This window comes from Aquarana catesbeiana, linkage group LG02, assembly GCF_042186555.1.
Source record: "Aquarana catesbeiana isolate 2022-GZ linkage group LG02, ASM4218655v1, whole genome shotgun sequence".
NCBI classification, from domain to species: domain Eukaryota; kingdom Metazoa; phylum Chordata; class Amphibia; order Anura; family Ranidae; genus Aquarana; species Aquarana catesbeiana.
The window spans coordinates 443,326,715-443,387,662 of record NC_133325.1 but is presented as its reverse complement, the minus strand read 5'-3'; the positions used below and the strand labels follow the sequence as shown (position 1 = coordinate 443,387,662).

The following is a 60,948-nucleotide window of genomic DNA, read 5'->3' as shown; positions in this document are numbered from 1 at the left end:
CCACACTCCGCTTGAGTGCTTCCGTCATATACCGCTTCCTAAGTTCTGGAACACAAGTCCAATGGATCTGGTTATAGGAACCCCCCAAGAACTAGACAACACCAGTCTTGGAGTACATCAGGACTCTCTTTATTTGAGATCTCCCACACATTTATACACCAGGATGACTCAAAGCTAACCTAATTAACATGAGCTCCAATAGGAGTCGTCCCGTCTCCTACATTGTATAGAGGACAATGTGATCAGCTCATTCAATTTACACACATTACCATAAACATCAACACAGGGTTAATTAGAACAAACAACAATGAGTTGAATACCCTTAGAACCTAGACTAAACTTATTTACATTAAACACATTATAGCTGACATCAGACAGGTGAGTGGAGTTGATGACATTAGCATTTTCTTACAGGATGTGTCCCAACAGTATAATTCAGTCTTATCATTCTAATATGGCATATAAAGGGTTACCAGAGTCTGTGTGTTTTGGGGGGACATGGAGCTGAATCCAAAGTAACACCAACCCCAGGGTCCCCAGGCATACAGCTCACAGAGAGCACCATTCCCCCAAATGCTAGGGCCCATAATCGGTGGGCAAGAGGCTTGCGTTCAGTCCCCTCCAATAGCCTCTGTCCCGGGTGAGTTTGTCACAAAACCCACAAGTGTTTTTTTTTTTTTACCATTACTATTCCTTTATATTGGCTTTTGAAATTCATAAATGCAGCAATTTAGAAATTGGGTGAAAGGTTTTGCACTGGGAAACACTATTTGAAAAATAAAAAGTGCATTTTATATACAACTATATAGATCAGACCAAAATGAGGGATAAATGAGGAGGAAAGAGGGATAGAGGGACATTGCTCCAAATCAGGGACAGTCCCTCAAAATCAGCGACAGTTGGGAGTAGGGTTGCCACCTGTCCGGAATCCTACATCTGGGTTTCAGTCTTAAACCAGCACACATTATTCAGACCGGACTATGGTTTCCCAGCAGCGTTGCTGGCTGCAGTTGTCTAAGCTGAAAGTGTCTGTTAATGCTCATACACATGATTGGACTTTTTGACAACAAACATGCAAATTAGCTGTTTTGGAGCAACATCCAACCGTGTGTACGCTCCATCGGACAAACTTTTTCTGTTTCCATCAGACTTTTGTTGGCTGTGCGAACGCACAAACTTTCCGGCAACAAAAGTCCAATGGAGCAAAGTCCGATCGTGTGTACACAAAGTCATTGGACTTTTGTACAAACTAAAGTACGCGGCTGCGATAATGTTTCCAGCGCGAACCCATCGCACTGGTTCTCGGCGACAGGGTACTGTACATCTCGCTCTGGCCGCAATAGGAAAAACACATTTTCCTACTGCGGCGAGAGGGACTTCCCCTCTGGGGGCATGTCATCCTATGACCACGCCCCCTTATGACCTCACAGTCCCAGCATGCCCCGGGACTGTGATGTCTTAGGGGGGCGGAGGCTCTGTCCTATCGAAATCATAGCAGAGCGCACAGACAGCATTACAGCCGGAGAGAGCGTCGTGTCAACATCTCTGGAAGAGAAGAGGGAAGGGGACGATCTAGATGGCCGGGCTCCTCTGCTAGCAAAAGAGCGGCAAAAGAGCAGAAGATAACAGAGGAGCCCGGCAGAAAGAAGGCATCGGAGAAGAACCAGAGAGCGTGGAGACGACACCGGAGAGAGGGAGAAGACGCCGGAGAGGCCCCCGAAGTCGGAAGAAGACCCCCGAAGACGGGAGAAGACCCCGGAGCTACCTAATAAATTAATTTTAAAACCTGTGTAGTGTGTTTTTCTTAATTGACACTTTTTTCCTGGGTGAATGGGTAGGGGTACGCTGTACCCCATACTCATTCACATAGGGTGGGGGGGCTGGGATCTGGGGGCTCCCGGATTCCAATAAGCCCCCCGCCCGCAGACCCCGACAACCAACGGCCAGGGTTGTCGGCAAGAGGCCCTTGTCCTCATCAACATGGGGACAAGGTGCTTTGGGGGAGGGGGGGCCCCAGGCCCCCCCCCTCCCCCAAAGCACTCACCCCCCATGTTGAGGGCATGCGGCCTGGTACGGCTCGGGGGGGGCGCTCGCTTATCCCCAGCCCCTTTCCTGACCGCCTGGGCTGCGTGCTCGGATAGGGGTCTGGTATGGATTTGGGGGGGACCCCCACGCCATTTTTTTCGGCGTAGGGGGTTCCCCTTAAAATCCATACCAGACCTAAGGGCCTGGTATGCCTCTGGAGGGGAACCCATGCCGGTTTTTTATTTAAAATTTGACGTGGAGTTCCCCCTCAAGATTCATACCAAACACAGTGCCTGGCATTGGCGGGGATCCAAGTCGGATCCCCGCACCAGTGTGAACCCAGCTCGCAAGGTGTCAATCTCGCCGATAAAAGTGGCGAGATTGACACAATATCAGATGACAATACAGAAGTTGACCAAAGGGTGGTGGTAAAGAGCTGAAAAACCACGTGATTTGGTGAAAGTTGGCTGTAAAAGTTCTGCCGTGTGTATGCAATACAAACTTATGGCCAACGCCCTTTGTACAAAAATCCAAGGGAAAGTTTGTACAAAGTTCTATCATTTGTATGGGGCTTTACACTCTTTCACACTGCCCAAAGCCAGCACTAACAATTATCCCTCCCCCCACACACAGATGGGAGAGAGGGCTCAATCTACCCCTCTTCCTCCAGCCCCTATCCCTATGTGTCTGCCCACACTCCAATCCCCAGGGTTGTGCCTCAGAAAAGGAATGTGGGGGCCAGAAATTTGAAGTCCAGCAGCCTCAGATACATCTGGATGAGAGGTGCTGACTGCCAAGGGGTGAGTGAGCTCACCATCCATCCCTGCCTGTGACTGAAGTCTCTCTCCTGCCTCTGAGTGAGTACACTAAGGTAAATCGGGGTTCTCAGAGCACCCCTTACAACTCAGTTTCCCTTTACAACAGAAGCCACAGTGTTCCCCCTTACATCAGAGTCCTCTCCGTACATCAGAGTTCTCAGTGTCCCCCCTTAAATCAGGGTTTCCTGAGCATCCGTTATGTTAGAGTCCCCAGAGTTCTCCCTTACAGTGTAAGGGAACTCTGCGAGTTCAGATGTAAAAGGGGAACTGTGTGGATTCTGATGTAAAAGGGGAACTGTGTGGATTCTGATGTAAAAGGGGAACTCTGTGGACTCTGATGTAAAAGGGGAACTCTGCGGACTCTGATGTAAAAGGGGGAACTCTGTGGACTCTGATGTAAAAGGGGAACTCTGCGGACTCTGATGTAAAAGGGGGAACTCTGTGGATTCAGATGTAAAAGGGGAACTCTGCGGAATCTGAAGTGAAAGAGGGACTTTGTGGAGTCTGATGTAAAAGGGGAACTCTGCGGAGTCTGATGTAAAAGGGGAACTCTGCGGATTCACATGCAAAAGGGGGACTCTGATGTAAAAGGGGAACTCTGCGGAATCTGATGTAAAAGTGGGACTCTGTGGAGTCTGATGTAAAAGAGGGACTCTGCGGATTCAGATGTAAAAGGAGGGCTCTGTGGAGTCAGATGTAAAAGGGGGACTCTGTGGAGTCTGATGTAAAAGGGGGACTCTGTGGAGTCTGATGTAAAAGGGGGACTCTGTGGATTCAGATGTAAAAGGAGGGCTCTGTGGAGTCTGATGTAAAAGGGGGACTCTGAGGAGTCTGATGTAAAAGGGAACTCTACGGATTCGGATGTGGAAGGGAAACTCTGTGGATTCAAATGTAAAAGGGTAACTCTGTGGATTCAGATGTAAAAGGGTAACTCTGCGGATTCAGATGTAAAAGGGGGACTCTGTGGATTCAGATGTAAAAGGGGGACTCTGTGGAGTCTGATGTAAAAGGGGGACTCTGTGGATTCAGATAAAAAAGGGTAACTCTGCGGACTCTGATGAAAAATCGGACTCTGCTGGCTCTGATGAAAAAGGGGAACTCTGCGGAGTCTGATGTAAAAGGGGGACTCTGCGGAGTCTGATGTAAAAGGGGAACTCTGCGGACTCTGATGTAAAAGGGGGACTCTGCGGAGTCTGATGTAAAAGGGGAACTCTGCGGATTCACATGGAAAGGGGGGCTCTGTGGACTCTGATGTAAAAGGGGGACTCTGCAGAGTCTGATGTAAAAGGGGGACTATGCGGAGTCTGATGTAAAAGGGGAACTCTGCAGATTCACATGTAAAAGGGGGACTCAGCGGACTCTGATGTAAAAGGGGAACTCTGCGGAATCTGATGTAAAAGGGGGACTTTGCGTTTTCAGATATAAAAGGGGAACTCTGCGGATTCACATGTAAAAGGGGAACTCTGCGGAATCTGATGTAAAAGGGGAACTCTGCGGATTCAGATGTAAAAGGGGAACTCTGCGGAATCTGATGTAAAAGGGGGACTTTGCGGGTTCAGATATAAAAGGGGAACTGTGCGGATTCACATGTAAAAAGGGGGACTCTGTAGACTCTGATGTAAAAGGGGGACTCTGTGGAGTCTGATGTAAAAGGGGGACTCTGTGGAGTCTGATGTAAAAGGGGGACTCTGTGGATTCAGATGTAAAAGGGGGGCTCTGTGGACTCTGATGTAAAAGGGGATCTCTGTGGATTCAGATAAAAAAGGGGAACTCTGCGGACTCTGATGAAAAATCGGACTCTGCTGAGTCTGATGTAAAAGGGGAACTCTGCAGATTCACATGTAAAAGGGGGGCTCTGTGGACTCTGATGTAAAAGGGGGACCCTGCGGATTTAGATGTAAAAGGGGAACTCTGTGGAATCTGATGTAAAAGGGGGACTTTGCAGATTTAGATGTAAAAGTGAACTTGGCGGACTCTGATTAAAAGGGGGACTCTGTGGAGTCTGATGTAAAAGGCGAACTCTGCGGATTCACATGTAAAAGGGGGGCTCTGTGGACTCTGATGTAAAAGGGGAACTCTGCGGAGTCTGATGTAAAAGGGGGACTCTGCGGAGTCTGATGTAAAAGGGGGACTCTGCGGAGTCTGATGTAAAAGGGGAACTCTGCGGAGTCTGATGTAAAAGGGGAGCTCTGCGGACTCTGATGTAAAAGGGGAACTCTGCAGATTCACATGTAAAAGGGGGGCTCTGTGGACTCTGATGTAAAAGGGGGACTCTGCGGATTTAGATGTAAAAGGGGAACTCTGTGGAATCTGATGTAAAAGGCGAACTCTGCGGATTCAGATGTAAAAGAGGGACTCTGCGGATTCACATGTAAAAGGGGGACTCTGCGGATTCACATGTAAAAGGGGGACTCTGCGGATTCAGATGTAAAAGGGGGACTCTGCGGATTCAGATGTAAAAGGGGGACTCTGCGGAGTCTGATGTAAAAGGGGAACTCTGCGGACTCTGATGTAAAAGGGGGACTCTGCGGATTCAGATGTGAAAGGGGAACTCTGCGGAATCTAATATAAAAGGGAGACTCTGCGGAGTCTGATGTAAAAGGGGAACTCTGCAGACTCTGATGTAAAAGGGGGACTCTGCGGAGTCTGATGTAAAAGGGGGACTATGCGGAGTCTGATGTAAAAGGGGAACTCTGCAGATTCACATGTAAAAGGGGGACTCTGCAGACTCTGATGTAAAAGGGGAACTCTGCGGAATCTGATGTAAAAGGGGGACTTTGCGGGTTCAGATATAAAAGGGGAACTCTGCGGATTCACATGTAAAAGGGGGACTCTGTAGACTCTGATGTAAAAGGGGGACTCTGTGGAGTCTGATGTAAAATGGGGACTCTGTGGATTCAGATGTAAAAGGGGGGCTCTGTGGACTCTGATGTAAAAGGGGATCTCTGTGGATTCAGATAAAAAAGGGGAACTCTGCAGACTCTGATGAAAAATCGGACTCTGCTGGCTCTGATGAAAAAGGGGAACTCTGTGGAGTCTGATGTAAAAGGGGAACTCTGCGGACTCTGATGTAAAAGGGGGACTCTGCGGAGTCTGATGTAAAAGGGGAGCTCTGCGGACTCTGATGTAAAAGGGGAACTCTGCAGATTCACATGTAAAAGGGGGGCTCTGTGGACTCTGATGTAAAAGGGGGACTCTGCGGATTTAGATGTAAAAGGGGAACTCTGTGGAATCTGATGTAAAAGGGGGACTTTGCAGATTTAGATGTAAAAGTGAACTTGGCAGACTCTGATTAAAAGGGGGACTCTGTGAAGTCTGATGTAAAAGGCGAACTCTGCGGATTCAGATGTAAAAGAGGGACTCTGCGGATTCACATGTAAAAGGGGGACTCTGCGGATTCACATGTAAAAGGGGGACTCTGCGGATTCAGATGTAAAAGGGGGACTCTGCGGATTCAGATGTAAAAGGGGAACTCTGCGGAGTCTGATGTAAAAGGGGAGCTCTGCGGACTCTGATGTAAAAGGGGAACTCTGCAGATTCACATGTAAAAGGGGGGCTCTGTGGACTCTGATGTAAAAGGGGGACTCTGTGGATTTAGATGTAAAAGGGGAACTCTGTGGAATCTGATGTAAAAGGGGGACTTTGCAGATTTAGATGTAAAAGTGAACTTGGCAGACTCTGATTAAAAGGGGGACTCTGTGAAGTCTGATGTAAAAGGCGAACTCTGCGGATTCAGATGTAAAAGAGGGACTCTGCGGATTCACATGTAAAAGGGGGACTCTGCGGATTTACATGTAAAAGGGGGACTCTGCGGATTCAGATGTAAAAGGGGGACTCTGCGGATTCAGATGTAAAAGGGGGACTCTGCGGAGTCTGATGTAAAAGGGGAACTCTGCGGACTCTGATGTAAAAGGGGGACTCTGCGGATTCAGATGTGAAAGGGGAACTCTGCGGAATCTGATATAAAAGGGAGACTCTGCGGAGTCTGATGTAAAAGGGGAACTCTGCAGACTCTGATGTAAAAGGGGGACTCTGCGGAGTCTGATGTAAAAGGGGGACTCTGCGGAGTCTGATGTAAAAGGGGGACTATGCGGAGTCTGATGTAAAAGGGGAACTCTGCAGATTCACATGTAAAAGGGGGACTCTGCGGACTCTGATGTAAAAGGGGAACTCTGCGGAATCTGATGTAAAAGGGGGACTTTGCGGGTTCAGATATAAAAGGGGAACTCTGCGGATTCACATGTAAAAGGGGGACTCTGTAGACTCTGATGTAAAAGGGGGACTCTGTGGAGTCTGATGTAAAATGGGGACTCTGTGGATTCAGATGTAAAAGGGGGGCTCTGTGGACTCTGATGTAAAAGGGGATCTCTGTGGATTCAGATAAAAAAGGGGAACTCTGCAGACTCTGATGAAAAATCGGACTCTGCTGGCTCTGATGAAAAAGGGGAACTCTGTGGAGTCTGATGTAAAAGGGGAACTCTGCTGACTCTGATGTAAAAGGGGGACTCTGCGGAGTCTGATGTAAAAGGGGAACTCTGCGGATTCACATGTAAAAGGGGGGCTCTGTGGACTCTGATGTAAAAGGGGGACTCTGCGGATTTAGATGTAAAAGGGGAACTCTGTGGAATCTGATGTAAAAGGGGGACTTTGCAGATTTAGATGTAAAAGTGAACTTGGCGGACTCTGATTAAAAGGGGGACTCTGTGGAGTCTGATGTAAAAGGCAAACTCTGCGGATTCAGATGTAAAAGGGGGACTCTGCGGATTCACATGTAAAAGGGGAACTCTGCGGACTCTGATGTAAAAGGGGGACTCTGCGGATTCAGATGTGAAAGGGGAACTCTGCGGAATCTGATGTAAAAGGGAGACTCTACGGAGTCTGATGTAAAAGGGGGACTATGCGGAGTCTGATGTAAAAGGGGAACTCTGCAGATTCACATGTAAAAGGGGGACTCTGCGGACTCTGATGTAAAAGGGGAACCCTGCGGAATCTGATGTAAAAGGGGGACTTTGCAGGTTCAGATATAAAAGGGGAACTCTGCGGATTCACATGTAAAAGGGGGACTCTGTGGACTCTGATGTAAAAGGGGAACTCTGCGGAATCTGATGTAAAAGGGGAACTCTGCAGATTCAGATGTAAAAGGGGAACTCTGCGGAATCTGATGTAAAAGGGGGACTTTGCGGATTCAGATGTAAAAGGGGAACTCTGCAGATTCACATGTAAAAGGGGGACTCTGTGGACTCTGATGTAAAAGGGGGACTTTGCGGATTCAGATGTAAAAGGGGAACTCTGCTGACTCTGAAGTAAAAGGGAGACTCTGTGGATTCAGATGTAAAAGGGGAACTCTGTGGACTCTGAAGTCAAAGGGTGACTCTGTGGAGTCTGATGTAAAAGGGGAACTCTGCGGATTCATATGTAAAAGGGGAACTCTGCGGATTCATATGTAAAAGGGGGACTCTGTGGACTCTGATGTAAAAAGGGGACTCTGCGGATTCAGATGTAAAAGGGGGACTATGTGGATTCACATGTAAAAGGGGAACTCTGCGGACTCTGATGTAAAAGGGGGACACTGCGGATTCAGATGTAAAAGGGGGACTCTGCAGATTCACATGTAAAAGGGGGACTCTGTGGATTCAGATGTAAAAGGGGGACTCTGTGGATTCAGATGTAAAAGGGGGACTCTGTGGATTCAGATGTAAAAGGGGGACTCTGTGGATTCACATGTAAAAGGGGAACCCTGCGGACTCTGATGTAAAAAGGGGACACTGTGGATTCAGATGTAAAAGGGGGACTCTGCAGATTCACATGTAAAAGGGGGACTCTGCAGATTCACATGTAAAAGGGGAACTCTGCGGACTCTGAAGTAAAAGGGGAACTCTGCGGACTCTGAAGTAAGGGGGGGGAACTCTTGTGATTAACTTCATATGATTAGGAATGTTATTTCATTGCATATTATATGTATAGTTTATACTATAAAATAATTTCTGTGTGCTGCTAAAGTGTTTGGGTTTGACTTGAAGAAAAGGTGGTAATCCTAGGTGGGCGCTATGGGTTAGCAATGTCAGCCTCCATTTTTTCCCACAGGATTAGCCAGAAACGATTTACTAACATTTACTTCTATTAGAAAAGCCTATGGGAGGCAGCATTTGTTGTAGTTATAAAATCACTGGCTCTCGGCGCTTTCCCTACAATGGTACACGTCCCTGATCCTCATTTGCAACACAATCTCCCAACAGCCATGGATTCTAATAGCTTGTGACAAAAGCGGAAGTCTCCGAACGTCGCCTAGCAATGGGGAACTCAGCCTTCAACGCTGGGATACGTAGTGCGCTTGCGCAGAACGGGCGCCGGAAGTGGGCAGCTGGTTTCCCAGAATGCTTTAGGAGGAGGAGTGAGAGCAAAGATGGCGGCGAATCCGAACTCTAGCAAACCTCTGTTTGAATGTCCGAGCTGGTGAGTGGAGGGGGTGTATGGAGGAGATGCACAGAGCTGTGGGCCTGCTGACGTGCGGGGAGAGACTAGGGGGTGAATGGAGCGGAAACAGTAATGGATAAGGAGCGGTAAATCGGTAATGAAGGGGAGGTGTGGCAGAGTGTTTGGGGACTGTTGTCCATCTGGGGAGATGTGCAGAGAATTCGTGTCTCCATCTGTGTATATGAGGACACACCTAGGAGCCATGAGGTAGCATGCAGCTCCAGGTGCTCTGCAAGCAAGCGCTGTGTTCAGTCAGAGCCATTGAAATATTTCTTATTTGCACATTACATCGCTCTAGATCAGTGCTGTGTGTCTGCATGTAGTAATCACACAGAAACAGACATCTGGCAACCAGGCAGAGATCATACAAGCTTTAAAGTGTAACCCACAACAGTAAAATAGTCTGTATATGCAGCAAAGCATGCTTGTTATCCTCACAGTGGAACATAAGGGGTTACTTGCTTTGTATAAAAAGACTGTTTGATCCTGTCTTCTCTGATCCTCCCCTTCCACTGTGCCCAATCCATCTCCTGATAGTACAGAGCCTTGGAGGCACTCTGCACATACTCAGTTTGGTGTATTGCTAGAGTTTTTCATTTTTTCCCCCCTTTGGAGGGTGCATGTGATCAACACAGGGCCAATCAGCACTGTCCAGAGGGTCAGGGGTCATGCAGCTTCATAGGACAGTCAAAGTATAATGAAAACTCCTTCTACAAGCTTTAACCAGACACTGATCGAAGTCACAAGACTGAACTGCTGAAGAGAAGGTATTTAGCAGTTTATATTTAATGAAATAATTGCATTTCTGTGTACTGTGGGATACCAGATATAGTGAATGCAGGGTCCTGGGTTTAGTAACACTTTAATGCATACCTAGTGACCTGGTCACAGCTAAATCCTAATGGCTTGTGTCAGCGGGATTTTCTTTGCACACACTCTTGGATAAAAATGACTCCCCATCCATCCCTTCCAGCCTCGACTAACTCATTGCTGTGGTCACATGACATGCCAGCCCAAGTCTTCTCTTCTGTTCACCTAGTCCTAGGGGAACTAATAAAAGTAAGGGTCCTCTTTTGAGTGTCCACTATTTGAACTGTGGACACATTCAATTGGATGGCTGCCAGTTAAGTCCTCTCAGGAGAGAGAAGACAGCGTCATCAGTCAGTCTGGGGCAGGTGGGACATGGCAGCACAGAATCAACATTCCCTTGCACAGGAACCAGTGGCATTGAGGGACTAGGCTCCCAATTGGGGACTTTAAAGCTGCACTCCAGCTTTTGTTGCACTTTTTATATAGTTTGGGCAAAGCTGTCTCTCCCTAACATCCTGAGGCCGCTGGATGTGTTGTCTAAACTGTATTTAGCTGAGGCTACATACTGCACTGGCTTTCGTATTCAAGGCGGTACTTCCTGTCTTATACACGGATCACAATAGTCTGAGTGTTGCTCGACCATTCATAGTAAGCGATGTATTCTAGCAAGGAATACAAAGCTTCCTCTTATTCCTTCCTCCTCAGAGGTTGTAACATCATCTGCCTGCCTCTCTGACTCAGCCAGTCAGAGGAAGCTTTGTAGTAGTTGCTAGAGTACATCGCTTTCTGTGAATGGCTGACAATCTGGCACTAGATGATGTTGGGGGGATCTGACTAACTGCCAGTGACGTTAATACAGTAATAATATATACTATCACTGTACTAATGACACTGGCTAGGAAGGGGTTAACATCTAGGGTGATCAAGGGGTTAAAAGAGAAATATGGGGTTATGTTTTTTTCCAGGATCATACTTGCCTTGCTGTGGGCAGCATCGGTCCCCTGGTGCCTGTAAGACTGAGAACCGATTGATCTAACATCGCGGATCGCTCGATTCTTACAGCTTCTTGAGCAGAGAGCTGCTGCGCCCCCCCCCCCCCACTCACTGGAGCGCTGGGCTGTGGAGGGAGCAGGAGGGGCTAGCTCAGGCTCTCAGCGGCTCGCTGAGAGCCTGAACTGGGTGCCAGTCCTGGCATATGGGCGGATCCCGGTTCCATTGTCTCCATCTTGCCCGAGCCTGGACCGGCTCTGTGACATCAGCAAATAGCGGACTTCAGCCCGTTGTCTACTGAAAACGTGTCATAGGAGTGCAAAACAAACTGCACTCCTGCGAGCCACAGGAGAAGTACAGCCAAATGAGCTTTGGCTTTACTTCTCCTTTAAATATGTGCTTGAGTACGTCTAATGTGTGCTGCTTTTTTTAAGAGATCTCTGTTTCAGAGAAGAGTTTTGCAAAGCATTTTAAATTTTCTGTAAATGAAAAACTGATCACTCCATCTATACAGAGCTCTGTGTTGTTTACCAACACAGAGCTCTGGGCTGTGATGGCACACAGCCAATCGTCATGAATCATTGGCCAGGACTTGCTGACAGGCTCCCGCTGTGTGCCATCACAGCGGTTGCTGGCCAGGGGGTGTGCATGCATGCACCCTAAACTGGGAAGTAGGCAGAGATGTATGGCTACTTTGCTTTGCCTACAGCGGCTGTCCATGCGCAGTACATTGCAGGCGGTCGCTAACTGGTTAAAAGAGATTTCACAATGCCTGGCTATGTATAGACAAAGCTTGTGTGTGTGTTTTTATATATGTTAGAGGCACCCAGGAAGCCACTTGGATAAGCAGAGCTAAAGCTGCAATGTGGACTAACACTCTTGTCCACTGTTGTCCTGCTTCCTTGAGCATTATTTTGCCGCTAGCCCTCAAAGCAATGATACCCAAACTGTGACCATTTGCTTGTCTTTATGGGGCTCTTGGGTCACTGTTCCACCCTATGACACAATGGGATGCTATACCCCCTCCCACTGGCCCCAACGATTGGGATGATGCTTTACCTTCGCCCACCAACTACAGTGTCCCCCCCCCCTCCCCCCCCCCTCCCCCTACTGACCATCAACCCTGGGGCATTCCCTCACTGATTTCTGAGCCTGAGACATTTACTGACAACTAATGGCAGGGCATTTTTTACTTTAACTGGCCTCCGTGTAGCTCACCTAAAGTCTGGAAAATAGTGAACTGGAATTATTTCGAGTTTGGGAACTCCTGCCCTTCAAGCATTTTCTTCAAGCAAACAAACCTGGTATTGGTCATGACTGATTAACCTGTGGTTTTACTAGACTTGCAGAAATGTTCTGTTGTAAATGTATGACAAAATAATACAGAAGTTTAGGGGCCATTTGATGCTTAGTGAGTCTATTGAGCTACAACTCAATTCCTAGGGTTGATGCTGTTTGGAATTTGTTAGTAATTAAGTGAGCTGTCTCAATTTGTTTAGCTAATCAACCCCTGTTCCTTTATTTTTTTTTCTGAAAATGGGTTATATGCTAGCACTATTTTTTTTTTTTTCACATTTCTTGGTGACATCATTATTTCTCCTTCTCCCACTTTATAGGGCAGGGAAACCCCCTCCTGGCTTGCATCTCGATGTTGTGAAAGGAGATAAACTTATAGAGGTAAGGAAATCTTGTATAAGCCCCTGCTAAGGCTAGCCATGCATGCCAAGCTTTCTCTCATTAGTACACACGCTAATGGAGGGAAATTTAATGGATTCCTCTACCTATGCTAAACAGCATGGATGAAGGAATCTCCACTGACAGCTATTGTATTCAGACAGCCAGCACCTGCAACAGTCTGAATATCTGAACAGTGACTGCATCTGATTGGATGCGGTCATTATTCAGCTGACTATTTTCCACCTGGCTCCTTCAGTTTTTAAATGATGCTAGGTGGTACATAGCAGAAATTCAAGTCATGTATGGCAGGCTTACGACTGATTGAAGCATGCAGATTGCCGCTGATCTACTGTAGTGTAGATACAATTCAAATTAATTTAAAGGAGGCCTGTACAAATACTGTAAAATCTGGTAAATCTTACTAGGCTGCTGTTTGCTGTGTTTTGCTTTTTTTTTCTCTTTGCTGCAAGTTTGTTTAAACAAGGTTCATTTTGAAAAAGTTCTGTATGTGGATTGGATTATTGTTTCCAAAGCTTAGCTATAGTAGTATCACAGCAACCTGAGCGATTGCTACCTTTGCTGCTCTACATTCAGGGGTTGGACAAAAATATGGAAACGCTACATGATTTGCAGGTGTGAAAGTGATGACATGTTTGGTGTTGAAAGCAGAAGTGATGTAACACTCTTTTGCTTCTGCTGTGTGATGAGACACCCAGCTAACAGGTGGGAAGCCTCACTTTGGTCATTCACTGCATGAGCTGCTAGTAATAGAGTCTTGAGTTTACAGAGTTCCAAAGATGGCAAATTGTTGGCGCCCTTTTAGCTGGTGCCTCTGTGACTGAAGTTGCCAATTTATTTGTGGTGTTGCGAGGTACAGGATCGAAGCTTATGGCTGCCTATGCAGTTTCTGGGAAAATGTCGTCTGATAAGCGTGGTTAACTGACTGAAAGAGACAAGAAGACATTGCACAGGATTGTGACCCGGAATATGAAAACTGCTGCAAAAGTGACTGCAGAGCTCAAACTCAGTCTTCCAAAGCCCGTGTTTACAAAAACTGTGCAGAGGGAACTCCATAAGCAAAACATTCACGTGCGAGCTGCAATTGCCAAACCACTAGTGACCAATATTAATGCTCAGAAGAGGAGAGAGTTGTGCAACACTCATAAATCGTGGACTATCGATCAATGGAAGACTGTAATCTGGTCCGATGAACCATGCTTCACACCGTTCCAAACCCCTGGATGTGTTTACGTTTAGCGAACACCGTCCCAAGCTTATGACCAGGAATGTCTTGTTCCAAAGGTAAAGCATGGTGGAGGCTCCATCATGGTTTGGGCAGCCATATCTTGGTGTTCTGCTGGTCCCATTGCCACCTTGAAATGTGTAGTAACTGCAAGCGACTATGTACAAATTGCGGCCGAACATGTGCACGCCATGGTGCAGACATTGTTTCCCGAAGACAGTGCCATTGACCATAATGTTTCGAATCACACAACTGATGTCAATTTGTGGTTTGAAGAGCATGCAGACGAAGTCTCACACCTTCCCTGGGCGCCGCAGTTGGCGGACCTCAATATCTTAAAGCCACTATTGTCAAATTTGGAGTACAAGGTTTGGGCCCGTTTTCCGCATCCGGCATCTCTGCGAGAACTGGAACGATTTTTGCATGAAGAGTCGTATCGGATTTCATTAGCCACCATCCAAGAATTCAGGCCGTCTTGGATGCCAAAGGTGATTCAACACCATATTGGGTAACAATTTCATTCTTTTACCTGGTGTTTCTGTAATTTTGTCCAACCCCTATATATTTCAACCAATTTAGGTAATGTAAAGAAGCTGTAGAAGCTGAAGTAGGATGTGGAATTGCATTGGTATGTATCTGGTTTAGAAATGCAGAGTAAAATGTTCCGCACTCGATACTAACCAAGATATCTATGCTCTAGTTCTTTTCTAGTGTGTAACTCATGATATCTGGGTCCAAAGAGTGCTAAATTAATGTCCATAAGAATTTAAGCTCAGTGTGTGTAGTGACGCTCTGGGTTATAACTTATTGTACATTATTTTATAACATGCAAAATAAAACTGCTTCTGGGCTGTATTATGAACCCTTTATTGAGAACAAGTATTTCTGTTTCAGTTTTGTACTATAATTGTGCTTCTAATACAGCATTTCCTTCAAAAGTGGTAGCATGCTCCTTTGATGTACATGTTCTCTTTTGCTGGGTGTAAGTTAAGAATTTATGTATTGCGGAATGAGAATCTATGTTTTAGAAAATTGTTTTTATTTTGTCTTTAAGTGCGTCTGTATGTCTTTTTGTCTTGTCCTGCTGTATACAGTCTTCTTACAGCTGATCTACTCCACCTTTTTACTGTCACTCTAACTAGCTTGTTTGGGCCAAGCTGAAGAGCCTCAAGGGATTTTTAAAATGCCTATAAATTCCAAATTTTGGAGTAGAGGACACAGCAATTGATTCTTAGACCATGACTTATATGCTGCTGCCTTCAGTTAATTGGATGCTGGCAATAGCTTTGCTGGGACTGTCCCCAGTGTATCCATGTAACCTGCCCACTGTAACCTGAAGCTTCAGGTTTTTAGCAAGCAGGAGGTGAGGGGAAAGTGGGGAGGGATGTGTTTCATGTACTGTACAGATAGCTCATGACAGAAACACCTTGCAGTCAAAGCACATGTCTGCAGAGGCCCAGACAGCTATCTAGCATAAGCAGTTTTAAAAATGTGAGCAGTGGATCACAAACAGATGCTTCAGGCTAAAAAAAAAAAAGCCCAAAAACCCTGATGCATCAGAGAGAATAGAGTCGGGTAGATAAGGAGGCACTCGTTCCCCGAGAACAGAAGCACTTGGAAAAAAAAGGCGAAATAACCATCAACAGATGGAGGAGGTAGGAAGCCCATAGAGGAACCACCCTGTGGGGAAAACAAGAGGGATCAATACTCAAGGGAAGAATTTGCAGGTAGCCATAGATGACAGTCCTGACCCTACCCATAAGGCAAAATGCAGGACAAAAAAGAGTGAAAATAAAATTCCCGCAAAAGACAATAGGTGGAGCCTCAAGAAAGCAAGGACCAACTTCCAGGATGCTTTGTCGCTATTTAGCAGAAAAGAAATAGGGGGCTGCCATTAAGGTAATGGGGGAGCCAAGGAAGGACTAAGGCTGCCAGGGACAGTGGAGAGAAGACCGCTTCATTTGTATAATGGCCCTTTTTAGGAGAGTAACCCCAAGAAGCAAGCACCGGGGGACACATGTCACAGCAGGTGAGAGAAGAACAACTTCATGCAAAGAGTGCGAGAGCCAAGGTTTTAGAAAGAGGACCTACAAGGCCAAAACAATACCTACAGAGTACTAAGGGCTAGGTTTGGCAACTCCAAACAGAAGTTACAGTATAGGAATGAGGAATATATTATAGATTAAGTTCCCCACCATCACCCTAGGTGAGAATTGCCTCACGTGATAGATTGCAGAGTATGCGGGGAGCGATCAGCATACAACAAGGAAAAAGGGTCACCAAACCTAGAGGAATGTGCATAACTAGTAAAGATCAGTGAGTTTGAGATGCAGGGATATCTCTGGGCAAAATCCTGTAGAGCAGTCATAGACTTGAAGATTTCTGGGAAAAGAGGCAGGCAATTGACGGGGCACCTACAGGCCACATGTGGACAGGGGAAAAAAATGCAGAAGGGAGACACTGAGAATAGGGACAATGTAACCTTTTCCATTACTAAGCCAGCGAATGAAAATCAACCAGTCCAAAAGGTCAGGTTTTTTTCAATGGCAAGAGCAGAGTGGCTGCATAGCCCATATAATGGGCAACTTGGTAATCTGCAACCCTGATATATGGAGGGAAGGATATATCCATGCTCTGAGTAAAAATTTGAGGGTTGTAAGCTAAGGGGATATGTGTTATGGCCGTAAGGAGTGGCTCAAGGTAGTGGAGCTAGCCTCCCCTGTAGTGAGGAGGAGAGCCCTATAGCGACCCAGAGTGGGGAAAAAACTGGGCACGGGCTACCTTGAAGGAGTCTGTCAGCAGAAGCTGAGAGAAAATCCCATAGAGGGGCAAACGAGTAATGCTATTAAGAGAGTACCTAACCCTGGGACTAGGCGCAGACAAAAATGGTAGAATGAAGGGAGAACATGCATAAAATTTACAGTATGTCTAGATTAGACCCAGGTACCCAAGATGCTACAAGGTTAGGGGAGGAGCCCAAGTAGTATGCAGGAGAGGTATGTACTTCAAAGAATTAGGCTCAGAAGCCTTGTAGTAAAAAGTTTCCCGAGAAACCCTAGGATATAAATGTTTAGGGTGTAATAAAAGGGCACCACTGAGTGTTTGTTTGATTTTTTTTTCAGCAATGCAAGGACTATATTGATGTTTTAATAGGGAGTATAACCCATCATGCTGCGTTTTGATATTAAAGCTAGAAAAAAACTAATTTGAGAGAGATAGCGGCAGGTCTACAGAACACCAGACAGAAGCCTAGCTACTGCAGTAATTGGGACAGATGTTTTAATGCCATGATGGGACATATCCTAAACAGACAAGGGGACATGATTTGGAAAGTCCTTGTCATTCTTCCTAAAGGGGAAAGATGATCGCCCCCTGTGACTTTAAAGCTGCAAGGTATAAGACCGTAAAATGAAGGGCTTCCAGGGGATGGGGATGAACCTTTATTGTGAAGAAAGCTTCTGAGCAGGTCCAGTAGGCTTATGCCACGAAAGGATAAGTCTGCAGTAGAGAAGGATGCCTGGAGAGGACAAACAGATTATACACATTATGTAGGAGGAGGAGCAATCAATAGGTGTTATTCTAAACAGTGGGGTAGGAGCCCCCTTCCCTCCATAACTACCTCAATTCCTCAAAGGATTTTCCAAAGAGGAGCTCGCCTTCAAAGGGCATGCACAAAAGGCACTTTTCCTGAAGGAACAAGAGAACAGCTATCAACCTATGAGGAACTTGGTTTCCTCAGGACCTGCAGTAGAATCCTCACTATTTGTCACATTTATTTCAGCTCCCATCTGCCTTTGCTAAGTGAGGATCTTTCTAGTGGGGTACTCACAGAATGGATGCAGACTGAAGGGGTTCAGCATACCCAGGATGAAAGAATAGCAATAATCCTAGGTGATATCTGAATTCCCTGAACGAGGCTGTACTGCTGAGGTATTAGGCAACAGGTGAGATGGAAACCAATCAGCAGAAAATTGCACCCAGAAGTACCCAGTTGGGAGTCTTATCACTGTGTCTCTAGGGAAGTGTGAAAAAAATGCCATATTTAATGAGGAAAATCTAATCAATAATGTTACCTACAAGGCCAAATTATGCGAGACAGTAATTGGGGTGGGGGGAAGTGTAGATTACCCCACCCTGTGCCTTCAAAACTGCGTCCTTATCACTACAGCGTGTCTTGTAGGATAAAAGGATGTTACGTTGTATGTGCTACAGTTCCAAGTGTATGATCCTACAAGACATGCATGGCCAGGAACCAGCATGTAAAGATACAAGTAAACCCTGTCTTGCCCACATTGCTGGTCATGTCCAAGGATCAGCCTTGAACCGGACCCCCCCCCCCCCAAGGGGGTCTAAAGGGTCTTGGTGCCATAGAAATAGACTGCACTCTGCTGCTTACTATTCTCATTGCACCACGTCCAGGTGAGCACCTAAAGCAGAATTCAGTGCCCATTGCAAATATAGGCCAGGCTGGAACCACTTCTGTGGGGTCCTTTGTACGGTTTCCAAGGTATACACTGGGGGTAAGCGATCCAGAAACATCTCGTGTACGATAAGTCAATAAGCAGTTACTGAGAGAAGTTGTCTGTCGACGGAGTAATAGAAATCTAGTGAAAAATAGAAGAAATGTTCTTCAACAGGAGAAGAGGTTCATCACCTAAGGACACTAGCAAAAAAAAAAACAAACCTCATGGAGTTGGTGGGGTTATATGGTTAGAGCTTTTACCAGTGTCCAATCACCTGAAGGTAGTGGCGTATAACCTGGCCTATAACCTGGCCTAACAATCAATTCCTGTGTCTTGTACTATACGGTTAAGATATAAAGTTTATACAAAGATCTGAATGTTTAATATTAAATCAAAATGTGCAGTGTTTGACTCATCAGCCTCAATGTTAGATCAATTACCATGCCTGAAAAACTGTCTGAGCTTCTGGGTGTGCATAACGTCAAGTAAGAGCCCTGTTTATGTTTCTCAAGAATACTGCTATATACTAATTCTCAGTTAAGTCTTTTAATCTGCTGAACAATAGTATATTAAATGGAATATCTGTGAGCATAATTTCTAGCATCTTACCTCTGCCCAGGTGCTCAGCTACTCATGTGCAATATCCCTACATGCATAGTGAAGAGCTCTGGACAAATCTACATCTTCTGTCATGCAACCTATTTGGAGCTTATGTCAAAGCTTTTGCTTTTGTTGTATGATAGAAAATTCTGTTTTAAATCTTCTGTTTTGCAGAAGCTGATCATCGATGAAAAGAAATACTACTTGTTTGGGAGAAATCCTGATATGTGCGACTTCACAATCGATCATCAATCTTGCTCCAGAGTTCATGCAGCCCTAGTCTACCACAAGCATTTGAAGAGGGTCTTTCTTATGGATCTCAACAGCAGTAAGTCTAGTTGTTACCGATTTGTAATTGTGACCCATACCCCTAACACCAGTCATGCACACAAGTGTACTTTTTGTCCATTTATTCTCTTGTGCAACCCACTTTTATTAATGTAACGTGATAAATGAATTCTGATCTTTCTTTTGTGTTGAATCGTTTCTGCAAGGGTGGATGGGAGAATGATGATTATAAGTAAACCTGTACTAAATGAAGAATTTTTCTTGCAGGGATGACAGGTTTCCAATCTGTGTTTTGAGTGTAGAACAGATTATAATTTGCTGCAGTTTATCATCTATATTTACCAAGAAATTCACATTTGATGCCAATTTTGTTTACTAGTGATAACTAACTTTAAAAAGTTGGGAAGGATCGACAGTCACGTGAACACTGTGATTGGTTGTTGTAGTGGTCATATGATTGGGAGCCATTGCTGCTGAGTACTGGTTGGTAGTACAGACCAAAAGCTGTCTAGCAGCTCGGTCCCTGTGCTGGGCACATGCAGTGAGTGTTCTTGGCACAGAAACATGAGCCTCCCAGGGAGACGCATATGGCATGTGAGCATTAAAAACCACCCATTTGCTTCAGCGCATATTTGTCACACAGGCTGCAACAGGCTAACTTTCAATTCTTGTCAACAGTTTCAATTTTGTAAATGAGTATGTTGAAATATACACAGCCCCGTGTTCAAAGTCGCTGTTTCTATCCCTGTCCTAAATTGCAGACTCTCCCTCTGCTTGTTGACAGATGTTGCTAAGTTGCAGTGGAAAATGATAAATAACGTAATAATGGTAAAAGTATGTGGCGCTAATCTAAGTGTACCACTCACAATGATGGACAAAGATTCAAAGTAGCAAAAAGCTCAGTACTACCTTTACTATACAATGCACGTGTTGCCTATGAACGATAAAGCAACCAATAAACACTTGCAAAGGGTCAATATGAACCAGTGTGCATGTTGTATTCACATGAGCACTGTACTACAGTAAATACTCCTATCTTCACTCGTGGAGGAGCAGAAAAACTATACTAGAGTGTTGGATGCTAGTGGTCATTCATGATTAAATTATAGATAAATTATTCAATGTGCATATTGTTCCTAAAACTCACTATGTGAAAATCTTAACACTTGTGTGTCGCATCATTTTTGAAGTGAATGAATTCAGCACAAAGTCACCTTATTGGCACGTTTCTATTGACTATTTGTATGGATATCAAGAGTCGCACTGCATGAAGCAACTTATTTGGACTTGATCACAATATATGTCAGTCTTTTTTTAATGTATATTATTTTTTACAATTTTTCAATTTTATAATTCATTTTTTTTAGGTGGGAGGAGTGTTGAATTTTGGAACCATTTTTTTAGAATCGCATTTCTATATGCATGTATTTTTCACGAGTGTCACTTTGTTTTGCACTTGATAACTTATTGTTGTGGATTATTATGCACATTGGATTATTTATTTTATGAATTGCTATTTATTTAACGTAACATTTTTTCACCATCAATACTCATTTTAAATTTGTGATCACATTTTCACATAGTGAGTTTTAGGAACAATATGCACATTGGATAATTTATCTATAATTTTATCATGAATGACCACTAGCATCCAACACTCTAGTATAGTTTTTCTGCTCCTCCACGAGTGAAGATAGGAGTATTTACTGTAGTACAGTGCTCATGTGAATACAACATGCACACTGGTTCATATTGACCCTTTGCAAGTGTTTATTGGTTGCTTTATCGTTCATAGGCAACACGTGCATTGTATAGTAAAGGTAGTACTGAGCTTTTTGCTACTTTGAATCTTTGTTCATCATTGTGAGTGGTACACTTAGATTAGCGCCACATACTTTTACCATTATTACGTTGTTCATCAGGGTGGGTGAGGACACCTCTTATGTTGGCAGCTGCTCTAATTTTGGTACCATTGTCCATGATCTCTGTGAGTGTGGTTTTGCGCACTAGTTCTTTACTATTTTAGTTTAGGAAAATGATAAATACTGCGTGCCAAGCTACCAAAAAAAAAAACTTTTTAGATCCATCAATTATGCTGTCCTGCTAATGTGCTTCACTTGACTTTCAGCTTAATTGTAGAGTTTGAGGTAAGGATAGGGATTTTATACAAATACGCCTTGCTCATGTCTTGTTAGTTGATGCAAACAACTTGTCTGTTTTAAAATCTACCTACAAACCACTTGCTTGTATCCCCACCCCCCAAAGTCTCTCTGATATCTCCATTTAGTCTCCTTCTCCCTTGTACAATTAAGTTCATAGTCAGAGAGGAACCCAGGTGGGTAGAGAAAATTACGTTTGCTGCAGTTAAAAGTAATATCTGCGCTAAATTTACTGTGTATTAAGCATTTCTAATTCAGCAGTGAATATGTGACTTTAAATTCTGTGATAAAAAATTTGCGAATATGCGACTTTAAATTATGTGATACCAAAATTGCATCAAAGTACTTCCCATAAACCTGTTCAGTGGTACAATGCCAAGCAAATCATACGTCCCAAAAATCAACCACCCAAGCAAATCAAAAACGAATAAATGGAAAAGATACAAAAATAGATTTAAAGTATTAAAGGCCCAGTGAACATCTTCAGTATTGCTCAACTGTTTGCTGTGACATCAAACCCTCATTCGTGACTCAACACATCTATGTTCCACCAATTTGTGACGGCACCACCACCTTTTAAATTGGCCACTCACCATAAGTAAGCTATATGTACGCCTTTGGTTCATCTACGGGATAACCACTCCACTCATAAGGATCAGCCTGAAGCCTCCCCCAAGTGGCATATTTGCACATTTTTTATCACAGCATTTAAAGTCGCATATTCACTGCTGAATTAGAAATGCTTAATACACAGTAAGGGTAGAGCATAATCACTGTATCAAAACAATTTTTATCATGGGAGTATGGCACGTGGCCTCCAGTCTTTTCTACTGCAACTTGAAATGCTGGAAAAAAGTAAATTGGCACCCACAACTTGTTTTCAGTAGCTTGGACAACTGCTACGCTTACATTGTGAAAAATGGTGAAGCAGTTTTATCAAACTGTACATATGAGTGCAAGCAAGGTTTTTCAAAATGTTAACACATTATTTGTATTGGACCAATCTTTTTTAATTTGTGTATTTTGGCAATACATTCCATTTAAATTGGGAAAACATTTTTTATTTTGTCTACAGCCCATGGCACTTTTCTTGGACATATCCGGTTGGAGCCTCACAAACCACAACAGATCCCCATCGACTCCACCGTTTCTTTTGGAGCCTCAACGAGAATGTACACCCTTCGAGAGAAACCTCAGACCCTTCCATCTGCCTTGAAAGGGGATGATAAAACTGGGGATGATGATGAACTGAAAGGTCTCTTAGGCCTTCCAGAAGAGGAAACCGAGCTTGATGTAAGTGGTCATTAACCCCTTGCTGCGTAGGTAATGCATGCAGCACAAAGAGGGAGGGCTTTAATGCCCACTTGCTGCACTTATCTTTTATTGGGTGGCAGGGGTTTCTGTGCTGAAAGCGCATTCAGTGGGGAGCACAGTCACTGAGCTGTTGGACTCGAGCAATGATTCGTATCCTGGGGCTACTGGCTTCTGCTCGTGTGACCACCAGTCACTTAATAGCCCCGTTAAAGTGGTTGTAAAGCTACTTCTATAAAATGCTCCCATCCCCTCTGTATTAGAACAATAAGTGTCTGTGTTATATAATAAATATGTGTATCTGTACTGATAAGGGACTTCCTGCGCTTTGGTGCCTCCTCTCCCCTGCCCGGCTCACAGATCCAGTGGGTGGGGCCTAGCACTGCCACTGGCGTCAGCCGGAAAGGAGACACAGAGCCGAGAAGTTACATGATCGCATAATGACACTGTTATCGGTACAGCTAAGCATATTCATAAAAATAACACAGACACAGGGGAACTTATTGTTATAATACAGAGGGGATGGGAGCTTTTAATATTAAATATGAAAGCAGCAGGGGGGGAACAGGAGACAGATAGCAGGCTGCGGCTGACGAAGGCACATATGCTGACCACGGTGTCAGGGCTCAGCAGCCTTAATATATCGGAGTCAGCATACAGGGGGAGGGTTTAGCCAGGCAGGATCAGCCAGGTGTTGCAGGGAGCCAAATGACAGAGCACAAGCACTGTGCTGTATAACATGCTTTAAGGGAACAGGATCCTTTGTTAACCTACAAAAAAAAAAAAAAAGCTTTAAAGAGATGCTGGCGCTGGGCTAGAAAGTTAAAGCTCCCTGAAACGTAATGCATAACAGTTGGCTAGAGTCCACTTTTCAACAGTTTATAGGAGTCAGAAATTTAAACTACACAAACTGGTTCTAATGTGTGCGGACACTTTTACCTTGTCAAAGCAGGGCGTATGTGTACATACATACATACATACATACATACATACATACATATTCTCTCTCCCTTCTTTTTTTTTTTTTTTTTTTTTTTTTAATTTCTTTTTATTTTTTGCAAAAGCAGATATCTGATTTAAAAAGAAGTTGAGCAGTTCTGTGTACCCTTTTGCTAGTCATAGTTCTGACTGTTTACTAAACTCTTTGCTTATTATTCTGGCAGTTTACTTAACTGTATTATCCATCCTTATAGAATTTAACAGAATTTAACACTGCCCACAACAAGAGAATATCAACACTCACTATTGAAGAAGGCAACTTGGACATCCAGCGATCACGAAGGAAGAAGAGGATTTATCGCGTTGCCTTCAGTGAGGATGATGAAATTATAAATCCAGGTAATATACGTAGATTTTGGTTATTATTTGCTCAGCTATGGTGCATTGTTTGAGAGGCAATTATATATTTTTTTGAGAAAGAATACTGTATTAATGCAGCTATGTGTATTATCAGAAATCATTCCAGAATGGAAGTTTATCCTGTCTTGCCAAAGTCTAGTGACCCCAATAGTAATTGGTGGGGCACCCAAGCACCTCTCCCCACTACCTCAGACAGGCCCCATACATGAATGTGTCATTAGGTCTGTGCTAAGTAGTGACTGCAAATATCTTATTTATACTAGATAGTTACCTCAGGCAGTAGGGATCATCAGATATGCTTCATGCAAATATGGTGATAATAAACATGCTGGTGGGAGGAAGGAGCATAGTGGACCAAGGTGACCTCATCAGTCTGCTGCTGATCCTTATACTATCCATTTAGCCGGGATATATGACATTGCTGTATTCTTGAACTGCAGTTGGTGTCATAAACTTACCTGTGCTTCCTGAAATGGTTGTGTAAATCTCAGAATATCAAATTTTATGGCAGGTAAAATGGCTCCATTTTTATGTTTTGTATCTGTGTTTTGGCCTTTGTAAGTGTAATTTCAGTCAGTAATAATTATTGAAACTCCACCCTAGCAGAAGAGGTTCATTTATTAATGTGGTTATCTACAAAAATGTAATGTCAGTTGAAAATTTTGACTTGATCTTTTAAAGCAATGCTCATTCACAAGGCATAGTAAACTAATCAGAAATGCCTCTGTTACTTAAAACAAGTGCTCCTGTACATTATTCTAAATCAGTCCTAATATTTTGACAATTACATATCCCCTGTAAAAGGCCTCATTTACACAAGCCTACGCCTGTGCGGGGCTGCACAGGTCTTTTGTGCAGGCAATCCCTTTGATGTCTATTGTGACACAGTGATGTGTCCCGATATGACATGGGTGCATGCCCCCGAATTCACGCAGGGTGAGTTGGGGGACATGCACCCACACGGATGTAGCTTTGCAACACAGCGGCTGTGTCCATGCAGCGGTTTTCCAATGGGCATCAATGGGACTGCCTACACGGGGATTCACAGAACCCCTCTCCAGGTAAACGCAGCCCTGCATAGGCATATGATATTGTATGCCCTGTGTGAACAAGACCTAAAAGAAATAATCAGTAGTTGTGTTCCAAGAGATGTTTCCAAAATTGTACTTGATGGGGGTGGCACATTAAAAACATACCAACTCTTACATTGGTGATATAAGGGTGCTAGATTGGAGTTGGATGCTAGATTGACTGCTAATCTTTGGCAAGAGTCAACAGCCTATTGCTCCGGAAGTCTGCTGACCCTTTCAAGGTACTTTAATGACATCCCTTCAACCAAAGGAAGAGATGCTTCACATTGATTGAAAATGTAACTATTAACCTATTTCCACAGAGTAACTACTAGGCATACCACTTTTTTTTTTTTTTTTTTTAATTTTTTTTATATCTTCACCCAACAGAGGATGTAGACCCTTCAGTTGGACGTTTCAGAAACATGGTACAGACAGCTGTCGTTCCAGTCAAGGTAAATTTTCATTTTCCACCTTTATTGTACATGCAGTATATTGGACACCTTTTTTGTAGGTTGGAAAAAAAAATAGACACAGCAGTATTGTACTACTTCTTCTTTTTTTTTTTTTTTTTTTTTTTCCCTGCAGAAAAGAAAAACCGAAAATCCTGGATCTCTCAGCCTGGAAGATTCTGTTGGTCGGCGTGTACAAAACTTTCCATTTTCTGGGGGCTTGTACGTTGGACTTCCTCCTGCCCATTCTGAAGGAGGAGGACAGGCGCCTGGCAGCCATGGCACAGCGCTAATTGGTGGCATGCTTTTCCCTAACTTGGCACCAGAAGTTGATCTTACTCCAACCACCCCTACAACTGCCCCTATCACAGTTGCTCCTACTGCATCAAGCTTTGTTGCAGAGGCTGTCAATGAGCCCAAGAAGAAGAAATATGCAAAGGAAGCTTGGCCTGGGAAAAAGCCTACCCCTCTTATTTAAAAGACCTAAAGTAAACTGTTTTGGAATAGAAACTATACAGAGGAACTTTTAAAACCAGTGGATATTTTCATTGTAACAGAATTCAGAACGGTCATATCGTTTTGCAATTGCAGTGCAGGCAGAAAGTAGGATAGGTTTTTTTTTTTTTTTTTTTTTTTTTCTCTTTTAGATATTTAAGCATACCTGTCACAACAAACACTCTGCTTGAAATGAGCACGCAGTATGTCCTTCTAATAATGAATCTGTTACACTGTAGATCAGGGAGTATATTGACACTTCTAAAGATCGCTCCACTCTGTATTGTTCAGCACCTAGGCAAGAGCCATGTGGACTGGGAGTCTAAAAGAAGCCAAGCCGGAGTAAAACTGCAGAGAATTCTTCCACCAAAGAAGGAATGAACGTGTACATATTTTCTTCTTTCTGGGAAATGGAGACCTATATGCGTCTGTACATTGATTATGGATTTTTGTATATGTTAAGTGATTTTACAGCTATGTAAAATGAAATTTACTAATGTCCTGGTTTTGTTATATTTTAGTGTTTAATACACTGTATATATTCCTTTTAAATGCCTTCTTGAGTTTTGCCCACGTAAAAATATTTTCTTTTTTTTTAAAAACACATTTTAATTGAGTGGAAAAAACTGACACTTGCAGATTGCTCCTTTGTCACAAGTTGGTAATTCTATGTGGTTAATGTCCAGAAGTTAACAAAAGACAAAATGAAGTAAAAGGATAAGTTTTAAAAATAAATAAATGCACATTATTTTGCAGGTAAAAAAAATGTGCATTTTGCAGGGCCATGCAGGACTCCTACAGACTTGTCAATGTATCTGTCTGTTCGTAAGGCCAGATGCATGCATACTGACATGAAGAGACCACAAACTACCTGAGCGATTGATGGCACCGTCGTAGTTTATTGAGAACTACAAGCCGATAGCTACAACGGCTGTCCATACTTATTTCCTATTCACAGAACTATGTGAATGAATGACAGCAAGTGGTGGGGAAAGGTCACTAGAGGCAGAGGAGCAGGCGCTGTTTGCAAGAGAGGAAACATGTTACAAGTTTCGCCCTAAAAAATGGATGGCACATGTACTAAGTTTTCAAAGGTGAATGTATCCTTTAATTTATCTCCATGATTGCTATAGGTAACTCACAAGAGGAAAATTGAGGCTGTCATGAGAGAAGTGGAGACTGCCATTGTTTGAGCTATCTTTCTAAATATTCTGTAATTGCCTAGTGGTCAGGCTGATCTGTAATTCATTCCTTTGGTAACCCTAAATAAGAATGCAGGTTGAAGATTCAGGCCAGGTTCCCATACAGTGGATATAAAAAGTCTACACACCCCTGTTAAAATGTCAGGTTTCTGTGATGGTTTCGGTTTCTGTGATGTAAAAAAAAAAAAAAATGAGACAAAGATAAATCATTTCAGAACTTTTTCCACCTTTTAATGTGACCTACAAACTGAAATCTTTTAGGTGGAGGGAAGTAAAAATAAAGAAAAAAAAAATAATATGGTTGCATAAGTGTGCACACCCTTACACTAATACTTTGTTGAAGCACCTTTTGATTTTTATCACAGTCTTGACTTGGCAATATTTTCCCACTCTTCTTTGCAAAAACAATACAAATCTGTCAGATTGAGAGGGCATCTCCTGTCTGGGTGGATAAAAATCAATGATTTTTTTTTTTATTTTGATCAAATTAAGTTTAATAAAATGCTTTCGAAGTAAAAAAATCTATCTAAAGATACATAAAAAATTTAGTTTTTTCAGGATAAAATGGAGTTTAGTTATGTAGCATGAGGCTGTATATTCTGCAATATTTAAATTTTTGGTAAACTCATTCAATGAATCCAAGCTCTGCAAGCTGAGATAACATGCACTGCATTGATGCACTCATACAATTTCACAGTAACCATGAGATAAAACAAAGTTCTGGAATATTCCTTTATCCCATTGTTTTGCAAAGCTATGTACACTACAAACTGTATGATTGAATTGGTTCATATATCGCTGTTTTACTAACCTGACAGCTTATTATTATAAATAGGAAACCTTCATTTTGTTTGCAAATATTAAAGATTCTAACTACCAGCAAGATTAAGTCCTTACATTTAAAGAGCATCTGTCATTTCAGATCCAACATGGTTAGCGGGCATCCACTCCCCTGCTGCTGCCATGTCCCTCACCTTGTGTCACTGCCGCATCACCAGCTGTCCCATTAAAGTGAATGGGACTGTTGGTGAGTTAATACCGGGTCAGAGATGACCGTTTCTCTTTAAAAATTATTATTTATATCAAGCCTTTTTTTACTACTGATTTAAATCCAATCCACCCTATCACCTGTGCACAGCCCTCTTTAGATCACCCTGCAGATTTTCAATCGCATTCAGGTCTGGTCTCTGGCTGGGCCATTCCAAACCTTTTTAATCTTCTGGTGAAGCCATACCTTTGTTGATTTGGATGTATGCTTTGGGTCGTTGTCATGTTGAAAGATGAAGTTCCTCTTCATATTCAGCTTTCTAGCAGAAGCCTGAAGATTTTGTGCCAATATTGACTGGTATTTGGAACTGTTCATAATTCCCTCTACCTTGACTAAGGCCCCTGTTTCAGCTGAAGAAAAACAGCCCAAAAGCATGATACGGCCACCACCATGCTTCACTGTGGGTATGGTGTTCTTTTGGTGATGTGAAGTGTTTCAATATCTTGGAATTATGGCGAAAAAGTTCAACCTTGGTTTCATCAGACCATAACACATTTTCCCACATGCTTTTGGGAGACTTCAGATGTGTTTTTGCAAATTTTAGCCGGGATGTTTTTCTTCGTAAGAAAAATCTTCCGTTTTGCCACTCTACCCCATAGCCCAGACATATGAAGAATACGGGAGATTGTACCACACAGCCAGTACTTGCCAGATATTCCTTCAGCTCCTTTAACCACTTGCCGGATAGCCCCGCAGATGTAATGCGGCAGGGCGGCTCTATTGCGCGAATCACCGTACCGGTATGGCGCTTTGTGTAATGGCTATAGCAGGCGCGCGTGGCCGGCGGCTGTGTTGTTTGCTGGCCACCCTCCATCGCTCCACAGGGGGCCAGAACGGGGATCTGCCAGTGTAAACAAAGCAGATCCCTGTTCTGACAGAGGAGTAGAGAGATTGTCTGTGCCTAGTGATCAGGAACAGCGATCTCTCTGTACTCCCAGTCAGTTCACTCCCCCCACAGTTAGAAACACCTCCCTAGGGGAACACTTAACCCCTAGTGTTAACCCCTTCCCTGCCAGTGTCATTTATACAGTGATCAGTGGATATTTTTAGCTCTGATCACTGTAATAATGTCACTGGTCCCAAAAAAAGTGTCCGATCTGTCTGCTGCAATCCTGCTAAAAATCGCTGATCAGCGTCATTACTAATAAAAAAATAAATAAAAATGCCCTATTTTGTAGACGCTAAAACTTTTAACCAAACAATATACGCTTATTGTGGATTTTTTAAAATTTATTTTTTACCAAAAATATGTAGAAGAATACATATGGGCCTAAACTGATGAAGAAATTTATTTATTTTTTTTTTTTTTGGATATTTATTATAACAAAAAGTAAAAAAAAATATATATTTTTTTTCAAAATTGTCAGCCTTTTTTTATTTATAGCGCAAAAAATAAAAACCACAAAGGTGATCAAACACCACCAAAGAAAGCTATATTTGTGGGGGGGAAAAAGGACATTAATTTTGTTTGGGTACAATGTTGCACGACTGCGCAATTGTCAGTTAAAGCGAAGAACTACGTATCGCAAAAAATGGCCTGGTCGTTAAGGGGGTAAATCCTTCCGGGGCTGAAGTTGTTAATGTTGCTGTAGGCCTCTTGGCAGCCTCCCTGACCTGTTTTCTTCTCGTCTTTTTTTTAAACAATTTTGGAGGGACGTCCAGTTCTTGGTAATATCATTGTTGTGCCATATTTTCTCCACCTGATGATGACTGTCTTCACTGTGTTCCATGGTATTACTAATGCCTTGGAAATTGTTTTGTACCCTTCTCCTGACTGATACCTTTTAACAATGAGATCCCTCTGATGCTTTGGAAGCTTTCTGCGGACCATGGATTTTGCTGTAGGATGTGACTAAGAAAGTCAGGAAAGACCTACTAGAACAGCTGAACTTTATTTGGGGTTAATCAGAGGCACTTTAAATGATGGAAGGTGTGTACTGACTCCTATTTAACATGAGCTTGAATGTGATTGCTTAATTCTTAATTGCTTAATTCTGAACACAGCTACATCCCCAGTTATAAAAGGGTGTGCACACTTATGCAACCACATTTTTTTTTACCCCCAAAAAGATTTCAGTTTTTTTTTCAATTGAGTTGTACAATCTATAAGTCACATTAAGGCTGGGTTCAAACCATCGCCGCATCCAGCTCACAGCAAGGGTCCAGTGCGTCCTGGTTCAATGTTTCAGGTCTGATTTCAGCCCGAATTTTGGGCTGAATTCGGACATGAAACAAACCAAGAGACACACAGCGTTTTTGTGCAAAACACACCGGACCCGCTGCAGAGATATGTGAACCGGCTCTATAGGGAGCTGATCAAAATCTCCTGCTATTACGAATTCGATGTGGAAAAACCGCATCGAATTTGTGATGGTATGTGCCCAGCCTAAGCCCTGGTTCACACTGGTGCGATTTGACATGTCAAATTGGTGGCGTTTGCCGGCAATGGCACCATCCTAATCGGGTGTGACTCCGCATATGCGCTGCACCAATTTCAAAAAGTAGTTTCTGTACTACTTTTTTGCAATTTCGGCCCGCGATTTACATTGACATCTGTGCAGAAACCTGCACAGATTTCTCTGTAATCGCGGGCGAAATAGGGACTGACAAGCGGGAGTGAAATTGTTTGAGTTCAGCTGAACTCACACAGCTTCATTCCCGCAGCCCAGTGTGAACCTGGGCTTAAGGTGTAAAAAGTTCTGAAATTATTTATCTTTGTCTCATTTTTTTACATCACAGAAACCTGTCATTTTAACCACTTCAGCCCCGGAAGAATTACCCCCTTCCTGACCAGAGCACTTTTTGTAATTCGGCACTGCGTCGCTTTAACTGACAATTGCGCGGTTGTGCGACGTGGCTCCCAAACAAAATTGACATCCTTTTTCCCCACAAATAGAGCTTTCTTTTGGTGGTATTTGATCACCTCTGTGCTTTTTATTTTTTGCGCTATAAACAAAAAAATAGCGACAATTTTGAAAAAAACGCATTATTTTTTACTTTTTGCTATAATAAATATCCCCAAAAAATAATTAAAAAAACATTTTTTTTCCTCAGTTTAGGCCGATACATATTCTTCTACATATTTTTGGTAAAAAAAAAATCGCAATAAGCGATTATTGATTGGTTTGCGCAAAAGTTATAGCGTTTACAAAATAGGGGATAGTTTTATGGCATTTTTATTAATTTTTTTTACTAGTAATGGCGGCGATCAGCGATTTTTATTGTGACTGCGACATTACGGCGGACACATCGGACATTTTTGACACGTTTTTGGGACCATTGTCATTTATACAGCAATCAGTGCTATAAAAATGCACTGATTCCTGTGTAAATGACACTGGCAGTGAAGGGGTTAGCCACTAGGGGGCGGGGAGGGGTTAAGTCAGTACTAGGAATGTGTTCTAACTGTAGGGGGGATTGGGCTAGCTGTGACACATCACTGATCTCTGCTCCCGATGACAGGGAGCAGAGATCAGTGACACTGTCCCTAGGCAGAATGGGGAGATGCTTGTTTACATCAGCATCTCCCCGTTCATCCTCTCCATGAGGCGATCGCGGGTATCCCCGCGGCGATTGAGTCCGCGGCACCCGCAACCCGATTCACGGAGCTCCCGGCAGGCACGCACACAATGGAGCAGCGGGAAATTCAAATGGGACTTACAGGTACGCCCATTTGCCCAGCCGTGCCATTCTGCCGATGTACATCGGCGTGCGCCGGTTGGGAAGTGGTTAACAGGGGTGTGTAGACTTTGTATATCCACTGTATGTGCGTCTGCGGTTTGCAGTCTGGTGCGTTTCTGTTCAACGGTTCAGGGGCAAATTTTTGCTTGAATTTGCATCTGAACCGACCCAAAAACACACAGGACCCTTTTTGAAATGGCACCGTGGCTGCCCCGGGCTTGTGTGAACCGGATCCATGTCATGCGAATTTGATGCGGTTTAAAACGCATCCAATTTGCATATATGCGAACTCGGCCTTAGACTTATTCTAAATTGCTTTCCTGTTCCAGGTCAGAAATTCTGAATGTAAAAAAAAAAAAAATTCCTATGTTCAGCTCCTTTTTGCTTGCAAAACCACACGCTTGTGCGTGTTTCATCGGGAATTGTTATGTATTATATAGCAGAAGCAACTGTTAAAGTACACCTGTTCCTGTGTATCAACTTGGGTAGTTAGGTTAAAAAGATACCTGTCCTTTGAGTTCAAACATCAGAATATAGTAAATAAGTAAGTGGGTAAATACATTACCATGACCACAACGAGCAGCGTTGGAGGTAGAGAACGCTGGCTGCCAGGGGAATGAGGTATAAGCAAAAAATAATTTCTCCTGATAACCTAGACAAAATGTGGGGCTAAATTGTGGGGAATGTTCCACTGGAAGGGTTTGCGCCCCTTTAACAGGGACATAATGTAATAGAAACAGGACAGAAAGTCTAAATCACCCTCTATCATAAGGAAAATGCCTTTATAAAATAAACTACTTTCTACTGAATTATGGATAGTTTTTCATTCATACAAGGAGGTAATTTCCCCTTTATTTCCTCTTGAGAGGAGGCAACTAACTTAAAGCATTTGCTACCCCACTATGTCCTACTGCTGATATTTGCTTACTGTACCATGTACTTGTATGAAAAAGTATACTGATTTCTTTGTATTGCTTCCTTTGTGTGAAGTCTTTGGTATTCCTGGCAGTCCCTCTGCTAGCCCATTAAAAACTGACCACACAAAGCAGGAGAACACAGCATGGTCAGTTCTCTAGCTATGCTGGGAACTCATCTCCTCCAATGAGCAGACTTGTCCTGACGCCCCCCCCTGCATAGCCATTCACTGGGAAGTTCAGTGTACTGTTGCTTCTCCTCCCCCTCAGTTCTAATGCAGCTGAGAACAGAGAGAATGTAATCATTTATTAAGAAGGGAAGAAAGGTACAGTATTTATAATGTTGTTTTTTTTTTTTAAATCTATTCACAAATGTTTTGCCTTTCATTTCAATTTTAAACTGAATGCATTGTTTTACAAGGTGATCATTTACATTCACTTTAAGAAAATGTTATTTGTTTCTCATAACAGAGGCCCTATGCTCCTCTAATTCTGGGGTAGGCAACCCCCCGGCACTGGTGCAGCAAGCGGCATGCAAAGCCTCTTTTGCCGGCACCCGACTCCCTCCTCAACAGCAGAGAAGTGCAGGGAAGTGTCATTAAGACACGAATGCATTCCAATATCACAATTTCCCATGTCGCACCTGCACTGAGGGGGGAAGCACTGTGCCCACACACATTGTAAACAATGGGAAACATTGATTGGTTATCCAACTTTGCTGTAGCTGCGATCGTGATGGGTTAGAGATTGGGTTCAGTATGCTAGGGGGGGTCTCTCTTTCCAGGAGGAGGACGACTGTGATTGGCCACTGCCAAAGCAAATCACAGCCCTGCTAGCCCCGTCCACCATCTGGAGGAGGATGACTCACTTGGTTGCCACTACCAATCTCAGAAAGAAGGGATTTTACCATCAGGTGCCAGTTTGTGGAATTACTGTTGAGCTTCCGGGAACTTTGTTGGAAAAAAAAAAATGATATATTTATGTGTTTGTGTGTATTTATCACTTACTACTGACCCCTCAGCTCTGCATCATCTACTACTACCAACCTCTAAATCACCTACTCCCAACCTCTGAACTCTGCGTCATTTACTACTGAACCCCTGCACTCTGTGTCCCTTTAACCACTTGAGCCCCGGACCATTATGCTGCCTAAGGACCAGAGGTCTTTTTCCAATTTGGCACTGCGTCGCTTTAACTGCTAATTGCGCGGTCATGCAATGCTGTACCCAAACGAAATTTGCGTCCTTTTCTTCCCACAAATAGAGCTTTCTTTTGATGGTATTTGATCACCTCTGCAGTTTTTATTTTTTGCGCTATAAACGGAAAAAGACCGAAAATTTTGAAAAAAAATGATATTTTCTACTTTTTGTTATAAAAAAAATCCAATAAACTCAATTTTAGTCATACATTTAGGCCAAAATGTATTTGGCCACATGTCTTTGGTAAAAAAAATGTCAATAAGCGTATATTTATTGGTTTGCGCAAAAGTTATAGCGTCTACAAACTAGGGTACATTTTCTGGAATTTACACAGCTTTTAGTTTATGACTGCCTATGTCATTTCTTGAGGTGCTAAAATGGCAGGGCAGTACAAAACCCCCCCAAATGACCCCATTTTGGAAAGTAGACACCCCAAGGAAATTGTTGAGAGGCATGTTGAACCCATTGAATATTTATTTTTTTTGTCCCAAGTGATTGAATAATGACAAAAAAAAAAAAATTTACAAAAAGTTGTCACTAAATGATATATTGCTCACACAGGCCATGGGCCTATGTGGAATTGCACCCCAAAATACATTCAGCTGCTTCTCCTGAGTATGGGGATACCACATGTGTGGGACTTTTTGGGAGCCTAGCGGCGTACGGGGCCCTGAAAACCAAGCACCGCCTTCAGGATTTCTAAGGGTGTAAATTTTTGATTTCACTCTTCACTGCCTATCACAGTTTCGGAGGCCATAAAATGCCCAGGTGGCACAAAACCCCCCCAAATGACCCCATTTTGGAAAGTAGACACCCCAAGCTATTTGCTGAGAGGCATGTTGAGTCCATGGAATATTTTATATTTTGACACAAGTTGCGGGAAAGTGACACTTTTTTTTTTTTTTTTTTGCACAAAGTTGTCACTAAATGATATATTGCTCACACAGGCCATGGGCATATGTGGAATTGCACCCCAAAATACATTTAGCTGCTTCTCCTGAGTATGGGGATACCACATGTGTGGGACTTTTTGGGAGCCTAGCCGCGTACGGGGCCCCGAAAACCAATCACCGCCTTCAGGATTTCTAAGGGTGAAAATTTTTGATTTCACTCTTCACTGCCTATCACAGTTTCGGAGGCCATGGAATGCCCAGGTGGCACAAACCCCCCCAAATGACCCCATTTTGGAAAGTAGACACCCCAAGCTATTTGCTGAGAGGCATGGTAAGTATTTTGCAGCTCTCATTTGTTTTTGAAAATGAAGAAAGACAAGAAAAAAACTTTTTTTTTTTTCTTTTTTCAATTTTCAAAACTTTGTGACAAAAAGTGAGGTCTGCAAAATACTCACTATACCTCTCAGCAAATAGCTTGGGGTGTCTACTTTCCAAAATGGGGTCATTTGGGGGGGTTTTGTGCCACCTGGGCTTTCCATGGCCTCCGAAACTGTGATGGGCAGTGAAGAGTGAAATCAAAAATTCACGCCCTTAGAAATCCTGAAGGCGGTGCTTGGTTTTCAGGGTCCCGTACGCGGCTAGGCTCCCAAAAAGTCTCACACATGTGGTATCCCCGTACTCAGGAGAAGCAGCAGAATTTATTTTGGGGTGTAATTTCACATATTCCCATGGCATGTTTGAGCAATATATCATTTAGTGACAACTTTGTGCAAAAAAAAAAAAAAAAAAATTGTCTCTTTCCCGCAACTTGTGTCGCAATATAAAATATTCCATGGACTCGACATGCCTCTCAGCAAATAGCTTGGGGTGTCTACTTTCCAAAATGGGGTCATTTGGGGGGGTTTTGAACTGTCCTGGCATTTTATGCACAACATTTAGAAGCTTATGTCACACATCACCCACTCTTCTAACCACTTGAAGACAAAGCCCTTTCTGACACTCATTGTTTACATGAAAAAGTTATTTTTTTTTTGCAAAAAAATTACTTTGAACCCCCAAACATTATATATTTTTTTAAAGCAAATGCCCTACAGATTAAAATGGTGGGTGTTTCATTTTTTTTTTTCACACGGTATTTGCGCAGCGATTTTTCAAACGCATTTTTTGGGGAAAAAACACACTTTTTTAAATTTTAATGCACTAAAACACACTATATTGCCCAAATGTTTGATGAAATAAAAAAGATGATCTTAGGCCAAGTACATGGATACCAAACATGACATGCTTTAAAATTGCGCACAAACGTGCAGTGGCAACAAAATAAATGCATTTTTAAAAGCCTTTACAGGTTACCACTTTAGATTTACAGAAGTGTGATGAAATGCTTCCCCAATTTCCCAATGGCGCTATTTACATCCGGCGAAATCTAAGTCATAAAATGCTCGTAGCTTCCGGTTTCTTAGGCCATAGAGATGTTTGGAGCCACTCTGGTGTCTGATCAGCTCTATGGTCAGCTGGCTGAATCACCGGCTGCATTCTCAGGTTCCCTGTTGAGACAGGAGAGCCAGAGAAAAACACGGAAGACGGTGGGGGGGGGGGGCATTCCCTCCCACGGCTTGTAAAAGCAGTCTAGAGGCTAATTAGCCACTAGGATTGCTTTTACATGAAAGCCGACCGCTGGCTGAAAAGAATGATACCAAGATGATACCTAAACCTGCAGGCATCATTCTGGTATAACCACTCAAAGTCGTGAATGTCGTACCTGAAGACAAAAAAATGGTTAACAATAAAGCACAGTAAACGGTAAAGTATAAAAAATTGCATACCTGAAAAACAAACATGATAAAACATAATAACAATAAAACATTGCAGAATAGAATACAGTAAAAAAGAGCAGAACAAGAGAGAGAGAATAGAGAGAGAGAGAACAATAAAACGACAACTATTTTTTTTTTATTTTATATATATATATATATTTTTTTTTTTACACTTTTTTTGTAACTAACTTTTATAACGGTAACCGGTTCCAGGTTCGGGTCTCTCAAAATGCGATGGCATCTTGGGAGACCCTGTGAAAGTGTGCCTAGTCTGTGCAATGCTGTACCCTACGCTAATACTCAACTAATGAATGGTAGCGTTCAAAACATTCACCAATGCAAAGACCAGGATTGTCAGGACAGGAGGGACAATAATAGCGGGTGTCACGCCTATATCCGCGCTTGCTGCAGACACAACATCTTTTTTGGGGGGGTTCGTTGGGTAGGGGTACTCGGGAGGACATAAAGAAAATGCCTCTCATGCAGCCGACTGCATTTGGTTGGGGATGTGAATGGGGGAAGTACGGGCGCTGCAGAAGTGGTGGGTTCCCAATTAGGATTGGCGAATGCAGCAGGAAGGGCATTATGGGCACGACGGGCCTGTGTTTGTCTTCTTGGTGGCAGCGGGACACTACTTGTGCTTGCCACCTCACCAGCTTGAACTGCACTTATGGGACTCGCCACATCACCAAGTGTTACTGCAGTGCTGGTTTGACTACGACCGGGGTGTACTAGGCTGCTGGTGCTTGCCAGTTCAATAAAAAGCTACCAAAAAAACTGTTAGCGATCGCAGGGATCAGGCCTGACTCTGCGAACGCTGCAGTTATGCGTTAAGTGTTTTGTAAGTGACAGTGATCGATCGATACTGCACTTGGGTGGGCTGGGCCGGGCGGAGGGGCAAAATGCAGGTGCTAGCAGGTATCTGGGCTGATCCCGCTAACACTGCGTTTTTGGGAACCCTAAACTGCTGGGGACGCCAGTATAGATCTGATCGGATCAGATATTGATCCGATCAGATACTATACCACTAAGGGAGGCGTATGCTGCGTGCGTGGGTGTTAGCGGTACTAGCGCTAATCTGACGCTGCCTGGGGCGACGCATATCACCGCCGGGCGATCAGGGGGCTAAACCTTTATTCGGTAATAAACGGCGGGTTCCCTGACACTATAAAAAATAAACAAACTAACCAGCGTCACCCGTAACAGTTATACGGTGATCAGTGGTGAAAGGGTTAACTAGGGAGCAATCAAGGGGTTAAAACATTTATTAGATAGTATATGGGGGTCCCTGACGCTATAAAACGCTGACGGCGAACCTAAATATTTACCTCACTAACTAGCGTCACCAGCGACACTAATACAGCGATCAGAAAAATGATCGCTTAGCGACACTGGTGACAGGGGGTGATCAAGGGGTTAAAACTTTATTAGGGGGGGTTAGGGGGGTATCCTAGACCTAAAGGGGGGTAATACTAACTGTCCCAACACTGTAACTGTCACAAACTGACACCAATGCAGTAATCAGAAAAAAAAAAAAAAAAAAAAACTGCTGGTGTCAGTTTGTGACGGGGGGGGGGGGGGTGATTGGGGGGGGATCGGGGGGCGATCGGGGTGTTTAGTGTGCCTGGCATGTTCTACTGTGTGTGTAGTGTTTGTGCACTCACATACCTGTCTTCTCTCCTCGGGCCGGAACGGAAATTACCGAGCCGAGGAGAGATGACATCATTTCCTTTGCTGCTGTTTAGCATACAGCAGCAAAGGAATGTTCTCATTGGCCGGCGGCGATCGCGAGGGGGGGGCCACGAACGGATGGCCTCCCCCTCACCTCCGATCGCCGGGGGACAAAAGACGACCGCCTCGGGCACCGGGGGGGGGGTCCGATCGGACCCCCCACCCGCGGAAGGCAAATCACGTATATGTACGTGATTTTGCCTGTCCGTGCCACCTTGCCGACGTAAATCGGCGTGAGGCGGTCGTCAAGTGGTTAAGTCACAGCCAGTATTCAGTGTAATGAATATCACACCCAATTTTGCTGCAGCGTTAGGCACCACACTTTCTCTCAGCTGCGGGGACTCGATCTTGCACACAGGCCCAGTGCTTTCAGAAAATGCCCCTGACCTGAACTCATCATTGCGCATCCATTCCAGATGCTTGTATGTGACATCACATACATCACATACAAACACGTGGGTTGGATGCGAGCGTTGGATCAGCAGGATGAGTGTGCCAGGACAGGTAGATGTTTCTCATCTCTACTTCCTTTTACCACTCTGCATATCACACATATCATAGATGAGAAGAGGGTACAATAGTGGAGCAGATGCGTAGGAGGGTACAGCGATGGGGCAGATGAGCAGGGGGGTTTAGTGGTGGAACAGAAGAGCAGGAGAGTACGATGGTGGGACAGATGTGCTGGGGGTACAGTGGTGGAAGAGATGAAAAGGGGGTTCAGCAGTGGGACAGAAGAGCAAGGGGATTACAGTAGTAGGACAGAGGAGCAGGGGGGTTCAGTGATGGACCAGAAGAGCAGGGGGGTACAGTGGCAGGGCAGAGGAGAAAGGAGGTGCATTGATGGGACAGATAAGCAGGGGGTACAGAGGTGGAGCAGAAGAGCAGGGGGGTACAGAGGTAAGACAGATGTGCAGGGGGTTACAGTGGTGGTGGGACAGATGAGCAGGGGGTTACATTGGTGGGGCAGATGTGCAGGGTAGTATAGTGAGGGGACAGATTTGCTGGGGGTACAGTGATCTGAGGAGTGAAAGTGCGGGAATTGGGGCTGATCTAAGGCATGAGAGTTCAAGATGTTAATTTCTCACTATTACTCAAGTAGTTTACAGTATTTACTTTATAAAAAATCCTTTTCGTGATTGAGAGTGTGAAGTTGTCGTTTTTTTGTTATAAAATCGGCACGCTCAATTTCTTTGAAAACATTTTTCGAACACTGTGCTCAAAAGGTTGCCTACCCCTGCTCTAGTTCTTTTCTGTACTCTTTCGTTGTTACCAACTTCTCATTCTGCAAATGCAATTTTTCTATTTCTCCTATGTGTATCCTATTGCTTCATTACGTTGTCCCCTCACCTGGACCAAGCGTGCAAACAAGGATGTCTGACGTTTCAGATATGGATATTGAACCCATTTGGTCAGTATACCAGCCAGACATCTAGTAGCATTCTCAGAAACATATTGGCAATGACAGCTCCAATGTATCTATCCTTTTTTAAAGAGAAAGTAAACCCTTGTGGGTTTTACTTCCTCTTTTGCTCCCTGCAAAGCCTGCCAATTAAAAACATAATGGGCTAGTGTGCATCGCTTACTAGCCCATTATGTGACACCCGCAAACAAATCCAACGCTGTCCCCTGTGCAGGCTGCGTCCATCTTCTCGACCCTCTTCCTTCCAGGGCCGCGGACTCCGGCTCTGTAATGCGCCGGAGCCGCGTGACGTCACTCCCGCGCATGCGCGCTGGAGCCGCCGGAAACGGCACAGTCCACCTGAAGCAACGGCACGACGTGCCATTGCTTCAGTGCGCATGTGCCAATGTCTTTGGCACATGCAGATACAGGGGGATATCTCCTAAACCGTGCAGGTTTAGGAGATATCCAGGATAGCTACAGGTAAGCCTTATTATAGGCTTACCTGTAGCAAAAAGTGGCATGTAAGGGTTTACAACCACTTTAAAGGGGTTGTAAATGTTCATGTTTTTTCACCTTATTGCATCCTATGCATTAAGGTGAAAAAACATCTGACCAATGCACTCTTCCTTTGCCCAGGCTTCTCGGCTCTTCATTGGATAGATTGATAGCAGCGCAGCCATTGGCTCGCGCTGTGTCAATCAAATCCAATGACGCGGGCCGAGTCCTGTATTCGGCGGCTATGGCCGCCGAATACAGGACTCGGGAGTGCGTCCGCAAGGTAACCCCCTTGGGAGAGCGCTTCCCAGAGGGGGTTATCTAAAGGCGGGGAGGAGCTGAGAGAAAACGCCATTCGGGCCCACTCTGTGCAAAACGAGCTGCACAGTGGAGGTAAGTATGATATGTTTGCTATTTAAAAAAAAAATGCGAACCTTTACAACCACTTTAAAGCGGGGGTCCACTTATTTATCGTTTTTTTTTTTTTTTAGTTCATTCACAAACTTTTCTTCTCAGCATTACATACTCACATATTGTGTGTAATATGTCCACCTGTGTCAGATTTCGTCGGAAAGAATAACTTATATTATTCACTGCAGGCGGTTTCCATCTTCATTGTGGGCATTTGAAGCCCACAAGCATTTATTTCCTGGATGTGGTGAATGCTGTGCTCCCAGCATTCACTGCTCGTTCCCGCACATGCTCAGTGGCATCCTGGGAAGCCTGAGACTAGCTCCCAGGATTCTGTGCGGAGTCTGGGAGAGGCTAGAAACACGCCTACTCCCACGGGAGGAGAACCAGGAAGTGCAAAGAAGAATAGAAAAATAAAAGGTAATTACGGCGATTTAAATTTTTTTAAACGGCATGTCAGCTTCTAGGCAAGGAACAGAATACATACAGATATTGTTCAAAATTTGGGTGGAACCCCGCTTTAAGGCTTTCTTTAACCACTTCCCACCCAGGCCAATTCTGACACTTTTCTCCTACATGTAAAAATCATAATTTTTTTGCTAGAAAATTACTCACAACCCCTAAACATTACATATGGTTTTTTTTTAGCAGAGACCCCAGAATAAAATGGCAGCCATTGCAACTTTGAATCTTTGAATATTTGCTCATTTTTTCCTGCATTAAAAAAAAAAAAAAAACAGTAACGTTAGCCCAATGTTTTTGCATAATGTGAAAAGATGATGTTACGCTGAGTAAATAGATACCTAACATGTCAGGCTTCAAAATTGCACATGCTTGTGGAATGGCGCCAAACTTCGGTACTTAAAAATCCCCATAGATGACGTTTAAACATTTTTTAAAGGTTACCTGTTTAGAGTTACAAAAGAGGTCCTGGGCTAGAATTATTGCTCTCATAGTTACATAGTTAGTCAGGTTGAAAAAAGACAAGTCCATCTAGTTCAACATTTTTAATTGTTAATTTTACTTTTATTTTTCTATTTTGACGCTTTCTTATTACATTTTTTTTAATCACTTTTAATCCTATTGTAAACATCCCTTGTAATAGAAATAGGGCATGACAGGTCCTCTTTACAGCAAGATCTGGGGTCTATAAGTCCCCACATCTCGCCTCTAGACTGGAAAGCCTGAAATCAAAAAATAAAAAACAATTTTGGATTCCCAGCCGAGGCGGTGGCATTTTTTCAAATGCAGAGGCTGGGTGTGACATCATAACATCGCGCCCGGCCCCTGAAAGGTCATTGAGACTTCCGGGGGCCATGTGGCCCTCCGTATTCTGTATGGTTAACTTCTGACACTGGGCAATTCCATCTCTGGCTCGCCGATCACACGGACGAGCCGGTAGAAGCACCGGAGGGCGGCGGGAGGGGACGTACAGTCGCTATGATAGTTCTTACGGTGAAGGGAATTGCCGGCTGTAAAAGAAGATATCTGAATGATGCCTGTAACTGTACACAAACAAAATTGATGTCCTTTTTTCCCCAAAAATAGAGCTCTATTTCGGTGGTATTTTATCACCTCTGCGGTTTTTATTTTTTGCCCTATAAACAAAAAAAGGCCAACAATTTTGAAAAGGAAAAAAAAAAAAAAAACAATCTTTTTTACTTTTTATAATAATATCCAAAAAAGTAAAAATGTGTTCATCAGTTTCGGCCAATATATATTCTACTACATATTTTTGGTAAAAAAAAAAAATGCAATAAGCGTACAGTATATTGGTTTTCGCAAAAGTTATAGCGTCTACAACAGGGATATTTTTATTTATTTATTTATTTATTTATTTATTTCAGGTACTTATATAGCGCCGTCAATTTACGCAGCGCTTTACATATATATATTATACATTCACATCAGTCCCTATACCCTCAAGGAGCTTACAATCTAAGGTCCCTAACTCACATTCATACCTATACTAGGGCCGATTTAGACAGGATCCAATTAACCTACCAGCATGTCTTTGGAGTGTGGGAGGAAACCGGAGTACCCGGAGGAAACCCACGCAGACACAGGGAGAACATGCAAACTCCAGGCAGGTAGTGTCGTGGTCGGGATTCGAACCAGCGACCCTTCTTACTGCTAGGCGAGAGTAATTAGCGGACCTCCAGCTGTTGCAGAACTACAAGTCCCATGAGGCATAGCAAGACTCTGACAGCCACAAGCATGACATCCAGAGGCAGAGGCATGATGAGACTTTTTTGTAGTTTTGCAACAGCTGGAGGTCCACTAATTGCATATCCCTGGTCTACAAAATAGGGGATAGATTTATGGCATTTTTATTAATATTTTTTATTTTTTTAACTAGTAATGGCTGTGATCAGTGATTTTTAGTGGGACTGCGAAATTGCGCCAGACATATTGGACACTTTTTTGGGACCAGTGACATTTATACAGCGATTAGTGCTATAAAAATGCACTGATTACTGTATAAATGACACCGGCAGGGAAGGGGTTAACACTAGGGGGCGATCAAGGGGTTAAAGGGGTTGTAAACCTGCGTGTTTTTTCACCTTAATGCATCCTATTAAGGTGAAAAAACACCTTGCATTGTCCGGCCCCCCGTTTTACGGGGGGAGGAGTCACGTCTGACATCACCCGCGGCCATCTTCTTGGTTAGAAACTATTGATACACGCTTGTATACCAGCACTCGGTCTGAGTGCAAGTTTTGTAAGTAGATTTTTTTACTTTCTATCTGGATTAAAACTTTTAAAACGGAGAGCACTAGATTGTCCCCTTCTTTTTATCCATATGTTTTGGGAGCTTAAACGGCATTTTCGATTTGTGATCGATACCCCAGGTGTGGGTTAACAAGCTGAGTGACCTGTTTCAGGTCGAATATATGAGGTGAGAGGCTTGAGTATCTGTGGTGGAGGGATCACTATCACTGCTGTATCGTTTCACCCATTTGCACCTTAAGAGGCTATTTTCACGTCTATCAACTGCCATTACTGGATTTATATATGGACTATTAATTCATTTTTAATTTATTGCGCTGCACTATTTTGTTTTATATCCCCCGTTTTACTTACCTGAGCCCCGAATTTCCGTGGGCGCAATCCTGCTTCGCTCTCTCCACGCCTTCTTGGCTCTTCATTGGATAGATTGATAGCAGTGCAACCATTGGCTCCCGGTGCTGTCAATCTAATCCAATGACACGGGTGCTGGGGCCGAGTCATACACTTGGAGGCTATGGACGCCGAGTGTATGACACGGGAGCACGCCCGCAAGCTAACCCCCTTGGGAGAGAGCTTCCCAGAGGGGGTTATCTATTGTGGGGAGCAGCCGATAGAGCCGCCGAGGGACCCCAGAACAGGTGGATCGTGGCCACTCTGTGCAAAACGAACTGCACAGTGGAGGTAAGTATGACATGTTTGTTATTTAAAAAAAAAAAAAACTGAACCTTTAGTGTCACTTTAAGTGTGTCCTAGGATGGGGTTTCTAACTGGGGAGGGGACTGACAGGGAGATCGCTGTTCCTAATCACTAGGAACAGACAATCTCTCTCTACTCCCCTGTCAGAAAGGGGATCTGCTTTGTTTACATTGACAGATCTCCGTTCTGCCTCCATTGAGCGATCGCGGGTGACCGGTGGACACTGCAGCCGCTGGCCATGCGCATCGACTCTGGCGCCACACCGTGGGCGCGCACCGTATATCTCTTAAACGAACCGCTGTACCAGTAGGACGATTTGCGCAATAGAGCCGACCTGCTGCCGTATATTGCGGTTGGTCGGCAAGTAGTTAAGGGAAATTCTCTAGCACAAATGTAAAAGAAATTTTAAGAAGACACAGTTCACCTTTACCAAAAAACTGCTTATGCAAGCAAGGGACATCTGTAGATGAAAACAAACTGTGCAGCTTTGACCAAAATTGATTAATACCCTTGCTATAGCTGTAGACTATTTACTTTATGAAGCTGAAATACTCCCAGGACATTTCTAAAAAATGCCCAGCTGTTACTGTTCACCTTCAGTTGTACCCAGTAAGAAACAGCACTACATTCACACATACCCAGGGGTTAATTTGCTAAAACTGAAGAGTGCAAAATCTGGTGCAGCTGTGCATAGAAACTAATTAGCTTCCATTTTTTTTTTGTCAAAGGTTAAAGTGATTGTAAAGTCTGTTTTTTTTTTTTTAATAACAAACATGTTATACCTGCTCTTTGTAGTGGTTTTGCACAGGGCAGCCCAGATCCTCCCTTTCTTGGGTCCCTCTTCTGTGATCCTGGCCCCTCCCTCCTGTCAAGTGCCCCCACAGCAAGCAGCTTGCTATGAGGGCACCCGAGCCCAGCTGCAGCTCTGTGTGTCCATTCAGACATGGAGCTGCCATTCATCCCCACCCCCTCTCTCCTCTGATTGCCTAACTGACTTTGACAGCCACAGCTCTGTCTTGGCCAATCAGGAGGGAGAGTCCTGAATGACCGAGGGACTCGTGGACATCGCTGGACAGAGATGGGGCTCCGTTAAGTAATAGGGGTTGCTGGGGATGCTGCTGCATATAGAATGCATTAAAGAGGAGTTCCACCCAGGAGATCCAGTAAAAAAAAAAAAAAAAAATTAGAAGTCAGCAGCTACAAATACTGCAGCTGCTGACTTTTAATTGGACACTTACCTGTCCCTGGGTCCAGTGATGCGGGGGATCGAAGCCCCGCTCGTCTCCCCCTCCGTTCAGCGGCACCGGCATTGCAACTGTGGGCGCCGGGCTGTGGCTTCACGCCGCGCGCCGTGATTGACCGCTCAGTCACCTGGGACCTGTAATGGGTCCCAGATGATTAACAGGAGGGACGGAGCAGAGCGGAGCCCTTCCTGTGCCGAGGGGGAAGTGATGTCACCAGCCCAGGCACTGGAAGGGGCAGACTACGAGGGACCCCCTAGCAACAGGCATTTAGAGGTAAGTTAAAAAAAAAAAAAATATCCAAATGTTTTTTGTTTTTTTAGGATTTTTCATGTATTTTTTTTTTTTTTGGGTGGAACCCCACTTTAAGTTAAAAAAAAAACCTTTTGCCTTTACAACTCCTTTAACTGAACTAGCTGAAGTTAAAAGCTGATTGGCTACCATGCACAGCTGCGCCAGATTCTGCACTCTCCAGTTTTAGTAAATCAACCACGTTGTCTGCTCTAGAGGTGTTTCTAAAGCCAGCCACAGATGGTTTGGGCAGGGGCCTGCTGAGATTCGAACCATCTATGGGCAGACTGATTGTACCCAAATGGATCCATACGTTTGGGACTTGAGCAAACACATGGAAGATCAGGGGTCTTACTCTAGCGATGATCTTTTCTCATCCAGTTTAATCAAGGTGCTGTTACATGCATGCAGTCCACATCACACTTCAGACATTACTCTGAGCAACCAAACTGCTGCAAATTCTGGAATCCCCGGATTTGGTGTGCACAGAGAGGGGAGGCTTACCTATTCTCATCCAAATGAAGTGGGCTTATGGGGGTTGTGTGCACCATAGAGGATGCAGAAGCTTTGATCCAGACCACTGTAGCCAAGGGGCTTGGCTATGACATTTTGTGGGAAGTTTGGTGTCACACATACAGGAAATATGCTTGCTGCAATGCCCTTCAATTAAAATTTGAAGGCACACCGTAAAAGAGGAAGACGGTGAAAATTATGGATCTTCACCAAGCATCAGAGACAAAAGCATATAACACAAACAGTTGAGACTGAAGTTCCACTTTTAGGCTCCATTCACACTAGCGCGTTTTTTGATGCATTTTGCATTTTGCAGAAATGCATGGGAATTTTTTAACATGGGTTCCTATGGAACATGTTCACATCAATGCCTTTTTGTTTCTCTGCATTTTTGGAAAGGGTCAGGGACTTTTTTTCATGCAAAATGCAGCGTTTTGCATGTAAGGCTCGATTCACACCTATGCATGTTGCTTTTGAGCGTTTTTGGAGGTTTTTTTTTCATGCTTGCCACGTTTTTGAGCCGCGTTTTTGCCGCGTTTTTGCGGCGTTTTTGCCGCGTTTTTGCCGCGATTTGCGTTTTGCGTTTTTTTTTTTTTTTTTCATTTTTTTTTACAGTCTTAAAAAAAATTACAAAAAAAAAAAAAAAAAACGGCAAAAACGCACCAAAAACGCTGCAAAAACGGTGCACTTGCGTTTTTGATGCTTGTCCATTGAAAACCATTACATGCAAAACGCTGCTTTTTGCATGAAAAAAAGTCCCCGACCCTTTCTAAAAACGCAGAGATACAAAAAAGCATTGATGTGAACATGTTCCATAGGAACCCATGTTAAAAAATTCCCATGCATTTCTGCAAAATGCAAAATGCATCAAAAAACGCGCTAGTGTGAATGGGGCCTAATAGAATTCAATGGACAAGCATCAAAAACGCAAGTGCACCGGTTTTGCAGCGTTTTTGATGCGTTTTTGCCGTTTTTTTTTTTTTTTAATTTTTTTAAAATTTTTTTTTTAGACTGTAAAAAAAAAACTGTTAAAAAAAAACTGTAAAAAAAAAAAAACCGCAAATCGCGGCAAAATCGCGGCAAAAACGCTGCTCAAAAACGTGGCAAGCATGAAAAAAAAACCTCCAAAAACGCCCAAAAGCAACATGCATAGGTGTGAATCGAGCCTTAGTGCTTCTGCTGTGAACTTTGAGGATGAATTGCTCTCCACACTGCCTGCAGTTACAGAGATAAGTGAGGGTTCTGATTTCTGCTTGTCAAGAAAATGTAAATCCTTTCATGCTACAGCCTGGCTACATGTGAACTTTGAGGCATAAAGTGCTATTCACATGAGTGACTTCTCAGAAAGCACTTATAACCTGATGTCAACCACAGTCAGAAAAAATGTGTACTTTCAAATGGACCAATATGCAGTATTTACATAAAGCTCTCAAAGCATAATTAAACTCCATCTTCTCCCCAGCTTCTTCTGGGCGGCGATCTTCTGCCATCTTGATTGGCTGGTGCGAGATGATGTACCTCCTGTGCATGCGCTGGAATGCAATCATCCTGGCACATGGGCAGTGTGCTGGAATGTAAAATGAGCTGTGCATGTGCAGCTCGTTATATATTCTACAGAGGAATGTGGGCAGGCAGGTAGGTTTATTTTATGGCAGAATAGACATTGCATATCTATTTTACAATAAAGAACCTGCTTGTTTACATTTGTTAATGTCAGATTTTAGTTCCGCTTTAACCACTTCAATACCAGGCACTTATACACCTTCCTGTCCAGACCAATTTTCAGCTTTCAGCGCTGTCGCAGTTTGAATGACAATTGCGCGGTCATACAACACTGTACCCAAACTAAATTTTTATCATTTTGTTCCCACAAACAGAGCTTTCTTTTGGTGGTATTTGATCACCTCTGCGGTTTTTATTTTTTGCTAAACAAATAAAAAAAAGACCGAAAAGTTTAAAAAAAATAAAAGTTTTGCTTTTGTTTCTGTTAAAAAATTTTGTAAATAAGTACGTTTTGTCTTTCACTGATGGGCACTGATAAGGCGGCACTGATAAGGCAGCACCGATGAGGTGGCACCAATGAGCAGGCACTGGTAGGCAGCACTGATGGGCATTGATAGGCGGCACTGATGGGCACTGAAAGGCTGCAAAGATGGGTTCTTATGGGTGGCACTGATATGCGGCACTGCTGGGCACTGATATGCGGCACTGATAGGCATTCCTGGTGGCACTGGCAGTGGTAGGCATTGTGAATGGGCACTGATTGGCAGCTGCCTGGGCACAGATTAGTATTTCCCTGGGTGTCTAGGGGGCATACCTGGTGGTCCTGGGTGGGATCCGAGGGGGGGCTGTGCTGATAAACATCAGCACAGACCCCCCCTGTCAGGAGAGCAGCCGATCGGCTCTCCTCTACTTGCGTCTGTCAGATGCGAGTGAGGAAAAGCCGACCACCGGCTCTTCCTATTTTATCGTGATCAGCCATGATTGGACACAGCTGATCCTGTTGTAAAGAGTCTCCGTCAGAGAAACCACTTTGCCGAGGTCATTTTGCTATATGGCGGGAGGCAAGTGGTTAAGTTAGCTTTGTGAAGTACAGGCAGTCCCCGACTTACAAACACTCGAGTTATGAACGACTCCTACTTACGAACGGCCTCAAATGCCGGCCAATTGTGCTCCACGCTGTTCCTGGATACCTTTTGAGCACCTCCGTACACATTCCACACTGCCGTACTACGCCCCAGATAACATAACAAGCGCTTGGAACATCCCACATCCATGCACAGGCGGCAGTTACACTTATGAATGCAGTGTTGCAACTTACGAACAAACCCACAGTCCTTATTGTGTTCGTAACTTGGGGACTGCCTGTAGCTTAGGAGGTCAGAAGCAACTCCAAATTAGCTCAAAATGAACTCAGAAGCATCTTTAACTAATCTCAAATGGAAGCTGAATGCCCTTAAAAACAATCTGTGTTGCTCACTTACACAAGCCCTTAGTTGAGTATGTTGTAAACCACTTGTTTAACTGGTTGCCGCCCGGCCACTGTCAAATGGCGGCGCGGCTCTTGTTCTGGGACGCCGTTCATATGACGGCGTCCCAGGAAGGCCGCTCTAGAGCGCCCGCGCCGTGTTGCTAGGACACGGCGCAACCCCAATCTGTGTAAAGACCCGCGTCCATGGCTCTTTAACCATGTGATCGGCTGTTCCCAATCACAGCTGGTCACATGTAAACACGGAGATGCCGGTACTCGGCTCTCCTCGCCTTACACTGACAGAGTGTGTGGTGAGGAGAGCCGATCAGCGGCATCTCCTCACAGGGGGAGATGTAGGAATGTAATCAGGGCACTGATCATCAGTGTCATGAATACAATAAAGAAATACAGTGTCACAAACAGTTCCCACCATTGCCAGCATACAGTGCCCACCAGTGGCAGCAATCAGTGCCCATTAGCCATGCTAGTCAGTGCTGGCAATCAGTGCCACCTATTAGTGCTGCTAAACTTTTCATTCAAACTGTAAATTGCTGTATTTGTACATTTTAAAAGCCAAAATAAAGGAATAGTGGTTAAAAAAAAAGCCCTTCTGGATTTATTAACCTTTTTTTTTTGGTTAATTCTCCTTTAAGGGGGTGTGGCAAGGGCGTGTCCTATGCCTACATACGTTTCTTAGTAGATGTCCCTCGTTCCCATCTCAAAATGTTGGGAGGTATGCAACTCCTGTGCATGTGTGATAGAGTTACATTATCCTGGCACCTGGCTCAATCCTTGAAATCTTACAAATGTCAAGAGTGTACACCTAATTGCTTATGATCCACAGGTAATTTTGTAAGATAAGTAAGGCATACGTTGATTTTATTTGGTGCAAAAAATAAATTCTTTGGCAATTTGGTCTTGAGGAAATGATTTTATTTGGTAAGCAATCTATAGACAGAATTGTGTCCAGGGAGCTGAAGGGGAGAAGGAAGAGCAGGAATTTACAGTGCAGGCCTTAATCGTTTTGATGAAGTTTTTTTGGGGGGCATACACCATGGGGGTTATTTACTAAAACTGGAGTGTGCAAAATCTGGTGCAGCACTGCACAGAAACCAATCAGCTTCCAGGTTTTATTTTCAAAGCTTAATTGAACAAGCTGAAGTTAGAAGCTGATTGGCTACCATGCACAGCTGCACCAGATTTTGCACTTACCAGGGTTAGTAAATCCATCCCCATATGGTCATGCTTGTTTGTGGCACGTATACTATGTACAATCTCCTTTTATCCTTTACAATCCAACAGCTATGTAATGCAGGAGCTTGATTTTAAAAGATTTGTTTAACCGCTTAAAGTGAATGTAAACCCTCATATATACAGTGCCTTGAAAAAGTATTCATACCCCTTAAACGTTTCCACATTTTCTCATTTTACAACCAAAAATGTAAATGTATTTTATTGGGATTTTATGTGATAGAGTCCAACACAAAGTGACACAATTGTGAAATGGAAGGAAAATGATAAATGTTTTTCCATTTTTTTTTTTTACAAATAAATATGTGAAAAGTTGTGGCGTGCATTTGTATTCAGCCCCCTTTACTCTTATACCACTAACTAACATCTAGTGGAACCAATCGCCTTCAGAAGTCACCTAATTAGTAAATAGTGTCCCCCTGTGTGTAATTTAATCTCAGTATAAATACAGCTGTTCAGTGAAGCCCTCAGAGGTTTGTTAGAGAACCTTAATGAACAAACAGCATCATGAAGGCCAGGGCCAGACAGGTCAGGGATAAAGTTTTGGAGAAGTTTAAAGCAGGGATAGGTTATAAAAAAAATATTCACTCTCTACATGTGCAAAGCTGGTAGAGACATCCCCAAAAAAGACTTGCAGCTGTAATTGCAGAAAAAAGTGACTTTACAAAGTATTGATTCAGGGGGGCTAAATACAAATGCACGCCACAGTTTTCACACATTTATTAGTAAAACATTTTGAAAACCATTTATAATTTTCCTTTCACTTCACAATTATGTGCCACTTTGTGTTGGTCTATCAAACAAAATCCCAACAAAATATATTTATGTTTTTGGTTGTAACATGACCAAATGTAATAAATTTCAATGTTGTATGAATACTTTTTCAAGGCAATGTACCCAGTGAAGTGAACATCCCCAGATGATACAGAGACAGAGATGAAACAAATCCCCCTACATAAGTTTTACATCTGCTGTCTTCAGCTTTATCATTCTTACATCTTGTTAGAGGTTTTCTCTTCCTGCTCAGCACTGAGTGTGAAGTTTGCGCATACAGCCAAGACAGCTGATTGGAGGAAAGGCACACACCCCCTCTCCTCATAGGCAGAGAGACAAAGACTTGCAGAGCTTTGCTCTAAATCAAGCAGCTTTCTGCTAATCTATTTACAGCAACCTCCCACAACACAAACTTCAGGCTGCTTTTATCTCCTGTGTCTGAGAACTTGTCAGAAGTTATCAGTCTGATAACAGAGCTACAGAACAGAAGAAACACACAGGACTCAGTGCTTTGGAGAGAGATAAGAAAACACTGCAGATATATGAGCCTAGGTCAGATTTCATGAATCGGGTTTACATCCACTTTAACCACTTCCATACCTGTGTCTTGTCGATAAATGCCCCCTGTCGAATAATGCCCACACGGTACTGCGCTTGCTGCGCCGAAAGCCGGCGAACATCCGAACTGACAATCAGCTGTACACCGCGCCTGTGCACTATAGCCCACACGCTCCCTATGCTCGTGCAAGTCTGCAAGGGGCGAACTTGTTCATTATGGGCACGTGTGAGGGGCAGATGGCAACAGAAGGGGACACTGGTGGATGCTGATAAGGCGGCACTGATAGGCACAGATAAGGTGGCACTGATGGGGACAGATAAGGCGGTACTGATGGGCACAGATAAGGCGGCACTGATGGCCACTGATAAGATGGCATTGATGGGTGGCACTGATAGATGGCACTGGTAGGTGACACTGATGGGTGGCACTAGTAGGTGACACTGATTGTGGGCACTGTGGGAACTGATGGGTGGCACTGGTAGGCGGCACTGTTGTGCACTGGCAGGTGGCACAGTTGGGCACAGATGAGCTGGCGGCTGCTCTCCTTGTTTGGGACCAATGTCCCTCTGACAGCCACCGGTGATCGGCTTTTTTTTCTCCTCGCTATCAGCGCGATTAGAAAAAATAGCCGATTACCGGCTCTGTTTACATCACATGATCAACTGTCATTGGCTGACAGCTGATCACGTGGTGAGGGGTCGGGATCGACCCCTTACTCCGATCTGTGATCAGCCGAGTCTTATTGACTCGCTGATCACAGGGCGCGCAGGCCGCTCGAGCACATGAGGACATCCATGGACGCCCTCCTGGTAAATTAGATCCGCGCTGTAGCCATCTTTCGGCTATAGTGCGGATCTGAAGTAGTTTAAAAAAAAAAAGGCCTTGTTTACATTGGCTGTGAACCAAAAGTGATGTTAAGACATCACTCCAGGTCTCCTAAGCCATATAGATGGAGAGGAGGCCATTTGTCCTCTGCTCATCTCTATGGCCAGCCGCCGCAACCGCTGGATCAGTTCTCTGGCTTCCCAAACAGCCAGGTAAGCCCGCAAACCACTGGAAAGCAGCGGGAGGGAGGCAATCTCTCCTGCCTCTTCTTATAGGGCGTACACACGGTCGGACTTTGTTCGGACATTCCGACAACAAAATCCTAGGATTTTTTCCGACGGATGTTGGCTCAAACTTGTTTTGCATACACACGGTCACACAAAGTTGTCGGAAAATCCGATCGTTCTGAACGCGGTGACGTAAAACATGTACGTCGGGACTATAAACGGGGCAGTGGCCAATAGCTTTCATCTCTTTATTTATTCTGAGCATGCCTGGCACTTTGTCCGTCGGATTTGTGTACACACGATCGGAATTTCTGACAACGGATTTTGTTGTCGGAAAATTTTATCTCCTGCTCTCCAACTTTGTGTGTCGGAAAATCCGATGGAAAATGTCCGATGGAGCCCACACACACGGTCGGAATTTCCGACAACACGCTCCGATCTGACATTTTCCATCGGACAATCCGACCGTGTGTACGGGGCATTACTGTTATTAGAAAGAGTGGTGGTTGTAGAAAATTTTAATACCAGGTTTATGGCATCTAGCTGCAGCCATAACCCCGGTGTTAAACTGTAAAGTGATTATGTATTTTCCCAGTTAGGCGGTTGGCAAGTCACTCTCTAACAACACAAATGTTGATAATTAGAAGAGATTACACAGTGATTCTACAATCAGACTGTAACATGTATGACCAACTATAGGGCTCATTCACACCAGGTGCATTGAGCTGTATTGCTTGGCATGGAGCACCACAGGCTGAATACAAGAACATCAAGAAACAGTTGTTCTCTACATGCCCTGTTTACATTCTACAAATGTGTTGTGCTTTGTACACAGATGCAGCATGTCTGTATTTCTATGCAATGCCAAACACAAATATGCATTATGATGCATGCCAGCGTGTTGCATCACACTGTTGAGCATAGACTTAAATTATGTTCCTTTTTTTCCAACTTTAAATAAAGTTTAAAAAAAGAGAAAAGGTAAACACTGTGATGTGTGGGTGCGTGTGGACAATGCACATGCATTATGTGTAGACCCATTTCCACAATATTACATGTATTAGTGGCAGGGCGCTTTCACACTGCTCCGGGACGGTTTCCCTTGAACACAGGTGCAGTGCAGTGTACTCCTGGATCTTGAGACAGTGCTTTTCTATAGATTTCTATTAGATCTGGCATTTATGGTGCTTTTTGAATGCACACCAAAAGTCCCGCATGCTGCATCTTTGGTGTGCTTTCAGAAAATGCACCAAGAATGCCCAATCTACTAGAAGTCTATGGAAAAGCAAGGGTGCATCGCACTGGAGAAGTGTGAAAGGGGCCTTTGGCTTATTTACTTACAAGCATCATTGGTTTTATTTAAATAAAATGCTTTCGATGCCATCTAGTGGTGGTTTTTAGTACAGCTGTGCTGTGTGCTCTGATCTCTTAACACCAGCTTTTCTCGACCAAGGTTTCCTGGCACCTTGGGATTCCTCCAGAGATTTCTAGGGGTTCCTCCATCATAAGGGGGATTCTTCTCCCACAGACCACCAATGTAAGTTGACATTGCTACACTGACCATCAACATGAGTGAATACTACAACTTTCTGCATTTCTTTTCTGGACATTATTATCATTTGTTTACTTACATTATAATTCATCAAATTAATTTTGTTGTATGGATTAATCCTTGATGTCAAACATACCAGGTATTGTTTTATTTATCTTGTATGTCCGTCTACTGTTCACACCAATATACCATGAGCTGTAAATAGCACTGTATGTTTTTTACCCTTTTTTTAAATTTATATTTACAATGTTGTATATCTAGGGTAACTGGATTTTCATATTACATTATATGTAAAGCCTAACATTGAACTTTATTTATTGGCTCCCTTTTGGTCTATTATATATACTTTTGACTGCATTTTTTACATATTTGTTTGCTAGGTGATCAATATTCCAGTTAGCTTGTAACCTTTGCTTTTAGCCTATGGGACACTGAATTCAGATGCAGTGTTATCAGTCATGCTCCAGTTTACTAAACACCTCCCTGTATAGCATGGAGATGAGGAGAGGGATCAGTGATTTCTAGCTCAAATCAGGTGCAAGCAGCCTAGTGTTAACAGAGTATCACTCTACGACCCCTTTCACGCTGGGGTGGGGTCGGCGATAAAATGCCGCTATTTTTAGCGGCGCTTCACCGCCAATTTCGCGGCGCTAATCGCCCGCTAGCGGGGCGCTTTTAACCGCCCCGCTAGCAGCCGAGAAAGGGTTAAAACAACCACAAAGCACTATGCTGGCGGTATAGCCGCGCTGCCCCATCGATTTCAATGGGCAGGAGCGGTGCATACACCGCTCCAAAGATGCTGCTAGCAGGACTCTTTTTACCGTCCTGTCAGAGCACCGCTCCAGTGTGAAAGCCCCCGGGGCCTTCACACTGGAGACACAGCAGTGGCTCTTTCAGGGCGCTATTTTTAGCGATGTAGCGCCTGCAAAGCACCCCAGTGTGAAAGGAGTGTAATACAGGAAGTTCCAAAATCTTAAAACACTTGGGTCCTGGTTTCTTTTCTACTGGGAATCTGCATGTTTTTTATGGCTGCTTCAGGGGTGGTCAGTTTTCTCCAACAGCCCTAAATGTACTTATAGACTCGTTTACTACTACATCACTGGTAGTAGCAAGTCAAAAGCAACCTGTCTTACCTGTATTCTGTTACATCACTTGTAATGCTGGAAAAAAATTATATTAATGCAGATGGGACATGTAAACAATATGTCTTGTACAACAAAGCTTTGAAAGGACTTTGACGTGAGGCAAATTACAGTGTTTACAGCTAGCCTACAGTAAACGTGGCTAGAACAAGGCATTATTATCTAACCAGCAGGACTCCTGAAGATATTCAACTGCCCCCTCTCCTCTTTTAGACCCCTTTCACACTGGGGCGGTTTGCAGGCGTTATTGCGCTAAAAATAGCGCCTGCAAACCGACCCAAAACAGCCGCTGCTGTTTGTTCAGTGTGAAAGCCCGAGGGCTTTCACACTGAAGCGGTGAGCTGACAGGAGAGAAAAAAACTCCTGCAAGCCACATCTTTGGAGCAGTGTATTCACCGCTCCTAAACCGCTCCTGCCCATTGAAATCAATGGGACAGCACGGCTATACTGCAGCAATACCGCGGCTATAGCCACGCTATACAAGCGGTTTTAACCCTTTTTCGTCCGCCAACGGGGGGTTAAAACCGCACCGCTAGCGGCCGAATACCACGATAAAGCAGCGCTATAAATAGCGCTGTTTTACCGCCGACGCCCCCTACCGCCCCAGTGTGAAAGCAGCCTTAACAGAATATATATGCTTGATTCTTTTAAGGCAACCATATGTGTGTCAAGCCTAATGTCAAGACTACCTCTCCCATATCACACCCCAAAGTTAGCCTGAAACTCCACTCTAAAACCTCCCTCTGCCTGCAAAATCCAGGTAGCCCCTTCCTGACCTGCTAGTCATACAAGGCCAAAAAAAGGGCCACCTTTGAAGTGGAGGAAAGGTTATCTTTCATTTTAATTTAGGGTTTTATTTCTAATGTTTGCTAAACATTTATGTTCAGTTTTGGCTTATCCCTCTATTGTAAAAGACACCAGTTTTGACTTTCAAGGCATAGGTCTTGTATCATCATAAGCAGGACACACAGATCAGGCGATTTAACTTTTTTTTGTTTACAAAAGTTTATTTGAAAGACATATAATAAAACGGTTGCAGAGTACAACAATATGGTTTAACATGAGTAGTACATGAAAGTAGAATATACAGAGTTGGGTAATTAGTGAATAAAATATAATGAAGACATTGTATAAAGATGTAAGGGACATATAAAACAAAGCTGATATAGAAGGATGGTTAATAATATTCAAACGTTAGAATGTAGGTGATACGTTATCATGAAAACCAACAATATACAGGAATGAGTTCTAGAATGGAGTGAAGAATTATAAGCATTGAGGGTTTGATAAGGGCCAGAACTTCCATTTTTCGTTATAAATATGCATAGTGTCAAATAGGGTATGATGGATTCTTTCGGAGAGTCTAAGTGATTCCATTCTAGATTCCACCTGGGGCCATGGTAGGTTTTGTGATTTCCAATTGAGAGCTATCATCCAGTGTATTGAACTGATTAGAGAGTGGATTAATCCACTGCAGGGAGTTGGAACATCTGGAACTGTAGCGTATAATAAGCATATTTGGGGGGATAGGGAAATTTTTTTCTTAAGAGGATTTTCTAGTATATTGATTAACTTATCCCATATTGGTTTCAAGAAATCACAGCTCCAAAAGATGTGCATATAACTGCCCTCCAAAGGACAACCTCTGAAACAGTTCGGGGAGGTTGAGGTGTAGAAGGAATGTATCCTAGATGGAGTCATGTACCACCTGATGTGAAGTTTTAATGGAGATTCTCTAAATGCAGCAGCGCAATTACTTTTGCGGAGGTTTTTGATCATCTTGGTCCACGAGTCCGTTGAGAATGAGCTACCAATCTCTGCTTCCCATCTAATCATGGGACCTGTTTTTTCGGGTTGGAGAAAGTTATTGAGATTACTATATAGGAAGGATATTAGTCTCTTGTCTCTAGGAGAAGAGATACAGATGTGTTCGAATAAAGTACTGGGGGGATTGACAGATAGTGAGTAGTATGTAGAGTAGAACTCGCGGACCAAGGTGAAATGGTAGTACTCCGAAGGGGGGAAATTGCATCTGGATTGTAATGAGGCAAAAGATGGAAATTTAGAGCTGAGTGTGATAGACTTTAATGTGGTAAGATTGTTTTTGATCCAGTTGTGAAAGGGTGTGTGGTCAAGGAAAGCGAGCGGAAATCTGGGGTCCCCCAAGAATGAGGCCAATGGAGGAGTTGCAGAGAGGAGTTTAAAGTTGTCTTTGATTTTATTCCAAAGAAGTATAAGATGGGCAATTAAAGTGTTTTTTTTACTAAGAATATGGTGTAGTTTTGTGTTGGACCACAAAATTCCTCTGATGTTCAATGGATGAATAGAGGTGGATTCAAAGGTCAACCAGGGGATATTTGCATTAGGGGAAGACCACTGAGCCATTTGTACTAGTTTGGTTGCTAAGAAATAAAGCCAAAGGTTGGGAAGTCCCAGCCCACCCCTATCTTGTGGTCTATGCATGAGATTGTAACTACACCTGGGTTTTTTGTTGTTCCAGATAAATTTATTAATTTCACGTTGTATAGATTCCAGTTTGGTTTTGGGTACATTAATGGGAAGTGCTCTAAAATAGTATAATAATTTTGGAAGGATTGTCATTTTAAAAGCACAAATCCTTCCGAGAAAGGAAATATGGTAAGAGGACCAGATTTTTAACAGTGAGTTGATTCGTGAGAAGAGGGGAAGGTAGTTACTTTTATATAATAGATTATGGGATATTGTAATATTAACTCCTAAGTATTTAAAGGAGTGTGAAGACCAAAGGAAGTTGAAGTTTTTTTTCAGAAGTGAGGTTAGATCTGGGGGGCTGTTTATAGGTAAAATGGAGCATTTGTTGGTGTTAATAAAAAGACCAGAGAGTTTATGGAATGAATGGAGATCAGAGAGGAGGTTGGGTATTGAGATTAATGGGTCTGTTAAAAATAAAAGTGCGTCATCTGCATAGAGACTGAGTTTAAAGTCATATGGAACTTTTTGATAGCCTTTGATGTTAGGGTTATTTCTGATGGCAACTGCGAGGGGCTCTATGGCCAAGGCGAAAAGGAGAGGAGAGAGAGGGCAGCCCTGTCTGGTTCCTCTGCTTAGGGGAAAGAAATCAGAGTTGATCCCTGGAATTTTAATTCTGGTTTGGGGTAAATGATAGAGAGCATTAAATCCATGTATAAATTTTTCTGATATGCCGAATTTAGGTAGGAGGTGATTAAGATATGACCAGTTAACGCTATCGAAGGCCTTGTGGATGTCAAGGCTAAGTAGATATAGGGGGCGAGAATGAAGGTTGGCATCTTGAACAATATTTGTGACAAGTCTAATGTTATCGACTATTTGTCTGCCTGGGATAAATCCCGTTTGATCCGTATGGATCAGAGATGTGATAACTGTAGCAAGCCTGTTTGCCAGTAATCTGCCAAATAGTTTAAGGTCATTGTTGAGGACTGAAATAGGGCGAAAATTTTGGGGAAGGGAATGGTCTTTTTCAGGTTTAGGGATTAAAGATAAGTTGGCCAATAACATATCTTCTGGGAAGTGACCACCTGATAGGATATAATTGAACATTTTTGTAAGGCTGGGAGTCAGTAAAGAGGCAAATTTTTTATAGTATGAAGTGGTGAAGCCGTCTGGGCCTGGTGCTGTCGATGTTTTGAGGTTCTTTATTATATTGAGAATTTCGCTGTCCGTACAAGGATCATTCAATGAAGAAGCTTGGAGTTGGGTAAGTTTAGGGAGTTGAAGGGAGTTTAACCAGTCTAATGTGGTGAGAGGTGGGTGTGTTTGGGGGCCAGAAAGGAGGTTTTTATAGAATGAGGTGAAAATGTTTAGGACGTCTTGGGGGTGCGTTACGATATTGCCTTTTTGGTTTCGCAGTTTATATACGTGTGGGGGTTTAGTGTCATGATTTAGTTTCCTGGCAAACATTGATGAGGAAGAGTTGCCATGTAGTAGGAATTTGGCTTTGGAAAATCTGAGGGATTTCTCTGTGTCTTCAGAAAGTAAAGTGTTTAGGGATTTACGTTTTATCTGAATAAGATTTACTATATCTGGAGTGGTATTGTGGTTTAGTTTAATATATAAATCATGTAGTTCTTTTGTAAGACATTTAATTTCTGTCAGTTTAGATTTATTTCTGGCTGCGGCAATATTAATCAAATGACCCCGCAAGACCGCTTTGTGGGCTGCCCAGACTGAGGTAGGGAGGACATCTTCTGAAGTGTTTATGTGGAAGTATTCTTCAATGTGGGTATTTATTTGTTGGACGGTAGAAGGGTTAGATAAGAGAGAATCATTAAGGCGCCAATTAAAAGGGGTAGGAGTCATGCCAATATGGGAGGTATCAAATTCTACTATATTGTGATCTGACCATGGGCATGGGTGTATATCAGTATTTGAAGAGTTTGCCAAGAGGATTGGTGTGCAGAAAATATAGTCTAATCTGGCAAAGCAATTGTGGGGGTGAGAATAGTGAGTATATGCTCTGATACCAATATTATGGGCCCTCCAGGAATCAATGAGCTGCAGTTTGCTAAGAGAGCGGTTTATAGTTTTACTGAAAGCTTTGGAGGAGGGGGCCATTTTACTTCTATCAAGAGCAGGGTGTGCAGAGAGGTTGAAGTCGCCTCCAATTATCAAATGAGGTGAAATATATTGCTCTAATACGCTGAAGAATTTGGTGAAGAATGTTGTCTGGGCCTCGTTTGGGGCGTATATAGAGGCTATAGTGATATTTTTCCTATTTATACAGCCTTTCAGTATGATAAATCTACTGTCCACATCTCTGTAGATAGAATGGGGTTCAAAAATTATGGAATTTTTAATAAAAATAGCGGCACCACGGGATTTGTTGGAGAATGTAGTATAATGGGATTGGTTGAATGATTTATCAAAATATTGTGGGTGATTGGAGGTAGAAAAGTGGGTTTCTTGCATTAGTATTATATCTGCACCCAATCTTTTGTATTGTTTGAATGCTTTTTTACGTTTATTGGGGGAATTAAAGCCTTGGACATTATGGGAGAATACTTTAAGACCCATAGTAGTTGAGGAAAATACTTCTAATTATATAAATAAGGAACGGTATATACCAAAATAGGGGAAGGAATACTAGTTGGATGGTAATGAAGTAGTAGGTTGTATGTGATTTCATAAATCG

The 60,948-nt window shown here is 43.4% G+C and overlaps 1 protein-coding gene and 1 non-coding gene across 2 annotated transcripts; both read left to right on the top strand.

The window, feature by feature from the left end:
* The first annotated feature begins 9,147 nt into the window (after window positions 1-9,147).
* On the top strand, window positions 9,148-26,786 carry PPP1R8 (protein phosphatase 1 regulatory subunit 8). Its single transcript, XM_073615536.1, has 7 exons — window positions 9,148-9,296; window positions 12,734-12,794; window positions 19,275-19,428; window positions 22,623-22,840; window positions 24,052-24,196; window positions 25,678-25,742; window positions 25,876-26,786. Exons 1-7 carry the CDS (start codon window positions 9,247-9,249, stop codon window positions 26,215-26,217), a joined length of 1,035 nt encoding a protein of 344 aa, XP_073471637.1. The 5' UTR covers window positions 9,148-9,246; the 3' UTR covers window positions 26,218-26,786.
* On the top strand, window positions 14,702-14,854 carry LOC141130752 (small Cajal body-specific RNA 1). Its single transcript, XR_012242514.1, has one exon.
* Window positions 26,787-60,948: the final 34,162 nt, after the last annotated feature.

Excerpts from the sequence above, each read along its gene's own strand:
- PPP1R8 (XM_073615536.1), top strand. The coding sequence starts at position 9,247 with ATGGCGGCGAATCCGAACTCTAGCAAACCTCTGTTTGAATGTCCGAGC. Across the intron at positions 12,795-19,274 it reads AAGGAGATAAACTTATAGAG|AAGCTGATCATCGATGAAAA; the intron begins GTAAGGAAATCT and ends TCTGTTTTGCAG. Across the intron at positions 22,841-24,051 it reads AAGAGGAAACCGAGCTTGAT|AATTTAACAGAATTTAACAC; the intron begins GTAAGTGGTCAT and ends CCATCCTTATAG.